The sequence below is a fragment of the Schistosoma haematobium genome, chromosome 4 (assembly GCF_000699445.3).
Source record: "Schistosoma haematobium chromosome 4, whole genome shotgun sequence".
Classification (NCBI taxonomy): domain Eukaryota; kingdom Metazoa; phylum Platyhelminthes; class Trematoda; order Strigeidida; family Schistosomatidae; genus Schistosoma; species Schistosoma haematobium.
Genome location: NC_067199.1, coordinates 46286078 through 46358166, shown reverse-complemented (window position 1 = coordinate 46358166; position 72089 = coordinate 46286078). Strand labels below are relative to the sequence as shown.

The following is a 72089-nucleotide window of genomic DNA, read 5'->3' as shown; positions in this document are numbered from 1 at the left end:
TTGTCGTTCTGGTTTGTGGCGATTTCCAGAGAGTTTGTTTGTCGTGTCATATAATTGTCTCATGTTTCCTTCTCTTGCAGCCTTTTCCGCCGTCGTTGCTAAATCTTCCACATATTTACGTTTGTCGGTTCTGATGCTCCTCTTCACTTGTTTGTTTATTTCCGTGTATTCAGCTTGTGCCTTGGCTTTTTCTGCTCTTGTTCGACTGGTATTCATTGCTGCCTTCTTGTTCCTCCTTTCTTGAATCTTATCCAGTGTACCAACAGTGATCCATTCCTTGTGATTGTGCTTCTTGTGACCCAGGACCTCATGACATGTTGAAGTGATTGCCTCTTTGATCTCCTTCCAGTTGCTCTCCACAGTAGTTCCTTCTCCATTGAGTAGATCATGAAAGGCCTGGAATCTATTGCTGAGGACTATCTTGAATTTGTTGAGTTTGTTAGTATCCTGGAGAAAGGCCGTATTGAACTTTTGTGATACTGTCTGCCCCGTTGTCCAGTGCTTCTTGAGTTTCAATTTCATCTTGGCGACCAGTAAGTGATGATCTGATGCCATATCAGCTCCTCTCTTGGTTCTCACGTCCTCTATAGTCCTCCTGAACGTTTTGTTGATGCAAATATGATCTATCTGGTTCTCTGTAGTGTGGTCCGGTGAGATCCATGTAGCCTTGTGTATACGCTTGTGTGGAAATATTGTGCCGCCTATGACCAATTCGTTGAATGCACACAAATTTGCAAATCTTTCTCCATTTTCGTTCCTTTCTCCCAGTCCATGTCGTCCCATAATATCTTCATATCCAGTGTTTTCCGTTCCAACCTTGGCATTGAAATCTCCCATCAGAATAGTCAGGTCCTTTGTTGGTCACTTTTCGACAATTGACTGCAGCCTATTGTAGAATTGATCTTTAGTGTCTTCATTGTAGTCGTTGGTAGGCGCATAGCATTGGATAATGTTCATTGAAATCCCCTCCTTATTTGTTTTGAATGATGCTTTGATGATCCTTGGTCCATGAGATTCCCATCCTATAAGTGCATTTTGCGCTTGTTTGGACAGCATCAATGCAACTCCTTGTGTATGTGGTGCATTTTCTTCTTCATGGCCGGAGTATAACAGGAGCTCTCCTGTAGTTAGTCGTTGTTGTCCAACTTGTGTCCAATGTGTTTCACTGATCCCAAGTACCTCTAGGTTGTATCTTCTCATTTCTGCAGCAATCTGGAAGGCTCTTCCGGTGTCCCACATTGTACGAACATTCCATGTACCTAAATAAATGGTCGCTCTGGCTGTCAGAAGGGGCATCGGCCTCATAACTTCCGAAGGGATTCGGCTTTCATCATGAGGCGTCATAATTCTTCTAAATGAAGATCTTCTGACTCCCAGGGCAGAGTTTAAAAGGTTTGAATAGTTTTTTCTGGTTAGCGTATTTTTAGCGAGTTAGTTTTCTACGGGATGGGGATGCTAACCCCATGTCCAACCCTCCTCCTTTATCCGGGCTTGGGACCGGCAGTAGCCCCCGGAGGGACTCCAGGCGGAGTTATATATAAACGCAGTATGCTTGAAATAAATGATTCATATCGCAGAGGCTGAGATTGGTGTTTTGGACTTAACTAGCTGGGCTAGGCAGGAAGCAGGACCAGTCAGGACTCTAGGCTGCTCACACGTGTTTTATGCATCACTGACTCGATAGATAGTTTGCTGCTCTCTGATTGACGGTATCGTTGGCATACAGGTTCATAAGTTATAACACGAACTAAGAATTTGGTTATGAGTAAGAGTTTGTAATTTCCCATGTTTAACTATGAGGAATGTGATTGGTCATTCTGTGCATTGTGATTAGATTAACACAGTATGATATGACGTCACCAAATTTAGTAGATTTCGTAAATTATAAATCCTTAGTAATATCTTCACCCCTTTGGAGGAGTTAGTAACTATCTATGCACTGAATACATAGTGAAATATAGTTTATCTTTAGAAACATTTTGGTAAACATTGTTTAAACTGTTGTAAACTTCAAAGTATACCCGTATGAATTGACTTACATTAAGTCACAAAACATCAGAAATACAAAATGTTTGCTACTCATTGTGTTATAACAAGAATTATGTTTATTATGTGTTATTAAGCATATAAAATGTGAAAAGTTATTGAAAAGTCATTAAGTCAGTATGGAACTAATATTCCATGAAATGAAATTACTTGCTTGCTTACGTATGTTACTCTTCATAGAGGAGCATAGGCTGTTCATCAACATTCTTCATACAACCCTAACCTGAGCAGTCGTTTCCATTTTTTTAAAATTCTTATCCATCCTTTTCATGTCTGCTTACAATTTTCGACGCAATGTCCTATTTGGAATTCCTCTTGTCAGTTTGCCTTCAGGATTCCTAGTTAACGCTTGCATCGTCATATAGTTTGTTGATTTCCCAGATGTGTGTCATATACACATACAATGTCTTTTCTTTACTTCCTCCTCAACTCCAACCTGGTTTCTTCTCTCCCACAGTAGAATGTCGCTTATGTTATCCGGTCAACGAATATTCAGTATCTTGTGTAGAGAATTCTTTCGAAATATTTGTACGTCATTGAGTATGTTTGTGTTAGTTCTCTAAGTCTCAGCTCCACAAAGTAGAACTGTTTTGATGTTCTTATTGAAGATTATGACACTGATATTGGTTGACATTTGTTTTGAGTTCACTATGTTGTTCAATCGTAGGAATGTGGTTGTTGCTTTGCCAATCCTCGACTTTGTGTCTGCATCAGATCTTCCTTAATAATGGATGATGATGCAGGTCAGATACGTGAAAAATGCCATATCTCTCAGAGATATGGATATATTTAATGGGCACTTTCATTGTAAACTGACTTAGAATAGGCAAGCACAGAAGATTGACAGGGTACTAGAAAAAAATCTAGATGTAATTCAACACAAGTTGACAATGCTTACAGACATCTCTAAGCAAGATCAAACAAACGTCTTCGGATTTTGTCGATAAACACGGCACCAATCAACCACTTATTCAAATCTGATGGCCTACAATTACTAAATTTTAGTCGTACGAAGATTACAGTAATCAATACCTTCGATAAGCTTTTTACATATTCTTGACGTTTTCGATTACAGAGGTTAAGAATACACTTCAAAGAATTGTAGTGACCTACTTTTATGAACAGAACGCGACTGATTTAATGGAAACAATTATTATTATAACCAGTTGTACTAGTGATTGTCTTACTGTACCTGTTTGTTAAAGTGTATTAAAAACACACGTTCTTCCTTTGTTTGTACCCTTTCACGAACTCATGTACGCCTAGTAGTCCGGCTTGTAAATTCTGACAAGATTTTGGTATTATTTCGATACTACGAGATCCCCAACAAATACATCTTACTACAACCTTCAGTTGCCTTCTGATATTTGGCCTACGGAGGGATCTAACCCAGTAACTGACCCGTGGTCTTCCTGCAATTGTGATTGCAGTCAACCGCGACTCGACGCCTACTACAGAATCATAACTGAAAACTTGGATATCAGTTGATTAAGTACTGGTCTAAATACTTGCTGATTATGAAGAAAACATTTAATGCATCTACATCAGTCTTAACATTACTGTAGTCATATATACGTTTATAAAACTACAGTAAGTAATTTTAAAAATCTCTGGTCTTAACTAAATGTAGAGTAACGTGTTAAACAAGTCAAAACACGCTATAAGTTATATCCAGTCATATCAAAGTACGTAGTTAAAAATTCAATAAAATTCATACTGAGACTAAGTAACTTATCTTGTCTGTCTCAATAAATATGAACAACATCAATATTCACTTGATATTGTTTTACTTGAATCTTCCCATTGATGTTTACCACTGAAATTGATCAGTCTCTTATTGGCATATGTGCATACTGTGCGAATGCCTCGATATTGCCTTAATTTACAAGCATTATAAGCAAAGATGGATAGTGGCTAGCAGTAGAATCTAGGATGCGCGTTTAGTCCTGTTTGGGAATCGTCAGCTGGATGTACCTGCATCTCAGAGCTGATGTTCACTCAGTAGCTAAGTGGATAACTCGATGGCGTTTGAAGTGAACGGTACTGAGTTCGAGTCCAAGAGTGAACATCAACTCAGATGCAGGTACATCCAGCTGACGAATCCCAAACAGGACGAAACGCGCGTCCTGGATTCCACTGCTAGCCACTATCCATCTTTGCTTATAACATCAATATTGTTTAAATTTCAGAATTCATTTCATATAAATTCTATCAATTACTGTTGAAAGTAGTAAACAATGCAACTTAATTATATTTCATTTTCAGATATACGAAAGCAAGATATAACCCCGATGAAGTTCAATAAATAGTATGTATCAACATACACAAAGGGAAAAGCAAGATTCTTCGATACAATACACTATACACCAAATGGAACACACTTGATAGAGAAGCTTTGGCACATGTAAAAACATTTACATATCTGGGTAGCATCATTGATAAGCACGGTGGATCTAATACAGATGTGAAGGCGCGAATCAACAAAGCAAGAGCAGATTATTTATAACTGAAGGACATTCGGAACTCAAAACACCTGTCAACCAACACCAAAGTCAGAATTTTCATTACAAATGTCAAGACAGTTCCACTGTATGAGGCGGAAACATAGAGAACTACGAAAGCCATCATCCAGAAAATACACGTGTTTATTAACGATTGTCTACCCAAAATACTTCGGATTTGTTGGCCAGACATTACCAGCAGCAATCTACCGTGGGAGAGATTAAACCAGATTCCAGTGGAGGAAGAAATCAGGAAGAAGTGTTGGAAATGGATAGGACACATATTGAGGAAAACATCCAACTATGTCACAAGGCAGGCCCTCACATCAAATCCTCAAGGCGAAAGGAAAAGTGAAAGACCAAAGAACAGATTACGCCGAGAAATGGAGACAGACATGAGAAGGATGAACAACGATTGGATAGAGCTAGGAAGGAAGAGCCAGGACAGAATGAGTGGGTTTGAGAATGTTGGTCGGCGGCCTATACCCGATTGGGAGTAACAGACGTAAGTAAATAGATTTCATAAATAATTATCAAAATTGACCGTGATTCCGAGTATATTAAAGGAAATTCAACTTTAAAAACAGCAGACATAAATATCTCTGACTGTGCCACTTATATTGATATAAGTAGTATATGACGCGAGTCAGGAATGTAATGTCTGGCAGCAGAAGATGTGGAAGACCAAAAAGTAAAGAGCGGGAATAGAAAGCAATTAGTATGGAAATGCAAGAACAACGAAGTTCGAGACAATTATTGAACACTTTGCAAATTAAGTGTAATAGTATGGTTTTTCTATCTTATGAATTAATTCTGTAATTTTGGGCTAACTACAATTCGATTGTCCCCACTCGTGTTCTGTTCACTACTCGACTATACTGAAGACGATTATGCCCATAAACGTCGTATATAGATGGGATACGATATTTGAGACCGACTTTCTTCTAAGCCGACATATCTTTTGTGTTTTGGATGTACTTGTATCCTAGAGTAGAAATTCACTTCGAGATTCAAACCCAGTATCGTTCGTTTGAAATTGACTGATCAATTGCAGTCCTAAACACTAATGGGAAACTCAAATAAACAAAATAAAAATGAATCAAACTTCCCCCCACTGTAAAAGCTAATGATTGTCTGGACTCAGTAGCTAAGTGGATAACGAGTTTGTGTTTGAAGCCAACAGTACTGGGTTCGAGTCACGGAGTGAGTATCAAATCTGGCATGTAGGTACATGCAGCTGACGAATCCCAGGTAGGACGAAACGCGTATCGTGGACTCTACTGCTAGCTACCATCGATCTCTGCTCATAGTATTTGTGATTTAAGGAAATATCGAGGTAATATACACATGTGAGAAGATTTAAACAATCAATATAATGATGAATTAACGTGATACATTGAAGTGAATATTACTAAATATTGCACTTTCGTGAATTACGCAAACAGTTTGCTGCTATTCCGACCCAAACTAAGTTACAACGTGTCATCGATATAACTGTTACATATTTTCCGCTTTGATATGCAATGATTTTACTTAAATATATTCATCCTGTACACTTGTCCTGTAGACTTCCTAGGGTTACAGTCGGTCTGACGCCCGTAAAGGTGACGAGAATTGGGTGTGTGATCAGCTACCTCATCCCGTAGAAAACAACATTGCTAAAAAAAGTTAACCAGTAAGAATCATTCAAACCACTCAAATGCTGTCCTGGGAGTTAACGGATCTTCATTTTAAAAAATTATGATACCTCATAGTGAGATCCAATATTCTTCGTATGTCACGATGTCTACGACTATTCTAACAACCAGAGTAACAGTGAATATAGGTACATAGAATGCCCGTACAATGTGGAACACCAATTAAATAGCTGTGGAAGTGATGAAATATAACTTTGTGGTTCTCGGAATAAGTGAAGCTCATTGGACACAAGCTGGACAGAGATTAGATTCGAGAGAGGGTCTAGTGTGATCTGATCATGAAGAAGAAATCGCCTTCCATACATAAGGAGTTTCATTGATTCTGTCTAAGGAAGCAGGAAAAACGCTTATAGCATGGGGATCTCATGGACGCAGGATCATCAAGGCATCCTTAAAAACAAAGAAGGACGGAATCACAATTAACGTTATCCAATGCTACCTACCCACCAACGATAGCAATGAAGACGATAAAGATCGCTATATTACGAGACTGCACTCAGTCATAAAAAAGTATCCAGGAAAGAATGTGATCATCCTGATGGAAGACGTCAACGACAAAGTCGGAATGGACAACATCACATGGACTGGAAGAAAGGAACTAGAATTGAGAAAGATTTGGAAATTTATTTACATCCTATCCAGAACGATTTAGGAGGAAGAAAAAGTGCCAGTAGACTGAAAAGAAGGATATCTGATCAACATACCAAAGATAAGATATCTGAGCAAATGTGAAAACTACAGAGGCATCACACTAACATCAGTACCAAGAAACATCCTCAACAGAGTGTTGCTGAACCGGATGAAAGATTCAGCAGATGCACAACTTCGAGGTTGACAGTCTGGATTCTGTAAAGATCAGTCATGCACAGATCGAATCGCGGCACAACGGATCATATTTGAACAATCAAGTGGATGGAACTCGCCATTATACATCAACTTGCCTGATTATGAAAAAGCATTCGCAATGTAGAACGGAGGATTTGATGGAAACTTCGATACTATGATTTGCCTGAGAAAATCGTCAACATCATACGGAATTCATACGACCGACTACGCTGCATCGTGGTGCATGTAAGAGAGGTGAAATAAGTATTGTGGTTGAGGATGAATGTCAAACAAGGCTTCTTACTCTCACCCTTTCGCATTCTTTTGGTGGTCGACTGGATTATGAAAACCCCAACATCTGAGGGGAAGCACAGAATACAATGAATAGATTGGATGCGACTAGACGATTTAGACTTCACAAATGGCCTAGTTCTCATGTCACATAAACAGCAACAAATGGAGGTAAAACTAGCCAGTGTAGCGAAATTCTTGCATCAATAGGCCGCAATATACACAAGGTGGAAAGCAAGATCCTACAATATATCATAACGAGCATCAGCTTAATCACACATGATGGAGAACCATTAGACGAGGTGGAAAGTCCCATTTACAGTATCAGAGATAAACAAGTAAACTCGGATAGAAATTAGAAGGTACGGATTGGTGAGGAAAGAGCAGCATTCCTACAATTAACTGTCAACCTACATTAAAGTCAGGAGTTTCAATACAGACGTCAAGAAAGTTAGTTCCATTCTACAGAGTTGAAACTTGAAGGACCATTACAACCATCATCAAAAATGTACAGGTTCTTATAAACAATAGTCTACGCAAGATACTCCAAATCCGTTGGCCGGATACCATCAACGACAACCTACTGTAGTAAAGAACAAACCAAACTACATCTGAAGAGGAAATTAGGAGAACACACTGTAGGTGGATAGGATATACATTTCAGAAAACACAGACGGCATCACGAGGCAATCTCTAACTCAGAATCATGGAGGTGAGAGGAAGAGAGGCAGACAAAGAACATATCGCGCCGAGTATTGGAGGCAGATAACAAACGAATGAATACCACTTGTGAATAATATGAAAGGTGAGTCCAGGATGGAGCTAGTTGGGGAATATTGGTCGGCGGCCCATGCTTCCTTAATTATAAAAGACAAAAGTAAATAAGCGATTCATTTTATTCACAGATTTGTAATTCATCAAGATTTACCATTGGATTTCCCATAGTATTGATTTTTAGACATCTCCGGAACGGCTGTCTAATGCTTCCAGGTCTAACATCAAACAGGTGCATAATCTCAATCAAAAACATAATATTATCCACAACCCCACACTGATACTTACAATGTGCTCACGAGTGACTAGTTTCGTGGGGGAATTCTTGGGGTTCTAGTGAGAAGGCGTCACCAGGGAGCTAATTCACGTCTGGTAGAGAGAGGTATCTACCTCAGTACAATGTAAGATGGTCATGTAATTTCCTGTATTGGTTGTGGTTAGATATTAACACCGTTGATCTCAATCATAAAAAGAATGATCATTAAAATTTCCTGCGATTATTGATTTTCCTTCCATTACAGTGAGACATAATTCATATTTCACTGTTTATAACTCGCGAGATTCGAACCCAGGACCTAGCGGTCTCACGCACGAACGCTTAACATTTTGACCACTGATTCGGTCGGCATCCAACGGTGTTAATATCTAACCTCAATCAGTCAATCAATCAATCGGCTCATGATCTCAATCAAAAGCATAATAATCTCCACAATCCCATATTGATAACTACCACTAGTTTTGTTGGTTTAGAGGTTAAGCGTTCGTGCGCGAGACCAAAGACCCTTGTTTCGAGTCCCATGGGTCGGTATCGTGGATATGCATTGCTGAGGAGTCCCACCATATAACAAAACGGCCATCCAATGCTTCTAGGTTCTCAATGGTGGTGTAACATCAGACCAGTTCATAATCTCAATAAAAAAACTTGATCATCTCCACAACTCTATACTGATATCTAGTAAAATGTCCGAACCAGTATAGTTTCATATGTAATAGCTGTGTTCTTTATTTTCATACATTTTTTTTCTTCAAATTCATCTACTATTCTATCACTGAATGAACTAATATGGATGTACTGAAAAAAATTGTTTACTTTGATGACAATAACACCGCTTTCTCTTCTCATTAATCGCATCATTACAAATTTGTTTGTTTCAATGGTGTCTAACTAATTTCTTCCGATAGTTACGTTTTTTTACGATGAATTTCAACAACTATTCTGTCTGGCTTAAATTACTCCAAGGTCAAGGTCAACAGCGTTTTTAAAGAAAAACAACAACAACTCTGTACTCAAAACGCGTTACTTTAATTATCTTCAATGTAGATTGTTTATTAGCTTAAGGCATTTAAAATCAGACTATTTTTTAAGAAGAGAATGTTAAAAGTTGAGATCTTTGTGCGATGCCAAAGTGACCATGAGGAGTGTTCAGCTATGTGTTAGAACTAAATAAGGATTATGAAGTAGTTTAAAGAATAAGGATGATGATTTATAATTGAGAGTTAAGAATAGGTGTTAGGTATTTAGGGTCTTTCATCATGAATTGACATCAGTTATAATGTCAAAATGCTATTTAGCCAAATAGATAAAGAGTTCGCATTGTTACAAATGGCCACATTAGGTTGAATAAACATTCTCCCAGATTGTGAGCAACAAATACATCAAACTACTAATAAACTGGAATATAAACTATGTAACAAACACAAATATTAATAAAAATGAAATGTGACGGAAAAAATTCTGATAATAGCTGATAAAAAACGACATCTGAAATCTTCAACAACATGTAATATATGCGCGCGAACTCACAACTTAACTTCTTGACCGTACAAATGAATGAAGTTCGCGCCAAAGCCGACGGTTTCCTTTCTTAAATTGGATTGGTTTATCTATCAATTAGAGCCTCTCCTTCAGTTTTTAACATATTTCAAAACTGATTATTAATAACTTGATTTCATAGTTTTTAAATTGGTAAAATATAGAATTTTGATTGAATAATGTAAGTTGAATATAGAAATTGTCATCCTTAAATGATCAGAAAGTATTGGACAATAAAATCTAGAAAAGAAAATTAGTTTCCATTGTCAATCTCCTTCAAAATTAATGGGTTCTTCATTGTGTAAAGTATAATCTGATAAGTAAAATCTACCATTTTGTAAAGTGTTATCTTAACTGACTCTATCGGAAGCTGTAAGGTAACGTATAGATTTAACAAAAATACATGATAAATCACAGAGTAGATTCACTGCAACGGTTACAGCTTAGTATGAGTTCACGTAAATCATTACCCCTATTTTCGAAATAAATCTAATATCATATATATGCAGATAGAGAGATACGTAGATAGGTAGGTAGGTATCGTCAAATGATCATATAGCAATTTCGATGTAACTGAAAAACATAGTTTTAACAAGCGGGCATATATCTCCTAATATTTGCAACCATGCTGTGACAGTATTAGTCAGTGAGATAATTCTATTTAAGTTTACCGCTGAAGCAATAATAATAATAATGTTGAAATTGTCCATCGACTCATATAGCCTTCTCATAATTTATACAAAACAAAGTTGGTCCGTATTCATATTTGAGAAGAGAAACTATGGTACAATGGTGAAACTGTAAATTATAGAAGACGTTTGAATGACACAAAAGAGACCTTAAGAATCTCCACCTATTTACTAGGGCTAAATGACGGTTATAAAGCAGTGTAAAGAATAAGGACCATCATTTACAGTTGGTGGTTAGTATTAGAAATTAGATTTAGAGTTTTTATCACGAACTGACATCAGCTAAAATGCCGAAACGCTATTTAGACAAACGGATGAATAAATTTCGTGCCAAAATCCAAGACCTGTTATCCCAAATCTGATTGGCTTGTCCATACATTACAGTACCGCCACAGCAATTTTCGAATTTCCCGCAATATTTTCCATGAGATTCACTCTAAAATTCAATGCATTCATCCTACAGAAAAGATGACAAAAGCAAGGATCAGTATAGGGTTGTGAAGATCATTTAGTTCTTTTGATTGAGATCATGATCCGATTGATGTTAGACCACCATAAGAAGCACTAGACGGTCGTTTCGTCTTATTGTGGGACTCCTCAGCAGTGCGCATCCACGATCCCGCTCGCGGGATTCGAACCCAGGACCTAGCGGTCTCACGCACGAACGTTTAACATTTTGACCACTGATTCGGTCGGCATCCAACGGTGTTAATATCTAACCTCAATCAGTCAATCAATCAATCGGCTCATGATCTCAATCAAAAGCATAATAATCTTCACAATCCCATACTGATAATTACCACTAGTTTTGTTGGTTTAGAGGTTAAGCGTTCGTGCGCGAGACCACAGACCCTTGTTTCGAGTCTCATGGGTCGGTATCGTGGATATGCATCGCTGAGGAGTCCCACCATATAACAAAACGGCCATCCAATGCTTCTAGGTCCTCAATGGTGGTGTAACATCAGACCAGTTCATTATCTCAATCAAAAAATCAAAGATCACTAAAATTTTCTGCGATCACTGGTTTTCCTTCTATTACGGTGAGACATAGTTCATATTTTACTGTTTATAACTAAAAATTATGCGTAATTTGTCATTTGAATAATATAACTGTCCAACGAAATTGTTAAATAATCCTTTAACTATAGTGACACTAAAATATTACTCTTTTCTCTCATTAAACCAAAAAAATCACATATATATTGAACAAAGATGGATAGTGACTAGCAGTGAAATCCAGGACGCGCGTTTCATCTTATTTCGTACTTGTCATTTGGATGTATCTGCATCCCAGAGTTGATGTTCACTCCGGGACTCGAACCCAGTACCGTTCACCTCAAACGCCATTGGTTTTCTTCGTTTTTGCAATAACAACATTTAACTAAATTGTACGAAAACTCTTTGATGTAACCGACCGACAAAATGTCATTTAGAAACAAAAATAAAATATTTACAAATTTTGAATATTTCTATCAATATCAAACATAATTCAACCAAGATAGTCTGTATTAGACAGAAACAAAAAAAGTTTACTAGTTTATTATTGTCATTATGGCAATCAGTTAGACTAATTAAACCTAAAGAATGCTCATTATTGTCTTGTTTAATGTATTGAATTTCTCCATATTTGGCAATGATTATTATCATTATCACATTTGTACAATTCATTAATGATATTGAAACAATATTATTCTGAAAAATTCATTTAATTATTATAAATAATTAGATTCTTTAGATTAATATTCAAATGGTACAAATGATTTGGTTGTCATAATTACTAGGTCAAATTTGATGATTTATTGTTCAATTTTATAATGTCAAACTTTCAATTCATTTAAATTTCTACAAAGACTCATAGTGTAGTGAATGAGAATACAAGCGAAAACGAATCGAATACATCTGAATACGAACTTACAGCACATTTTAATACAATCTGAGAACCATACAGTAGAAACTTCATTTGCAAAATGTTAAACAATTATCTCAGATTTAACTGTTTCTTCTTTTTTATATAAATTACTCTCAGTTCTCTTTCTCTTCTGTTCGATCTTCTTAACCTTCTGCTTCCAGGTATTTAATTTCCAATTGATGATACATACTGATTATGTCTATTGACATCAGTAGCATAAACCACACTCATCCATTCTTAAAAGCAGTTGTTCTTACGGTGGTTCTGTTCACCGTGCGACTTTCTTCTTTTTTGCAATCTGTGTCAAAATGTTGAGTCTGCTGTGCGTCAGCTTTTATAACTCCGTCGACTTACTGTGCCATTAAAATTCGAACATCAAAACAGTTCTAATGTGTGCAACTGAAACTTAGAAAACTAACACAAATATACCCAATAATGTACAGATATTTCGAAAGGATTGTCTACACAAGATACTGAATGTTCGTTGACCGGATAACATAAGCGACATTCTACTGTGGGAGAGAAGAAACCAGGTTGCAGTTGAGGAGAAAATTAGGATAAGTCATTGTAAGTGGATATGACATACTTTTGTGAAATCAACAAACTGCATGACGATGCGAGCGTTAACTAGGAATCCTAACAGGAAACAGATAAGCAGAAGACCATAGAACACAATGCATCGAGAATCGTAAGCAGACATGAAAAGGATGAATCAGAATTAAAATTAATTGAAAACGATTGCTTAGGTTAGGGTTGTATGGAGAATGCTGGTGAGCGAGCTTTGCTGCTCTATGAGGGGTAACAGTCGTATGTAATCATGTAAATTATCACGTCATATTAGTATACTTCTAATCTCTATAAGAAAAGTACATTTGTTGAAAGACTAAGAATGCGCGCTTAGCGTTGATAAGTAGGAATAGCCTTTTGTATAAGAAAAGATTGATTGAGCAATGCTTCAAAAAAATTGTTCTTTCATGTGAATAAGCGGATTCAGATAGGTGTTATGGTCCTGTCACTTCCGGTACAAGATGTTGGCAAGAAATGACGTTGCCAAAGCTGAGACATTATACTTACTTACTTACTTACGCCTGCTACTCCCAATGGAGCATAGGCCGCTGACCAGCATTCTCCAACCCACTCTGTCCTGGGCCTTCTTTTCTAGTTCCATCCAATTCTTGTTCATTTTTCTCATGTCTATCTCCATTTCTCGGCGTAATGTGTTCTTTGGTCTTCCTCTTTTCCTTTGACCTTCAGGATTCCATGTGACGGGTTGCCTTGTGACGCAGTTGGGTGCTTTCCTCAATGTGTGTCCTATCCACTTCCAGCGATTCTTCCTGATTTCTTCCTCCACTGGGATCTGGTTTGTTCTCTCCCACAGTTGGTTGTTGCTAATAGTGTCCGGCCAACGAATCTGAAGTATTTTGCGTAGACATTTGTTAATAAACACCTGTATTTTCTGGATGATGGCTTTCGTAGTTCTCCACGTTTCTGCCCCATACAGTAGAACTGTCTTGACATTTGTATTGAAAATCCTGACCTTTGTGTTGGTTGACAGTTGCTTTGAACACCAGATGTTCCTCAGTTGTAAATATGTTGCTCTTGCTTTGCCGATCCGCGCCTTCACATCTGCATCAGATCCACCCTGTTCATCAATGATGCTGCCCAAATATGTAAAGGTTTTAACATCTTCCAAATCTTCTCCGTCAATTGTGATTGGATTGGTGCATTGTGTGTTGTATCGGAGAATCCTGCTTTTCCCTTTGTGTATATTGAGACCTATTGCTGCTGAGGCTGCTGCCACACTGTTCGTCTTCTCCTGCATCTGTTGTTGCGTTTGGGATAGAAGGGCCAGATCGTCTGCGAAGTCTAGATCATCCAACTGCATCTTAGATGTCCATTGTATCCCGCGCTTTCCTTCAGACGTTGACGTCTTCATGATCCAGTCGATCACCAGGAGAAAGAGAAAGGGTGAGAGTAAGCAACCTTGCCTGACACCGGTCTTCACTTCGAACGACTTTGTCAACTGTCCTCCATGCACGATTTTGCAGTGTAATCCATCATGTGAACTCTGTATGATATTGACTATCTTCTGAGGCACGCCGTAGTGTCGAAGGAGTTTCCATAGTGTTGTTATGTCCACGCTATCAAATGCCTTTTCGTAGTCAGTGAAGTTGATGTAGAGTGATGAATTCCATTCAATTGATTGTTCCACAATGATCCGTAGAGTTGCGATTTGGTCTGTACACGATTATCCTTACGGAATCCTGCCTATTGGTCACGAAGTCGGGCGTCTACGCAGTCCTTCATCCTGTTTATCAATACCCTGTTAAAAGCTTTTCCCGGTATTGAGAGAAGAGTGATGCCCCTGTAGTTATCACACTTGCTGTGATCGCCTTTCTTCAGTATTTTGATCAGAAGTCCTTCTTTCCAGTCTGTTGGTACTTGTTCCTCATCCCAAATCTTATTGAAGAGAATGTGGAGTATCCTTGCAGTTGCCGCTGCGTCTGCTTTTAGTGCCTCTGCTGGGATGTTGTCCGGTCCTGCTGCTTTGCCACTCTTGATTTGTCTGATGACCATGCTGATTTCTTCAATTGTTGGTGGGCCAACATTGATTGGGAGGTCCGTGGGTGCTGCTTAGATGTTGGGTGGGTTCAGTGGAGCTGGTCGATTCAAGAGTTCTTTGAAGTGTTCTACCCACCTGTTTTGTTGCTCTTCAATGTTGATTACCTTGCCTTCCTTGCTTTTCACTGGTCGTTCTGGTTTGCGGCGATTTCGAGAGAGTTTCTTTGTCGTGTCATACAATTGTCTCATGTTTCCTTCTGTTGCAGCCTTTTCCGCCGTCGTTGCTAAATCTTCCACATATTTACGTTTGTCGGTTCTGATACTCCTCTTCACGTGTTTGTTTACTTCTGTGTATTCAGCTTGTGCCTTGGCTTTTTCTGCTCTTGTTTGTCTGGTATCGATTGCTGTTTTCTTGTTCCTCCTTTCTTGAAACTTGTCCAGTGTATCAACAGTGATCCATTCCTTGTGATGGTGCTTCTTGTGACCCAGGACCTCATGACATGTTGAAGTGATCGCCTATTTGATCTCCTCCAAGTTGCCCTCCACAGTAGTTCCTTCTCCATTGAGTAGATCATGAAGGGCCTGTAACTTGTTGCTGAGGACTATCTTGAATTTGTTGAGTTTGTTAGTATCCTGAAGAATGGCCGTATTGAACTTTTGTGATACTGTCTGCCCCGTTGTCCAGTGCTTCTTGAGTTTCAATTTCATCTTGGCGACCAGTAAGTGATGATCTGATGCTATATCAGCTCCTCTCTTGGTTCTCACGTCCTCTACAGTCCTCCTGAACGTTTTGTTGATGCAAATATGGTCGATTTGGTTTTGTGTAGAGTGATCCGGTGAAGTCCATGTGGTTTTGTGTATACGTTTATGTGGGAATATGGTGCCGCCTATGACCAGCTTATTGAAGGCACATAGATTTGCAAATCTCTCACCATTTTCGTTTCTTTCTCCCAGTCCGTGTCGTCCCATGATGTCTTCATATCCAGTGTTGTCCGTCCCAACCTTGGCGTTGAAATCTCCCATCAGAATGGTCAGGTCCTTTGTTGGGCACTTCTCGATGATTGACTGCAGCCTATTGTAGAATTGATCTTTAGCGTCTTCATTGCAGTCGTTGGTAGGCGCATAGCATTGGATGATGTTCATTGAAATGCCCTCTTTCTTTGTTTTGAACGAGGCTTTGATGATCCTTGGTCCATGAGATTCCCATCCTATAAGTGCATTTTGTGCTCGTTTGGATAGCATCAATGCAACTCCTTGTGTATGTGGTGCATTTTCTTCTTCATAGCCGGAGTATAACAGGAACTCTCCTGTAGTTAGTCGTTGTTGTCCAACTTGCGTCCAATGTGTTTCACTGCTCCCAAGTACCTCTAGGTTGTATCTTCTCATTTCTGCAGCAATCTGGAAGGCTCTTCCGGTGTCCCACATTGTACGAACATTTCATGTACCTAAATAAATGTTCGCTTTGGTTGTCAGAAGGGGCATCGGCCTCGTAACTTCCGAACGAATTCGGCTTTCATCATGAGGCGTCATAATTCTTCTAAATGAAGATCTTCTGACTCCCAGGGCGGAGTTTAAAAGGTTCGAATATTTGTTTCTGGTTAGCGTTTTTTAGCGAGTTAGTTTTCTACGGGAAGGGGACGCTAACCCCATGCTCAGCCCTCCTTCTTTGTCCGGGCTTGGGATCGGCATTAACTCAAGAAAAGCTACAGGCGGAGTTGAATTCTGAGGTAAATAGTTATATTCTTGCAACGGATAACCTTCTTTAGACCTAAACACTGTATATCACATAGTATATTATTGCAGGACAACCTAAATTTACTGATTAAATGGATGTATACGTCGTCATCTGAAGTTTATTTTAGTAATAATGTAGTGATGGGAATAAGTAACTGCGATGATTCATATAACTACATAAGTAAAGTGCTGTTATTTAGAGTAAAGGACTATAGAGACCTAAGGGTCTTAAAAATCAACTACCGGAGAACTAAGGGTATTACGTTATTTGGATGAATAAATGTTCGGGTTATTATACTCGATTTTTGAAAGGCTGCATTTGGAAACATGGGACTCAAGCAACGAGTCCCTGCTCCGAGTGCGAAGCAGATAATTTAGAACAAGTCTAATGAAAAGGGAAGAAATGATGATAGGTTTGACTGGCCTTTTATATGAAGACAGATTGGATTTTCGTTTCTCTCATGGAGTAACGAACTACTGAAATACTCCATCAGCACTTTCTGTCGATAAAATAACAGCGAGACTGGATCGTCACAGAAACATGAATTACTAGAAATAATCCAAACTACTGAAAGAGTTCAGACCGCCTTAATTGGTTACTGCGCTACATTATGCAGAAGGGTACTCTAAATACTGGTGAACAGCAATCTGTAATTGAAAGCTTTGTTTAACATTTTAAAACATTTTTAGTCTGCTGAATTTTTCGCACATGACGGGATTTTTACACTCGATTCAGCGCAGTGGTTCAGGTACATTCTCTTAGTTTACTCATTGTAAATTTTTTTTTACAGAGTAGTGAATTCCTTGACGAATCTGCAAGTTTGTAACAATTATCTGGTCGGTGCTACTTCTAAAAACACCCTAATAAGAACGTCCACTGTTCCTCCCTACAATATATCTGGTTTGTTTCATTATCATATATTTATTCACACATAAATCTTACCCCTACATTTTTGATTGTCCACAAAATTCATAATGATCTATATATTCTTCAATCAGTATTACACAGTTCCGTGCTAATATATTACAAATTATGAGATTATGTGTACAATTATCTTGTCCTTGCCTATGTAAATAATCTTTATTGGGAAACGTTAGTTGACTTGATTTACGATCTTAATGTCAGAGGTTGGAGTACCTTTTGACTTTTATGTGTAAGAACAGGCTTTGGTCTCCTAACTGTCTGGCTGATGCTTCTAAAAGGCTTTATTGTTATAGATTACGATGAAGAGATAAAAATAATTTGATTACTGTTCTGTGTTGTTTCTTCTAGAAGGTACCTTTTCTTTTGCGTACGCTGACTCACTGGCTCCAACTGGTTAATTCACATTCAGAGTGCAGAACTGCTGTTAGTATATATATATATATTTATATATATATATATACTAAGAAACGTCACAATACATGATTAACATTGTTATAATACATGTCCTTAATGACTCTGTCTAGCCGTTCTAACATGGATATTTAAAATTTTATTATAACGATATATGTGACTAAAGCTAAGTACCTCATATGACTTGCTATTGGTCTCTCCAATGTAGTTCTCAGGGTCCTATAGTTGATAAATGGAAGTGCTCTGATTTCAAAACAGCGACGACCGTAAGGTAAAGTAGATTCATCGTCTAAAATCAAAAAATATATTTTCTTATATCTCGTGGAGCACTAAGAAGTACTTGTGGACAATGTTATTCCGTGATTTTGTGTTTGCTACGGGAAGATTAATGGTAGTCATATTGAAAACTGAAATATATTTACTTTGGTTCGTTTATTAATTTATTTGAACTTATTTCTGACAAGGTATCACTTCAAGCACTATGTATGGTCGATTATTAGTCTGAAATTTAAGAAAATTTAAAATTAGAATACTGAAATCATTATTTTTACTAAGGGTATTACCAAGCACTCATAAACTTACATAATAATGGAATGCTCCTGTTATGCACTCATAGCTTAATTTAAGCTAGTCTTTCGAAACAATAATTTCACATAAATAAATTATCGTTTTTCGCTCTGCACTACTGTTTTATGAACCGTAGTACAAATATCCATTTAGTTTCTGCTGTTTGCTCATATTTAATGATTCTTTCATGTAGAATTCTTTTTATGAAACTGGAATTTTCAGCATCATTTCCATTTATATCTAGAAATTGAAATTAGCCGCCTTTCAGATGACCGAGTCCATAATATTTTTCTGGATCCTATGGGTTGGCATACTGTAATAAGTATGCAGTCTGGCACAAATTTCTACATCAATAAAGGTATGAAAAAGGTTCGCCCTTTAAACAAGACAAAAGTGAGTGTTTGTATATCGTATTTGATTTGATGAAAATATTTCATTTATTTCGCACTAAAAAGTTAATCAAGACCAATGTGCTATACTTTACTCTGGAAGTTTCACTATCGTTTTTCGACAAATCATATAATAAAACGCATAGGTTTTTATTTACATGTTCTTGTTTGGAGTTAGTTGAATTCTTTTCCAAACTTTCTAGCATGACTATTAAAAATTACCACTTTTCGCGGATCGCACTACTTTTATGTTTACATAAAAACCACTTATCTGGCTTTGCTGTAATCCTTTGTGTATTCAGACAGAAACTGGACCAAACATACATCAAACTAGATAATCCTCTGCCAGGGAAGTCTTACTCACTGCCTTCTCGTGGCGGGGGTGTTGTTTACGAAAATGAGAGAACAAAAAGCGAATGTCTGGCACTTTAACTGGATTTCAAACCAATGGTGCACATGGGCTCCAGTATCCCAAAGGAACAAATCACGTATGAACCAATCGTTGGCCACCGGCTTCCATGAGACTGCAGCTCCTATCGATGCTCCACGGTCTTGTGGGTCAGACCTTTAGGTCAAGAGCTCGGGGTGTGACCCTCTAAGAAAACCACCTGCCTCGGTCTGGGCACCCGGACAGTATCACAGCCCTCACACATATCGAATGAGATTTGTGTGGCGCATATGTATTTGGTGCCTCCTTGTACCACTATCTATGTGTTAAAATAAAAATAAAATAAAAACAAAAACTTGGTGCGAAAGTCTCCGGAAATGTTGTTGTCGAGACCTTCCTTTTTGTCGTTTGTGGCTCTGAAGGAAAATGCACTTAACATAAAATGTTTATGTTCACTTACAGGGAAATTCACCTCTGGTAATAAAATCGACTGTAAAATGTATATGTAAAGTAATAGATTGATAATGAGTAAATGATCTAAAAATAATGGAACTGTGGTTTAGTGGTTATTTGTGCCGAATTCTAGGCACTTGGTTGTAGGTTCCAACCTCACTCCACCTACTGCTTGTGCAACTAGGTAGTACCAGTAGCCACAGACAAAGTGGAGGTCAACGCCAAGTACCTGATAAATAACTTGAAAACCTAGGAACGTCGGGCTCTTTTATAGGCTTTGAGAGTTTTTAGTATTAACAAAATTAAACTAACAAAGTATTTTTTCTAAAAGTTTATGAAAAGTAATATTAACGTTAGCAAAAGCTCAAAACGAATAGGCTAAGTACGATGCTGAAAAACTTTATCTAAAAATTAGCAACTATAATTCCGGTCATGAGCCACGTGATCACTCTTAATCTACTATTAATCCGGTATGGTTTTTTCATCAATCTTCTGGTTAGCTTCAGAAATCTTGTGTAACTCACGCTAATTTGTATAGAGTTACTAACGAAATCCCATCTTTTCAACGTTTTACCCAATATATTTATTTACCGTTCGATTTTGTATTTTAGGATCATTTGTTTGACTCTATAGCTTGGAATCATCATAATGTTAATGAATTGTCTACACAAGAAATTTTAATCGGTACAAATGATGGACTAATATTTGAAACAATGCTTATGTTTAATGAAGATAGCTTTTTTAGTTCGGGAACTATTGAACAGTATTGGATCCAGGCAAGATGAACATTTTACTTTTTTACTGTTTATGATCGTCCAATTTTTTGATTAGTAAATTGGCTTGTAAAGCTGTGGCCTAATAATTGAAGTACTGTACTTTCAGTTTGTGTTTTGCATCACGAATAAGACTTAGCAAGATAGCCATTGCAAACTAGGATGTGTTAGATGTGTATTTCGCCTCAGTGTAGAGCTCCTTGGCAGTACGCCCCGACGATCACCCAGTAGTAGAACCCAAGACCTTCAGGTCTTGCGACAAGGGCGTAACGTTTAGACATCTAGGTTGATATCCAATGACTAATAATTGCAAATCTGCTTTCGACTGTCATGTGTCTGTGGTAATGCCGAAATATAAAAGCAACTTCTGCCTATAGTTCGTGCTGATGGTATTAAGAAGAACAATGAAAGCTTCACGTCCAAAACATCTAGCTCAGAGAACGACACTCCACCAAAATCAAAGGGAACGCCTTGCTTACGTCGACGCGCAATGTTCGATGGTATGCGAGTAGGCTGAAAGAAAGCTAGGGGCAGGCAAAGCGAGCTGCTGTATAAGTCGAAAAATAAGGATATATAAGGTGGGAATAAAAGAGACTGAATAAGTAACGTGGTAAATAATAATAATAATAATAATAATAATAATAATAATAATAATAAAAATAATGATAATAATGTGAATTGTTTGACTATCAATCGAAGCATGAATAGAAATTTCAGTAAATATCGTCATTTTCACTTTATTTGTGTGTGGGCTGTGATACTGCCCGGGTGCCCAGACCGAGGCAGGTGGTTTTCTTAGAGGGTCACACCCCGAGCTCTTGACCTAAAGGTCTGACCCACAAGACCGTGGAGCATCGATAGGAGCTGCAGTCTCATGGAAGCCGGTGGCCAACGATTGGTTCATACGTGATTTGTTCCTTTGGGATACTGGAGCCCATGTGCACCATTGGTTTGAAATCCAGTTAAAGTGCCAGACATTCGCTTTTTGTTCTCTCATTTTCGTAAACGACACCCCCGCCACGAGAAGGCAGTGAGTAGGACTTCCCTGGCAGAGGCTGTATACGCGTGGCCGTGTGAGAGTATTTCGAGAGGGAGGGCGGGCCCACTTCACCCTCGGGCATGCCAGGGCATTGGGGGGCTCCTTGTACTACTTTTCTTAGCTCTGTATTCATCTTGTTTAGTTAGTTGGATTGTTGGTGTAATGGTTGGTACTCTTACAGAACTCATGTACTTCAAATGTAGCAAGTATTCAGTATGAAAACTGTTTAAATCTTTATTGTGTTACTTATTTATTACTTATATCTGTGTAAATGTCCCATGGCTTTAAGGTCTGGTGGATTCATATGTTTCCGTAAAATGTATCCTATTATTTTTGTTTAAGACAATCATAAGTTAAAACGACAGTTTAATTTACTTTACATTGAGGTTGATTACTCTTTCTTGAGGCACAAATTTTCTTTAAAGCAAGGATTTATTGATTTTTGATTCGTAATTGAATGGTTCCAGACCATATATTACATTTTGTAAGTGATGCTCTTATTAAATGAATATATCTAATTTATATCATCTCACTATATTTATAATATTTTTCTATTCAATTTAACTTCTTTCACCTAGATGATTAATTTAGGACATAGTGTAACAGGTGTAGAAGTGATTCGCTTTCCTATTGGTTCGCCTAATGTACTAGTTGGTGAACCGCAACGATGTGTAGTCTTTGCTACAACACCTTGTCGTATGTATCAATTCGCTGGATGGATAAATACTAACAGTTCAACAACCGGTTCAATTTTATCTCATCTAGCAGCAAATACTGCTACATCCGGTATATCCAATGCAATAAATGCTTATACTGGAGGTCATAGGTCTAGTTTAGTGAATGAATATAATCAACAACAATCTGTTGGGATACAAAATACAACTATATTTCCAATTATCACTGGACTATTCTCTAGTGTATTCAACTCAGATGATAAACTACCTGTTGGTAAGTTGTTTTCTTCGTATCGCTGTTGTTTTAAATTTCAGTTTGTTTGATATATATTGCTTAGAAACAAAATTAGAGTTTTGTACCTGTTTATTTCGCAACATCTGCTACATTCTAGTAATCAGATTTACTGTCTGGAATCACCATAATTTTTGCGAACTAGAAAGTTTGTTTCTAGTTTGTATTTAGTTGTTTGAGTTGTAAGGCGCTTCCTCTTCGTTGCTATCATCTTTAATATTCCACTCCTTAATACCTTGGTGAGAGAATGAAATAGATAAATCTCATTACAAATCGCATCACATCATGTCCTGTTTAGCATCTTAATATTAAATGTGATTCATGGGGACACAGTCATTTTACAAGACTTTTGTGTATTCTATTTGGTATTAGATTCTGTATCAACCAGCTAAATTTCTTAACGTCGCTTCAGCAGGAGGCCAATAACCATTATTCTTTATTTCGAATTTCTGTAAACACGAGTTAATAGAAACTTGGTCGACGTGGAGGATGAGTTGTAACCAGAAAGGTAACCGAATATGCCTCATTTTAATCCCTCCGTGGGAAACAGTTCTTATGGAGTGCCAATCAGAAGTAGCCTAATGAAAAAGCCGATCGACAGCATTCAGAACTGACATAAAGGTCAAGTGCGTTTCATTGGGGTTGAAATGGGTCGATTTCTTTAAGATTGACTGGTATTTATATATTGATATTTGTGCATTTTTCGGTATCCCAATACACTTTCTAGCCCATTCTTGTGTTCTCGCTCAAGTAGTCATTTGGGGTTTAGCTCGTAGCTCACCGTGTGTCAACACCAGATTTCGGACACCACACGTCACTACAATAGAACACAATTATGTCTGTTGAAATCAGTTAAAGATGTTTAAGTGATGCTTCTAAAGTAAATTATCAGTTTTCAGGCTGTAATTTAATAGTTTAGGCACTGAACTCTGAACTACAGAGTTACATGTTTGATCACTGTTTCACTAATCGAGGTTTTAATTGTAGAAGTTGTAGGAGTAATCTCTTTTGCATAGTGACGAAATTGATTTGTGTAAAAGCACAGATAAAAGCACACATATTTACTTAGCCTGTGAAATTAAGGCTTCCTAAGCAATTTTAATCTTATTCTCTAAGCTGACTGAGAATTCATCAATTAATGTACATTATCACTAAATTGAACTGGTAGGGAATCATTTTAAAAAATCATTAAATCTAACACAAATCAGCAATTACTTAGACAAATTCATTAAATAATCTTCTTATAAGAATCAAACACTCACAGTTCAATTTATTCTAATAAATTTCACCCCAAATACCCTGGTATGGTCGAGGGAGGGGAGAGTCGGCTCTCCCTTTCGAAATATGCTCGCATGGACACGCGTATAAAGCAAATGCCAGGGAAGTCCTATTCACTGCCTTCTCTTGACGGAGGTGTTCTTTAGAAAATTGATAGGACGAAAAGCGAATTTCCGACACTTTAACAGGCTTGGTGGACACGAAGTTTCCCCCAAGGGAGTTAGAAAACCACAATTTCAAGCCAATGGTGTACACGGGCTCCAGTATCCTTAAGGAACAAATGGCGTGTGAACCAATTATTGGCCACCGGCTACCATGGGACTGCATCTCCTTACGTTGCTCCATTACCTTGTGGATCATACCTTTAGGTCGAAGGCTCCGGTTGTGGCCCCCTAAGAAAGTCAACTGCGTCGGTCTGGGCACTCAGGCGGTTTCACAGCCCACATACAAATCAAGTAACTTGTATGGCACATATATATTCGGTGCCCGTTTGTACCAATATCTATGTGTTCAAATAAATAATTAAATAAGGTTTCAGCTTACATGTTTTTTTCCGGATCAGAAGGACAGATGTATATGTAGCGACTATTCATGTTCGTAATCATTCATTTCTATCATTCACAGACTCCTAGTCATTTCTCAGTTGCATTACTGGTTGATCAAACATTTGGGAAGAGTTTAATTTAATAGAATTTCACGGATCGTAGTAATTTCAACAGCTCATATTTTGTATCGTAGCCTTAAAAATATTGGCGTACAACATTTTAAACTACTGAAAGTTATGATGATGTAATAAGTATTTTGTTGCACAGATTTCATATTATTCGAATGAATACATTAATCAATAACTTGTTGTTTAATTTCCTTTCAATTTGTCTAGGATCCAAAGTTACTGAATTTCCCGGAAGTTTTGGATATAGTGATTTAAAACTTTATCGTAATGTAAAAGATGAACTCCCTAGTAAATTTGCTTGGATGACAGGTTAGGGTTATCCTATTTGTTTAATATAGTTGTATCTCAAATTAAAACCAGTGAATATATTCTATTTGTATTAATGCATTCCAAATTATTCATCTCAATTATACTTTGACAATGCTATGAGATGATGAATTTTATCTGATGTAGTATGGTATACTATTAGCCCGATACATTTCAAGCAATCTGATTGCATATTCACTTGTTAAGGTATTTCTACTTAAAAAATAAACGATTGAGGCAAATTTGAATATAAAAAAGATAAAGATAATATGAAGTGCACTATTGTGGATCATAAATTGATATTACCAGAGCAAACTCAAAGTAAAAACAAATTGTTTTCAAGCATGGTAAAAAGGGTTCGAGTCTTTGTATGGTTAAGGCTTCAACAAACTTAATTGTTTATCCTAGGCAATTTTTATACGAAACTATAAAAGCTAAGTTGGGAACGCGTGTTTCATCCTATTTGGAACTTCTCAGCTGGATAAATTTGCAATGCTGAGTCTATGCTTACTCCGGAACTTGAAGTCAGTACCTTTTACCTCAAACGTCAGCGCGTTATCTACTTACATATTGAGATCAATAGCAAAATCAGTCGAGGTTACAGCATCAGTGGTAGTAAAAGTGATTAAACTCTTTAATATATAGTTCGAAAAATGAGTTATAGATTCCAGAGATAAGTAATACGAAATTATATTTAATTTCAAGCCTGAGGAGACGATACAGATTGAATACATTTGCACCACTTTGACTGATTGTAAGCCATGTGACCTAATATTTTGAAATATTAATCTGAAGTATCACATGGACCGCAACCAGGTAGTCTGCATCCACCAATACGACAGTTAATGGCTTTATAAACTGATACCATGCCTTGGTTTGGCCTCTCTATTTTTCTTCTTCAACCTACTACTCAAATGAACATAGTTCGTTATGAAACTTAATGATGACTTCAATTGCATACACATATGTTTCATTAAATGTTATTTGATTTATTTATAAAGTCATAGAATGATGGAATATCTAGTCTTGAGAAGATTATGAAATAAGCTACTCTGTGGTGTCAAATTTTCTAGTGTATAATTTAATATCCAAAAATGAATCACATTTACCCTGTATATTTTATCCAAGAAATTTACGCTTTCCTACTCTACTCAAACTAACAATCAATAATTTGGCCTGTTAATTTTAATGTCTAAATGGCTATGGTTATTTTTAGCTCCTTTTCCAACCCACCGCTGCTTTCGTAAACAAACCTCACTGAGGTTGGCCGTCTTTTTCATACACGTGTGATATTTATCTTTTGATATAATCTCGAGTTATCTGGATTTCTTGAATAATTGTTAGTTAGTTATGTCGTACTTAAGGTAAAAATTATGATGCAATTTTTTCTTTATCACGCTATTCTCAATATACATGAATGTAGCGGCTTTTAATCAACGGGTAACAGTTCTAATTATCTCCTCGCAGCTACTTTAATCTGAACAATTGGTAGTTAGTGCTACTGTAATGAACATGAACACAGGTGGGGTCAACCAACGTATTTTAATACGAAATTACAAAATACCTTGGTTAAATATGTGAAGCATACATTGAATACTTCATTTGCGAATTCCCATCATTTGTCCTTCACACTCTGTATTGTTCTTCCAGTTCAAAATTCATTTCTACTTCCACTTCTGTTTTCAACAGGATCTTCTTGGCCTTCTACTGCCAGCTATTTAACTTTTGATTGATGTCACATACTACTTATATCTCTCGACATTAGTAGCATACACCACACTACTATGATGTACGCAAATGATGTAACTCAAAGCTGATAATATTGCTGTGTATATGATAAATACGTTTATGTTATTTTTGACTACAATAACACATTCCGTTTTAAAATCTCTTTATTCTTGATTGTAAAATTCCAGGTCCAGGTGTTTACTTCGGTTACATAAGAACAGAACAATTAAGTATGCCTCCATTTACAAAACTGTCAACAAATGATCAACCAATTGATGTAAAATCATTTCCAAATGAAGTTGTTTCCCTTCTACCTACTGCCACTGATAATACAGATGATCCGAATCGACCGAAAGATATATTCTCTGGTCGTGGTGTTAATTTAACGCGAAATACAAAACTTATCCCGTATCCAATTATTCATATGCTTGAACGACCTGGTGTACCATTAGGCATTTGTTTGACAGAATTTCATCTTATCATTATCTATGTGGATCGCATTAAAGCTGTGAATACTTTAGATGGTCGAGCAGTTTATTCAATGCCGTTAAATAATATCATTGGCTGTGAACGGGCTTTGGGGATATCGCGTGACTCATTATCTAATCATATTTGGATATTCAGCAATAATCATTTGGCTCGACTAAATATGAAGAATGAATTATGTAGAATATGGCAAATCTATTTGGATCGTCTACAGTTTGATGAAGCGCGCCAATTTTGTCAGGTATGTTACCTCATGAAATAATTTAACTTATTGACGCTTATCGCCCCTCGTGCAGCATAGGCCACTGCCCACTATTCCCCAACTAGCTCTATCTTGGGCTCACCTTTCATGTTATTCTCAAGTGGTATTCATTCGTTTGTTATCTGCCTCCAATACTCGGCGCGATATGTTCTTTGTCTGCCTCTCTTCCTTTCGCCTCCAGGATTCTGAGTTAGAGCTTGTCTCGTAATGCAATGTGTGTTTTCTGATGTTTTCTGAAATGTATATCCTATCCACCTCCAGTGTGTTCTCCTAATTTCCTCTTCAGATGTAAGTTGGTTTGTTCTTTACTACAGTAGGTTGTCGTTGATGGTGTCCGGCCAACGGATTCGGAATATCTTGCGTAGACTATTGTTTATAAGTACCTGTAGGTTTTTGATGATGGTTGTAGTAGTGTGGTGTGAGCTACTTATATTGATATGAGTAGTATATAACGTGAGTTAAAAGAACGTGATGTATGGCAGCAGAAAATGGGGAAGATCAAGAAAGGAAGAGCGAGAACACAATGAAATTTGTGAGAAAACGCATGAACAATGGAATGGGAGACAATGGATTGGTGTTTGCAACAGAAACAGTCCAGTTTGGTTTGATGCATGAATATTTTGCAAATTGACAATTTACTATATGGTATTCAGATTTTATTGAGGTAGTCTGTAATTGTAGTGTCAAATACATTCGATTGTCCCCACTCGTGTTCTTTTCACTACAGTAGTTCTTCAAGTTTCAACTCTGTAGAATGGAACTAACTTTTTTTGACGTTCGTATTGAAACTCCCGAATTTGGTGTTGGCCGACAGTTGTTTTGAGTTCCATATGTTCTTTAATTGCAGGAATGCTGCCCTCTCCCCGCATGCGGCACTTTTAGGTTTACTGCCAGTTCGAGGCCCGGATAATGAGAAGGGTCGAGCATGTGGTTAACAATTCCATCCCGTAGAAAAGAACCTTGTAAGAAAGTTAAATAATAAGAGTGTGAGTAATATTCATGTGTTGTAGTCCGTATAACATTCTGTTCTAAACATGTTTCAGTTTTCCCTAACAAAAAAGGTCTTTAGTCGGGAATGACTTGTAAATAGATGAAGTATGTTAAAAATCTATCATCTCATCAGTCTATCTGCTAAACTGTTTGCCTTATTATCAAATGTCGACACTTTAAGGTGTTCTGATCCCATGAGTCACTGTCGTAAGAAAGTCAACTGATAAGATATTTTATTTCGTCTAGGTTCCATGTTTGTTAGTCAATAAACTTGCGTTATCTGCAGATAATAAAATAAATCTGTCATAGATTAAAACCTGTGTTTTTTAAGCGATATACGGAAATAGAGTTTAACTAAACTAGTGTGGTCACTGATGATAGTATGGTCATTATGAAAAGAATATTCTACTGGTTCAGGAAAACTGAACATTAATTCAGCTTTTCCCAAGTCTAAACGGCATTTTTATCCTGCTAGAAACGATATGAGTGTCTAATACCCTTAAATTATGGACATTTTACTATCTAACGTTTGTGCGCCATCTGAGCAGTAGTTCGACATTACACCATTTATTCTCATATTCGAACATCGTCCTACCTCCTTCTACTTGGCCAACCGTGTAGCGTCACTAGCCCTCATACTTAGATTATCTCAAAGTCAAGAAAACAAACTTCTACCTGGAAAATAAGTTGAGTTTTGTGTTAAGTGACAACAAGAACAATCATGATATGTTTGGTCAATCTACATCTGTTTTAATATTCGAAACTAAGCACGGAAATCATCAATAACTTATTATTTTATATACGAGTTAGATTTCGAGTGTGTTGACTAAACGAGGATATCTCATCTCATCTTTTTTTCATCAGATAGAACAACTATTAAATCTCAGTCAATGTTGCAAATCAGTTCTGTCTCATCCCTCTTAGTGACTTGATCAATGGAATTCAATCAAAACTTTGTTATCTTTAGAGTTTAGATTGTTCATATACCTCGTAGTACTTGAGCACTCGAACGTCAGAACCCTCCAAGTCTCAAATGAGAAAACAGAAGACGAATGAGGAGGAATGTTATTCCAAACAGTGTCAAATATAGTACAAAACTCTCAGGTATTTATAGTTTTTAGTAAAAACGAAATCGTCATTAGAGCCATTCAATCCGCATACAGTGGGTTTTAGCATTTGCCTATTAGGAGAGCTACATGTCGAGACTGTAGAATGTTCTTCCAAAAGATGATTGGATGGAATGTCTTGGGCTCTTCCTGAGCCTCTTTGGGTTCACCCTTGGACCGTCTTCATAACTTAGAAGGACTTGTAATAAATGACATTGGTCACTACCGAGTGACCGATCAATCGTAAATACATTTTAGTCCTACAGGCGGTCAGTCGTGGCCCGGATACCTTAGTGTTTACGTCTCTGACAGTGAAGCTGGGTGACATAAGACCGAATGCATGAAGTAGCACTAGTTCCCCCAAGACTACATGTACACCTTGTTGGTGAGTACCATATAGGACGAAATCTAAGTCTAGGGTCTCCTGACGGCTACCTCCAACCATCATCTTATTCCTTATAATTTGCAGTTTTATCCTATTTAATTGGAATAGGTAATATTACCTCATTGTTGTTATCTTATCATCTTGATCGTATTTATTAATCAATCTTCTTCTTGTTCCACGCATAAAAAAAGGATCCTGGTCAAATGGATACCATCAATATACGTGAAGCGGAATATAATTTTGATAATGAAAAGTAAGTACAATTTTACTTGTAAACTCATTTTTTGTCCCACATTCAACAATTATTTATTCTCATTGATTTTCGAAACTGTCGTCTCCTACATTATTACAAAAAAGAAAACAGGATACCTAATATACTGTCATTATGTTGAGTTTATTTACAGTTCCCATCCTTGACACCTACGTTTTCGTACTTGAATATTCTAATATGTAATCGGAGGCTTGTAATGACCACTCATCTATGCGATTGCATAGAATATAGTTTATTGCTATAAAGTTCCGTTCACTTTCTACGCTTAATAATGTTATGTCTTCTGATTGGAAAAAAATTAAACAAGAGTTGGACAAAAATTGAATCGATGAACATACAGAGTATGAGATTGTTTTCCACGGAAATGATTTTAAAGTAGTTAATATCCGTTCATCATACAAAATTTTGCATAATTTTAAACCAATTTTGTATCTTGTAGTATTCGAATAAATAATAATTTTAAGAAAAAAAACTCATTTAATACAAGCTTATTTAGTCGGTTTTGAGATAATGTTTAGATATGAATGGCAGTGAAACTATTACCTACCTGTCTAAATCTAAATAGATGGAGAAGCGGGATTCCAATCTACCAACCCAATTGATTGAAAGTTATGTGCTTCTAGCTTTTAATTCACTGATTTAAATCATCCTTGCAAAATGTTCAATAACATTCTAAAATGGAAAAAAATACTGTGGTATTAATTCTAAAATTTCAGTTCTTATATGTGCACTTGTCCAAGTTGCCAGATCATATCAGCACAGTTGTTGAGATAAATGCCAATGTAATAGAATTAATAACAATATCAGTGACAGTTGAAAAAACTAGATAAATGTAATATGATTTGAGAACAAAGAATGAATTCGCGGAATAAAAATTATGAGATAATTTCAAAACTGAAGATCAAGGGGATGACGAAAGAGTGGATGCATTCAAGTTATTGGGATGGATTCTGATTCCGGTCACCCAACGTCTCTACCATCAGTTTTGTTAATCGCGTTGAATCTGTCAGTCGGCTACAACGTAGGACCAGGCACATATATGCATCGATCCAAGTTTCCACATCTCATTAACACAAAAACATCAACACCAAATTCATAGAATTAGTTACTTCAATAATAGTAATATATAAAAGAAAGATTGTATATAAGGATATAATACAGGAATAAACAATTAGTTGGTAGAAAGAAAAGCTTAAAGTAATTTCAATCTCCCAGTTTATGTGAAGACAGAGAGTGTATATACCTACACCACTGTGATCGATTTTGAGCCATTTCACTCAGAGCCTCCAACCATTGGATACGATAACCGTGGTTTCAAGGGCTGATGCCACGTTTTGGTTTGATCGCCCCTAACTTTCTTGCAACCATTCCCAACAATAGTCAGCATTGTACGTCGTGGTAATCGGTGTTCAAACATACGTAACAAGTGATCCAACCATCTCAGTCGGTGAATAACCATAACCTCATCAACTGATTTACCATCGTTCCTTATTACCCTGCGTCTAACCTCACTATTACCTACCCGGTGATCCCGGTAGATGCGAGCAACATTTCTAAGGCATCTGTGGTCAAATACTGGTAACTTACGAGTACCAGAAGACTGCATTTTATCAGCGTTTTCACCAAACAGGACTATATCATCTGCGTATTCTAAGTCCATAAGTGGACCTCCTGGTAGGAGATCACTTCATAAAAAAATTCAGTTGACGAGAACGTTGTTTCCATCAGTATGTCTATGATGAAGTTGGACAAAATTAGAGATATTGGACAGCCTAGACGGACATCACTTGAGGTAGAGAAGATTTGTAGCTCAGGTGGATGAGTTTGTTGGAGTTTTGTTCTCTGAGCTAGAGCTCAGAGGGGTATTGTTTATGAATGCAGTGGTCTTGAGTGCTGCTAAAAGTATGAGGGTCGTTGTCACTTTCCGGATGCCCATACTGTGGAAGGGTTCTTCTGGAGGTACCTGAAAAGGAAATTGGGTTAGAGTTGGTCTTAGTGACCTGAGAGCGTGAACGCAGTGCCCAAGGGACAACTGCTTGAGGTTGGTCACACACGAACTTTTGTGGGTAGTTTTCGTTCTAGCTCCGTGCTTGTTGGGCCTTTACTGCTGCAGACGGAGATCCATAGAATTAAGACGAGGTGTGCATTTTTAGGGTCGATCTTTTCTAATCTCACCCCTCCTTGTGGGGCGACAACATCGCCGTTATGCTGGTTGTCTGAAGGAAACACTTTACTGCTGTCACACTTCTGCACAGTCAGCAGTATGACTTCGTCCTCATACCTTGGGTTTGCTGCTTTTAGTCTTACCGTTCTTGAACCGACCTGTCTGTCGTGGTAGGGCCTTGAGAAACGATTGTTCCAGCCAGTAAAACTCTGTTGGTTCATTACGATAGGCAAGCAGGACCACCACGTAAAGGAAGCAGCAACAGTCGGGTAATCGTGCTGAATCTGGTGATGTAGTTTGAATATAGCTACGCTGCTTAGTCCAATAGTCAAAGACTTCTCAAACTGATCTCACTGTCATCACAAACTACTATATCGAGTCAAGACACCCAGTGGTTGAGTATATGTAATCTATGTCGAAACCACCTCCATCGATGAAGATTCACTACCTCATTAAGTTATTTATCACCCTCAGTCTAACCTTAGCATTGCTAACTCAATGATTCCATCATAACATAAACAATACTTCGAAAGCATCTATCTATGTAATCATGTCGACAATAGTTCATATTAAGTAAAACTTTTAGGAAAAAACTTATCGTTTTCAGTTATTTTTCAGTCGTTTATCTCTTTTTCTCTTCTCAATAATAGCTATGGACTTGCAGCTAAATTATTTGCTCGTAGTTCTATACCGTTTGAACAAATTGCATTACGTTTTTTTCGTTTATCATCATCATCATCATCATCAACAACAACACATACAATAGATCTTTCATCAACCATTATACCATCTACATTAATTCAACAAGGTTATGAAATTAATGATGATCATGATATTATGGAAGCATTAATTATTCAATCAAAACAACAATATCCAATCAATGACAAACTAACAGGACTAATTGATTCATCTATAAAACAATGTAAATCATTCATAACATCAATCCATTCATATAGTAGTACATTGACACCATTGAAAATATTTTTATCATCAAAATTAGATTATTTAATAGAACAGAATAATCAAATAATAAGTAATATCAATAAACAATCAGTAGTAAATTTATCAGGTCAAATAATTTTATTAGCAATTTGGTTAATAGAATTATTAATAACTGAATTGAGTGTGATACGTGATCGTCTTAAAATGATAACAAAATTGGATCATAATAATGATGATGTTGATGAAATAGTTAATGATAATGATCAAAATAACAAGATGATTAGTGATGGAAATGTTACCGTTAACAATAATGATAATTGTGATGATAAAGTTAAATTAACATTACAAAATCGTCTAGCTTCTGTACGACGTGAATTTCGTACAATCATAGTATTACCGGAAGTATTGGTAAGTAAATAGTATACTTTGAGATATAATCTAAATTGTTATATGATTGAGATCACGAACTGATTGATGTTAGATCACCATTGAAAACCTCGCTCGAATCCCGCGAGCGAGATCATGGATACGCACTAGTAAGGAGTCCCACAATAGGACGAAACAACCGTCCAGTGCTTCCAGGTTTTCAATGGTGGTCTAACATGAATCGGTTCATGATCTCAGTCAAAAACTTAATAATCTTCACAACCCTATACTGATAAACTGTTATATATCATTGCCAAATTATTTTCTAAATCTTCATTTTGAAAAGATAGTTTATGTTATAAATTAATTATCTTTAGATATTGAAAATCAGACAGCATTCGACATTGATCTATAACTAGTATGAGATTTCTCATCGTTATGTATCTATGATGCTGCCCAGAGAGTGTACGTCGTTACATTTAGACCATTCAGTTATCATCCAATAGTTTTCATTTCAAAGTTGTTGTATGCTTAAATTTTTTCAATGGCTCATTCTTATAAATCAGTTGTACGATTCTATGTATCAGTGGATATATTAGTCATAAAGGTAGAATTAATTTTTGACATTTATCTTATATCATCATCTTCTGTTTTGTGTCTATTGAACTTTACTGGAACATATCTGTATTCACAAGGAAGAATTTTCATAAGCTTAGTTATTTACGGTGAGTAAAGCTTATTCGGGTGTTATACCGGTAACTACATATGTTATTTAACGAACTTCTAATTATTAAACCTCAAGTAGTTTTAGAATAATCGTCTATCCATACTTCCTGTTACATAATAGCTTTGTAACGTGAGTGATAAATATAAATAATACACCGACAAAAATACTCACTCCTCTCCTAATAACACGCTAATCTAATCTCCAACAAATGAACTCTGAAGTGTTTTTAAAAGCCCTCCAATATGTATTCAAAATTCGGTATTGTATCCAACTTTACCTAAGCTGTTTTAAAGTTTCAAAAAACCTTATTCACCTTTCTTTATGCTAATGCCATAATCATTCCCATATTACATCAATCATTTGTAAATATCTCAATTACACAAGTGGACTGTGGTCTCCCGAGTTGGTCAGTGATAACATCTCAGATTGTGAAACCATGTAACTCGGCTTTGAGCTCTGTATAAAGCATTAGTTCCCTAAAAATTGTAGGTACACTTTGCTGTTGACAAGTACTGACTAGTACGAGAACTAGATCAAGCAAAGTTTTCATTCGAATACCTGAAATTATGAATGCTTATCGCAGAGGCTTCCGAATTCCCTGGCATGGTTGAGGGTGGGAAGAGTCAGCTCTCCCTCTCGAAATACGCTCACATGGACACGCGTATACAGAGATTGCCAGAGAAGTCCTACTCACTGCCTTCTCTCGATCGAGGTGTTGTTTACGAAATTGAGAGGAAAAAAAGAATGTCCAACTCTCTCTCTTCTATTCTTAGTCATGTTGTTTGGGGTCCGCGCGGTTATCGTATCCAGTGGTTGGAGGCTCTGGGTGAAATGGCTCAAAATCGATCACAATAGCGTAGGTGTATACACTCTTTGTCTTCACGTAAACCGTGAGGTTGAAATTACTTTAAGCTTTTCTTTCTACCAACTAATTGTTTATTCCTGTATTATATCGTTATATACAATCTTTCTTTTATATATTACTATTATTGAAGTAACTAATTGTATGAATTTGGTGTTGATGTTTTTGTGTTAATGAGATGTGGAAACTTGGATCGATGCATATATGTGCCTGGTCCTACGTTGTAACTGACTAACCAGGATGATAGATATAGAGGATCCACCTAGGAGAGTTGAAAAACTACAATTCCAAACTATTGGTGCTCACAGGCTCCACGATCCTAACGGAACAAATGACATATCAACCTATTCTTGATCACCGAATACTATGGGACTGCATCTTCTAACGTTGCTCCACTGCCTTATGGATTAGACCTCTAGATGAAAAGCTCTTTTAGTGGCCTTCTAAGAAAAGCACCTGCTTTGATTTGTTCACCTGAGTAGTGTCTCAGCGCTCACAAAAATCGAATGATTTATGTGGTGTCTGTATAGTTGGTGCCTCTTTATACCAATGTTTATGTGTTTAAATAAATAAATAACCTCAGAACAGTTTCAGTGTACATTCCTTTTATACTTGGAAACTTTAAGTATTATGACTGTATTTTGTTTTGTCATAGATATATGAAAATAAATGTATTTCTATGATTTTCTATACATCCCTATTAGAATTTTTTACCAGAAGCAAAATCTTTGATATACGATTTACTAGAAAATCATGGGGAAAATGATGAACTTGTTTATTTTATGGAATTAATGAAAGGTAAATCATTATCATCCATAGTTCTGTTTTGTTAAATCATTCAATATTCAATGAATAATTTAAGTAATACAATAAGGAATTGAAATTTTTTGATAAATCTTCTAACTGCACACTTGAATCTATCTATTTCCTAAGCTCTTTTAATAGCCCTAGGCTAGTTCTACACGACAAATTGAACACGAGAGAAAAGACGCGTAATAATATGGAAAGAACTGTTTACTCCAAGGTTAATTTATGTACAGAAAATCTTGGGTGTTTATAGCATTTTTAGACGAGGGTTTGCTTGTGGAAAGTTCTGGAACCCTACCACGCACGGTAGCAGTATAGTTAGGTAATCATCCAATGAGGAATGTGTCTCGTGAATCTTTAGTTTCTAGATGTTCCTGAGAGAGTTCTACTGAATGGTGATTGGATAACATGTTTCCTAGCATTTTCAAGGTCGTTTTGGTCTTTTTTCGAAGAGGTTTTTGGGTCCCCTAAGAATTTTCAACCTCACTGTTTTTGTGTTACTGTTAATAGTATTATCTTCAAGTTGGTTCAATAGATGTAGGTGAAGCCAGTATTCAGTTAGAATTTGAATAATTTAATTTCTAAATCACTGGTAATCTTAATCTTATCTAAAGCATTTGTGTAATGGTCTGTAAACCTAATTCTTAGACGTATAAAAACGGTTTCAATTTAATTACGTGGTTTCTAATCAAGTATTGGGCTACATTATCTATAATTACTCTTATGTAAACTTATTATCATCAACTGATTATTAGTTATTTGTTAGATTTTTAGATTTTTCTGGACGTTTTTGAGGTGTATTGTTAAATGTAATAAAATAAAATAACCATACTGAGGTTCACTATGTAATATTGCATATTACTTTTAATGGATAAGGTTAACTCTAAGTTTATTTGTACTAAGAAATAATAATAATTACGCATTTTAAATGAAGTTCTATCAGAAGATATTCAACAATCATCCAACTCTTAAATAATGCTCGTGAACCGCGAACTTGGGAAAAGCAGGATGAATTCAGACTTGGACGTTGATGTATCGATCAACTAATTACTGCTCGTTAGGTTCTAAAATATAATCATAATTACAAGCTCGCAAATATCATAATATTTCCTTACCATAGGGCGGTATTCGACTCTGTTGACCGAGAGCTTTTGTGGTAGTTTATCATTGGAAAGCGTACCAAAAAAAGAACATAAATAATGTGTAGGCTTTTTGAGACTTTTAAATCTGACTCCAATTACATCGTATGATGATGTTACCAAAATATGCATCCTGGTTATTCCTGTATGTAATTATCGACCTGAGTCGCGTTAATGAATAACTTAATAAAATAAGTCAAATACAAGAATGCATTTTGAATACGTATAATTTGTATGGTCATTGTCCCAGACAGACAATTAGAGAGATTAAGTGGAGAAAGAGAAATGGAGAGAGATGTCAACTCATTTTGTTATGGTGAGATTCAGTATTTATAGTCAGACAAAAGTAAGTTGCACACATATGATGGGTATCATAAGCAATGCACATACATACACTCATATAAAAACAGTCAGGGTAATAAGCGAATAATTGACAAGGTCAAGACGTGAAGAAAAAGAAGAATGAATGAATAAACTCGTCTATCCGGAAGTTAGAATAACCTATCTGGGATTTACTTGGTACTAAACACTACAGACTCGTCCTTCAAACATTAGTGTTCGAGTCAGAGCTTATGAATTGCCAACCTCTTGTGGTGTCTATCAGGGTTGCCCACCACCCTGTTTTTATATAACTACATCATAGATGTCCTCCTGAAAATCGAAGTTTCACCTAACTTTGTAGGGATAGATTTCTTACCAGGACGTATACTGATCAACTGAGATAACACAGATGGTACAGTCCTATTTGGTGAAGATGTTGATGTGGTGGAGAGTCTTCTAAACACTTTAATTAAATATACAACCGTCTTTAAAGTATTTCTTGAGTGTTGTGGAATGGTTAAGCGATAAATGCTAAGGTTAAAACATAAGCCACTAGACAAAGTTGGCAAACCGTTCTATGATGCGAATCCTCATCATTTGAGGTGGTTGGGATATGTGTTGCGTCTGTCCAACCACCACGATGTTAGCTGGTGTAGAAATAGGTTAAGAGAAAGCTAGAACCGGTCAGATTGAGACAATGACATTAGCCCATGAAGTATTTCATTGTGGGATTGAGTGGTGTAAGTATATGTAGACTACTTGAATCAGGTCTACACGGTTATTTGAATCAGTGGTTGAAAGCGTTTAGTAATATGGCTCATAATCAGTTACAATAATGCAGATGAATTCACTTGTCTTCCCCTAGATCTTGACTTTTAGTATTCCTTCCTACTTACCACCTCATCAAAATATATTTCTGTTGTTTGTTCTAAATCGATATCACTACCGTGATTACTTCAACTCTTTCATCTTATTAATTTTATTTCCTTGTACTAAGGTGAAATAAAAACCTGATCTAACACACATTATTCCAATCCTTTATGTTGATTATGACGGTATAAGTGATATCAATCTTCCCGGTACACCTTTAGGTCATTGTAGTCATAGGGACATATGTACATCGGATCATTTAACTATCGAGTGTTTTGGTTCTGATTATCATTCTTATTTGCAGAAAGTATGTTCACAAACCTTCAGGTATTTAACTACTTGTCATGATTAGCTACCGATTACCGTGACCTTTGATGTTAGTTGTCACAAGTAGATGGTTGAAAATAAGGTAAGGGCCTACTTAGGTCTTTAGTGCAGTCGAAGTTAATTCCTCACCTTTTCTTTTCCTATAGTGGATCTTCTCCCTTTTTGTATTTCTGTGAGGTATATTCAAATGCATCTCATATCTTTACATTGACAATGACTACCTAGAACTATTTCTCGTTATTATAAAATACATAGAATTAAATTTCACCATACTGGTACGGTTAATGCCGGTAATTGTTTTCAATTGTTTAACTGTATATTTGTTCACTTATTCAGACTTCTTTCTTTTGTCTTTTTTTTCTCATTTATCTCATTTTGAAAAATTAGATTATCCTCGTTTAGTGGATCATTATATACGTCAATGTATGTACAGTGATGCCTTAAAAATATTAGCCACCTATCCAAACTGTTTAAATCGACTATATGATCATGCATCATGCTTAGCTAGTAAATGTCCAGAAGAATTTGTCAATGTATGTCTTCGTTTAAACAATAAATTGGATATTAATCGGTTAGTAATTAAAACTTTCCTATTCTTTTTTTAAAAAATGTACGTTTTGACGTAAAATTAGTTTAATTTTCAGTATTTTCGACCATTGATTATGTGGTATAGCTTGTTCTAAATATCAAATTCATTTACTTGGCCTGTATACTCTAAGTTTGAGGTTGCTCATACTGAAGTAGGTTCAGTGGGATTCAAACTTACAAATAAGTAGTTGAAAGTCGAACAGCTTGAATGTTATAAGCCACCGTTCTCTATCTGGTAATATGATTCACGTTGGCCACGCGTATATAACCTCTGCCTTCTCGCGTCCAAGTGTTGTTTACGAAATTGAGAGGACGTAAAGCGAATGTCCGGCGCTTTAACCGGGTTGGTGGACATGGAGAGTCCACCTAGGGGAGTTGAAAAACCCTGATTGCAAACCAATGGTGTACATGGACTCCAGTATCCTTAAGGAACAAATGGCGTATGAAACACTTACTGGTCACCGGCTACCATGGGACTGCATCTCCTTACGATGCTCCACTACCTTGTGGATCACACCTTTAGGTTGAAGGCTCCTAAGAAAACCACCTGCTTCGATTTGAACACCCAGGGAGTATCACAGCCCTCACACAATTCAAATGAGATTTGTGTGGTGCATATGTATTTGGTGCCTCCTTGTGCCAATATTTATGTGTTCAAACAGATAATAATAATGATTCACGTTTGAACTATTATACTGTTTTTATTGTTGTGATTATCTAGCCAACAATAATAAATTAAAACACAGCATAGTGTTACTCAGTTTCATGTTGTTACAGGGGCAGTGAATTAGAATGAGAAAGATGCGGTGTCCTGCTTGTACATTTGATTTCAACAGCTTTGTGGTAGTATCACAACACATCTCACACAAAACAGTGCAGTATAAAGCTGATAGATCTTCTAACTGAACACTTGCATCGGTTTCCTAAGCTCTTTTAATAGCCCTAGGCTAGTTCTACACGATAAATTGAACACGAGAGAAAAGACGCATAATAATATGGAAAGAACTGTTTACTCCAAGGTTAATTTATGTACAGAAAATCTTGGGTGTTTATAGCATTTTTAGACGAGGGTTTGCTTGTGGAAAGTTCTGGAACCCTACCACGCACGGTAGCAGTATAGTTAGGTAATCATCCAATGAGGAATGTGTCTCGTGACTCCTTAGTTTCTAGATGTTCCTGAGAGAGTTCTACTGAATGGTGATTGGATAAAATGTTTCCCAGCGTTTTCAGGACCCTTTTGGGTTAGCAAGTCAGCGTCTAGGCGTTTATTTACAAGATTTATCATAGGATATATATTTCCAGTGAATTACAAACTATTTTAGAATAGAATAATTTCATGTCCAAATGAGGACCTTATGAACTAAGTGTTGCGATGGTTTCCAGAAGTCTGACAAAGCCTCCAGAGTTTCTGAAGAAACCTAAGATATTCCGTCCAATCAGAACCTGATAGAACCTTCTAGACTGTCAATATTACATTCTCTTATTGCACAATTGTATACCTTCTCTTTTTGTGGATTGTCTTGATTATGATGATGTTATACCCAATACTAAAAACTATAAATACACCAATTTTCCATTCATTCTTGACACTTACCCAACAATCGCTTCCTTTGCTTTTTCTATTTTTTGATTTGCAACTTTGGCGTTCTACACGTTCGAGTGCCAATTGTCGTACAGCGTATTCTGCCGTAATCAAGCAGACGCTATAACACTAAGATAATTTGTTCACTAGAAATTTTTTTCTTTGTGTAAACAAGTAATAAATCCAATTTTACTAAACTTGACTTTTTGTATCAGCTATCCGTAGCATTATTAGGTTTTTATTCATTAAAGTGTTTGTTTAATGATAATAAATCGAGAAGCTGAACAGATAGACTTCATAACTCCGTTAATTTCTTTTCTGGTGGTAATCTGTTAATTCACTGTTGAGAGTCCTGGTTTGTGACTCCTCAGCAGTGCGTATCCATGGTCCTGCTCGCGGGATTCAAATCCAAGACCTTCGTTCTCGCGTGCGAACGCTCAACGTCTAGATACCTTGTGTTTATTAAGAACTTTTGCTGAGAATAGTATAAACACCATGCTTGTTATATAAGTGATTAATTACCCGAATTCGGTAGCAAAATGTACTAGGTTGGAGTTTCAATGTAAATAATAATACTTTAGGCGTAGGTACATCCATGTGACTAGTCTCAAATAAGACCGAATTCACATCCTGGTTTTCACGGCTAGTCTAAAGCCATTTATTTTTTCTTTAACCATACCAAACATAAAATCAGCAATTTAAACATTTTAACTAAAAGTATAGTTAACAATTGAACTCAGTTGAATATCTTCTTCAATCTCTGGATGATTGTTTCAAAACATCTGAATTCATTAGTGTTTAACTGTATACTGGATTAGAAGACCATTGATCATACTTCTCAACAACTTAAGTATTATGAACAGACGAACTTGGTTCCAATATTTCTTTATCCTCTCTTTTTTCCTGTTGTTTTAAAAATATATCTTACTTATTAAAAGTTTCTGACATGATGTAACTAAAGGTGTCATAAAACTGAGACATATTAGTTGAAAGTTAAGTCATTTAGCTAGTCATAATTAACTTTGAATCTGACACAAATGTGTATTGGTTCAAAATGTCACATTATTTATGCTCAGAAAGTCATGAAACAAAATTGTAAACTTACAATCCAAATAAAGTTGAAATGTGTTTACATTTAAATTGTTTCAATCCCAATTTCGAGTCATATCATCCAGTGCTATAGAGAGCCAAAAGTCAAAAATAACCTAAAGGTCAAGTGCATTTTGTTGGGGTCAATTCTCCAAGTAGTCAATTGGGGTGGTGGTGGTGGTTAGCACATAGCAAACTATGTACCAATATCAGATTTCGGATATCTCATGTCAAAACATCTAGCTTCTTCAATCGATGATCACAACTATAGTACAAACCCTAACCAGTTAGTTAGCTCCCACTTATCTATAGAGGTTATTTTAACAGTCAATCATTTTAACTAGCTGTTTAAAAGCGAATTCATTGAAGCATAATATTTTGAATATAAAACGTATTGGTTGGAAAACAAATAAACAAACTTCAATCTGTAATCGCCCAAAACCGTTACTCTATTATTACTTCTCTTGGTCAATTCTCATTCATCTTATTTTTACATAATTGTAACTTATTTGTCTCGTTTCTTCTTTTTCTTTCTCCTTCTTTCTTATTTCTTTATAAATAGACTTCTACCTTCAATTATGTTGTTACCAAATAATTATGCAATAAATTACTTAGAAGATACTATTGGAATATATACTAATAAAAATATATCAAATCAAGCTGTACATCATATGCTTATTTCATTGTATGCTAATGAATATCATTTAAATCATAATGATGATAGATTAATGAAATATTTAGAAAAATTTAGTATCCAAGCCATTCATATAAGACGTTTAAAACAACAACATCAACAAAATATTGTCGATAATGGAGATTTATTCAATGATTATCAATTAATGAATATGGATTTAACTGAATTATCATTGTTAGAACATGATAATGATACAGTGAATGATTGTTCTACCGGTATTGTAATGAATAAATTAAAATGTTTAACAAATCAACATCAAGAACAAGATATCCAGTCATGTAAGTTAATACATTTTGTGTGATATGTTTCTTGGTGGATACAGAGAGTCCGTCTAGGGGTGTTGAAAAACCCTGATTCCAAACCAATTATGCACATGGGCTCCAGTATCCTAAAGGAACAAATGGCGTATAAACCTATTGTTCGTCACCGGCTACCATGGGACTGCATCTCCTTACGATGCTCCACTGCCTTGTGGATCAGACTTTTAGGTCTAATGCTCGAGGTGTGGCTCCCTAAGAAAACCACCTGCTTCGTTTTGGACACTCGGGCAGTATCCTAACCCTTACATAAATCCAATGTTTTATGTGGCGTATATCTATTTGCTGCCTCCTTGTACCAATGTTTCTGTGTTTAAATAAATAAATAAAATTTTTTGATTATCTACACGTTGATGTTTATAATAGTGGACACTGTTGATGACTCTTCTCGAGGAAGCTTAAAAAACATTTGACTTTGAATTCATTTTTGTATTGATTGTTTGAATAAAAGACTGATCAGTTGCAATCGGAAACATCATTAGGAAGAGTTAAACAAACAATACAAAAACGAATTAAAACTTCACTCGATTGTATAAGCTAGTGGTTATCTAAACTCAGTAGCTAAGTGAATAACGTGATAGTGTTTGTAGTGAACGGTACTAGGTTCGAGTCTCAGAGTAAACATTAACAACCAGTTGACCAGTTCAAAATAGGCTGAAACGCGCGTCGTGAATTCCACTGCTATCCATCATCCATCTCTGCTTATAATACTCGACCTTGAAGTTATTCAACTAGCATTTTATGCAATGCATACATGAGAACATGGACAACAACATTATAACAAATACATTCTTTAAAAAATTTACAAAAAATGAATAAGGTTAATTCATCTAGGTACTTGTTTATTTTAAACTTAATTATTTAGGAGGAAACTTATGGATTACAAATTAAATTTTTCTACCAGGTAGTTGGAAATAGTCGACTCGGAACCCTTCTGGATTTTGTGCTGTCTTGTATTTTTCGATGGGGCTTACGTGTACTCGTCCGGTAAATAATGCCCCTCGTATAGTTCAATCCTAACGACGCAGCTTCATAGTTTGACATGCCGTTCAATGAGCTATTCGATTCCCAATGAACTTGTTGGACCGAGCTACTTACAACTGACTAATCACTGTGTCATAAACAATTTCATATTTTATTCGTCTGGTTCTTCTTAGTCGTGATCAAATTTTATTGGCAAACATCCTATTTATGCCACTTGTTTGAATGATTCAGAATTATGTGTTCTATATTAAAGAATTAGATGGTTTGCAGTTAATCTCTAAAGTTGGGTAGTATTTTTACTTATTTATCGAGTTCATTTTGACTTTTTTTCTGCATAGTGTTACCCTATGATCCTGGTTATGTGCTTCGTTTATGCAAAGAAGTTGATCATTTAAAAGGTGTACTTTATATACTACAATTATTGGATATGCATCAAGAAGCTTTACAATTAGCCATTGAATTGGTACGTTTTTATGAAATTATTATTATTATTATTACACTAATTTTCATTATCGTAGTTCAATAAAATTTGTTAAAATTAACATTTGGTAATACAATTAGTCTATTACTAACATTGTGGTTGATGCTACTTATGTTGATGGACATAGGTAGTATGTAATATCTATCAGAAGAGGACTGCCTGGAAGCAGAAGGCCATCAAGATCCAATCTATGAAAACAGAATGGGAAATAGAAAGGAATTGTGAGTTTGAAGAATCATGCAGAATGTAAAGCATATTTGATGGAAGATTTTCAAATGAAGTATTTAATGTATAGTTCTCATATTTTACTTGGATGTTCTGTAATTTTCCATTGAATTCATCTAAGTTCTCATTCATTACGGTATTACTATTGTGATGTATGCTACTAACATGGTTAGATATAAGTAGTGTGTCAGGTATGGGAAGTGGAATTTTTACTGACAGATTATGTAAAGGAAAAGAAAAGAGAGGAAAAAACTAGAAGCAATTAAAATAACAGCAGAAATGAAGGAACAATGAAGTTTGAAAGAGACAACTCAAAGAAGGAATGCAAATGACATTGTTTACGAAATCGAGATGATGAAAAGCGAATGTCTAACTCTTTAACCAACTACAAGAGTCGGAAAATCACAATTCAAAACCAATGGTCCACATGTGCTCTACGATCCTGAGGGAGCAAGTAACTTATCAACCTATTGTTGGTCACCGACTAAAATGGGACCGCATCTCCTAACTTTGCTCTACTGTCCTATGAATTGAACCTCTAGGTGAAGTGCTCGGCGAGTGACCCATCTATGAAAACCACTTGCTTCAGTTTAAGCATTCGGGCAATATTCCAGCCCTCACACAAATTGTATGATGAAGTGTGGCGCATAGATATTTGATACCTTCTTTTACCAGTTTTTATATCTTTAAATAAATAATTACAATGAAATAATCACCTTTTTTCATAATTATTTAAATTTGTTGATAGAATAATATTCCATTCGCTAAAGAAATTGCTCAAAGTGAATTCTTGAATTCTAATGTACGTCGTCAATTATGGATTCAATTAGGTAAGCAATGTGATATGTTGTATTATGCATCATCTTGGTTACTGTTTAAGTTGAGATTTCTTACAATGTTTTGTTTGTTCATTAAATGTATCGTATCTAGGCATGTTGAGATTCTTTTTTCTCGTTCATTTAGTGGGTAAGTACTTAATTACTTACTTACTTACGCCTGTTACTCCCAATGGAGCATAGGCCGCTGACCAGCATTCTCCAACCCACTCTGTCCTGGGCCTTCTTTTCTAGTTCCATCCAATTCTTGTTCATTTTTCTCATGTCTATCTCCATTTCCCGGCGTGATGTGTTCTTTGGTCTTCCTCTTTTCCTTTGGCCTTGAGGATTCCATGTGAGGGCTTGTCTTGTGACGCAGTTGGGTGCTTTCCTCAATGTGTGTCCTATCCACTTCCAGCGCTTCTTCCTGATTTCTTCCTCCGTTGGGATCTGGTTTGATCTTTCCCACAGTTGGTTGTTGCTAATATTGTCCGGCCAATGGATCTGAAGTATTTTGCGTAGACAACTGTTAATAAACACCTGTATCTTGTGGATGATGGCTTTTGTAGTTCTCCAGGTTTCTGCCCCATACAGTAGAACTGTCTTGACATTTGTATTGAAAATCCTGACCTTGGTGTTGGTTGACAGTTGCTTTGAGTTCCAGATGTTCTTCAGTTGTAAATATGCTGCTCTTGCTTTGCCGATCCGCGCCTTCACATCTGCATCGGATCCACCCTGTTCATCAATGATGCTACCCAAATACGTAAAGGTTTTTACATCTTCCAAATCTTCTCCGTTAATTGTGACTGGATTGGTGCATGCTGTGTTGTATGGGAGAATCTTGCTTTTCCCTTTGTGTATGTTGAGACCTACTGCTGCTGAGGCTGCTGCTACACTGGGCGTCTTCTCCTGAATTTGTTATTGCGTTTGCGATAGAAGAGCAAGATCATCTGCGAAGTCTAGATCGTCCAGCTGCATTCTAGCTGTCCACTGTATCCCATGCTTCCCCTCAGGTGTTGACGTCTTCTTGATCCAGTCGATCACCAGGAGAAAGCGAAAGGGTGAGAGTAAGCAACCTTGCCTAACACCGGTCTTTACTTCGAACAACTTTGTGAACTGTCCTCCATGCACGATTTTGCAGTTGAATCCATCCTATGAACTCTGTATGATATTGACTATCTTCTGAGGCAAGCCGTAGTGTCAAAGAAGCTTCCATAGTGTTGTCCTGTCCACGCTGTCAAATGCTTTCTCGTAGTCAATGAAGTTGATGTAGAGTGATGAATTCCATTCAATTGATTGTTCCACAATGATCCGTAGAGTTGCGATTTGGTCTGTACACGATCTATCCTTACGGAATCCTGCCTGTTGGTCACGAAGTTGGGCGTCTACGCAGTCCTTCATCCTGTTTAACAATACCCTGTTGAAGACTTTTCCATTGAGTAGATCATGAAAGGCCTTTAACTTGTTGCTGAGGACTATCTTGAATTTGTTGAGTTTGTTAGTATCCTGGAGAAAGGCCGAATTGAACTTTTGTGATACTGTCTGCCCCGTTGTCCAGTGCCTCTTGAGTTTCAATTTCATCTTGGCGACCAGTAAGTGATGATCTGATGCTATATCAGCTCCTCTCTTGGTTCTCACGTCCTCTATAGTCCTCCTGAACGTTTTGTTGATGCAAATATGGTCAATTTGGTTTTGTGTAGAGTGATCCGGCGAAGTCCATGTGGTTTTGTGTATGCGTTTATGTGGGAATATGGTGCTGCCAATGACCAGTTTATTGAAGGCACATAGATTTGCAAATCTCTCACCATTTTCGTTTCTTTCTCCCATTCCGTGTCGTCCCATGATGTCTTCATATCCAGTGTTGTCCGTTCCAACCTTGGCGTTGAAATCTCCCATCAGAATGGTCAGGTCCTTTGTTGGGCACTTCTCGACTATTGACTGCAGCCTATTGTAGAATTGATCATTAGCGTCTTCATTGTAGTCGTTGGTAGGCGCATAGCATTGAATGATGTTCATTGAAATGCCCTCTTTCTTTGTTTTGAAGGAGGCTTTGATGATCCTTGGTCCATGAGATTCCCATCCTATAAGTGCATTTTGCGCTTGTTTGGACAGCATCAATGCAACTCCTTGTGTATGTGGTGCATTTTCTTCTTCATGGCCGGAGTATAACAGGAGCTCTCCTGTAGTTAGTCGTTGTTGTCCAACTTGTGTCCAATGTGTTTCACTGATCCCAAGTACCTCTAGGTTGTATCTTCTCATTTCTGCAGCAATTTGGAAGGCTCTTCCGGTGTCCCACATTGTACGAACATTCCATGTACCTAAATAAATGGTCGCTCTGGTTGTCAGAAGGGGCATCGGCCTCGTAACTTCCGAAGGGTTTCGGCTTTCATCATGTGGCGTCATAGTTCTACTAAATGAAGACCTTCTGACTCCCGGGGCAGAGTTTAAAAGGTTTGAATAATTTTTTCTGGTTAGCGTTTTTTAGCGAGTTAGTTTTCTACGGGATGGGGACGCTAACCCCATTCCCAACCGTCCTCCTTTATCCGGGCTTGGGACCGGCAGTAGCCCTCGGAGGGACTCCAGGCGGAGTTTTAGTGGGTAAGTGCTGTGTACTAAATTGTCATTTTTACTAACGAATTTATTTCAAATGGTTGAAGTTATCTGAACCTGTCTGTCTTTTAATGTAGCGCATCCCGATATTATTAAAAATGAGAACACAGATTTGTTAAAAGTAACTGACAAATAACTAGTAGTACACTACACTTAATGATAATTGAGAAGTTTGTGAATTACATTAAGTCTATTTTAGTAGATCAAGTCTGATATGTGTATGATATTTATCACAAATGAAGCTCAGTTATGCTGCACATCTATTTCTCCTAAGTTGTACAAACTCTTGATCTCACTAGTAATGCGATCCACAATATTCAAGTCTCTGGATGAACACTTTACAACTAGAATGTCTGTATCACCGTCCAGTGGTTAATTCATAAATTCAATCAATTTATTATTCAGCGTTTTGATCACTTACTGACACTAACGAAAACTGTTTCACTCCCTAAGTATCTGAACTGCACCAGTTACGATTTCCTACTGGAACCTTGAGATAATCATCATATAAGTTGTTAGTGAGCTGATTGTTGTAGTTTAGTTGAAGGGGCTTTGTTAAAATTATTGTATTGGTCTTAGCTAGACATTTTTGGACTAGAATATTCGGTTTTCGATTTTCGATTTTTTGTCATTAAATGAATAATGAATTGCAACATTATAGATAGACTCATTATTATGATTGCTAAAATTAGTAGCATATATGACGAGAGCATAAGTGCCATTTTTCGCGGGAACATTTGTAGAAGAGATACTTGATTAAGTAATTCTGCGGTAAGTTTTCTCAATTATTTGTGCGATATATGTTACATCCGGACGAAGAATAAGTAAATAGTAACTGCTAGGATAAATTTATGGACTATTATTATATATATTCTTATTGTACAACGATTGAGTAACTACTTACTTACTTACTTCCTTACGCCTGTTACTCCCAATGGAGCATAGGCCGCTGACCAGCATTCTCCAACCCACTCTGTCCTGGGCCTTCTTTTCTAGTTCCATCCAATTCTTGTTCATTTTTCTCATGTCTATCTCCATTTCCCGGCGTGATGTGTTCTTTGGTCTTCCTCTTTTCCTTTGGCCTTGAGGATTCCATGTGAGGGCTTGTCTTGTGACGCAGTTGGGTGCTTTCCTCAATGTGTGTCTTATCCACTTCCAGCGCTTCTTCCTGATTTCTTCCTCCGTTGGGATCTGGTTTGATCTTTCCCACAGTTGGTTGTTGCTAATAGTGTCCGGCCAATGGATCTGAAGTATTTTGCGTAGACAACTGTTAATAAACACCTGTATCTTGTGGATGATGGCTTTTGTAGTTCTCCAGGTTTCCGCCCCATACAGTAGAACTGGTTAAAAAACGCTAACCAGATTAAGTAACTATATTATATGTATATTCATATTCCATTATAAACTTTCATTTGACTTACTGACTACTATTATACTATTTACTATTCTTAAGTTACTCTCAATTTATTAGTCACAGTCTCTCATAATCACAGACACTTTTGGCCCCATCTAATATAATTGTTATTTCTTATTTTATGGTATGATGCAGTCTGGTTTGTGTGTATATAAACCAAGTATATCTGAAATACAGGATTCATATAACAGGATAATATTGGTGTTCTGAACTGAACCGGCTGGATTCAATGTGAAGCTATTATCTCAGGGGACCAATCAGGATCTCAGAGTTGACTTTAGGCTGCTCGTATTTGTTTATACGTCATTGATCTGGTCAATAAATCGATGTTCTAATTGGAGATTTTATCACATGATAATTAACGGGCATAAGTACATAAAAATATAGAAATCGTATTCAATTGAGACTTTGTAATGCGATCACTAATCTTAGAAAGTATCCACTTACGACAATGCTGCTTTTTAACAATATTAATTTTAAAATATTTTTTTTCTTATAATATACATCTGTCATCAACCATGTTGCCACATAGTATGATTTGTGCTTTGAACTGTGAATTGATGCTTTAATATTGAACAATAAATAGTATTGTAGTGTGTACTACTTATGTTAACAGATATAAGTAGGATGTAGCTCCGATCGAAAGTAGAAGGCCTGTGAGCAAAAGATTGCAATGAAGAAATAACAGAAGAAAACAGAAAGTAATCAAAATCACATCAGGAATCAAGGAACGATGAAGTTTGTGAAAGACAAATGATGGAACATGTACAAATAATGTAATAGGAAGATTCAAACAGGCAATACAAAAATGAATCAAAACTTCATCCCATTGTACAAGCTAAAGGAATAACGCGATGGCATTTGAAGCGAACGGTACTAGGTTTGAGTCTCAAATAGGACGAAATGCGCGTCGTAGATTCCACTGCTAGCTATCATTCATCACTGCTCAGTTAATGTTTAGTTTCCATTTTTTTACAAAGACACTCCGTAATTTGGCATTAAACAATAAATTGGTTGTCCCCACATAAGTTCTTCGATCACTAAAGTATTACCAGTGTTATAATAAATCTGTAATACATGATAAATCGATGTAAACTCATTTATACAGTATATACCCAGTTCTGTCTTCGCTATTAATCATAATCTTACAGTCAGTTCTACTTTTTAATGTCAATCTAAAGATATTCTCAATACTTCATCGTTTCGTCATAGCTAAATGTTTTACTAAACAGCGTACCATTGTTTTCGTATGTGTATATGGATAAGTTATGGATTTTTCTAAGAGACTAACTCTACAACGAATATTCTACTCCTTTTTTTGTTCATCTGAGATGTCGTTATTATTCTTCTCACTTTCAGCACAACATATTATTAGTACTGATGGAAGTATGCAAGAAGCTATCAATTTATTACGAGATTGTCCTCTATTGAAATTAGAGGATATTCTTCCATATTTTCATCAATTTGTTACTATTGATCAGTTTAAAGTAAGTTTTGTTCTAATATCCTCGTTTATATGTTGCTCCATTGACGCTACTCTCTCTCTCTCTCTCGTATATATATATATATATATATATATATATATATATATATATATATATATATATATATATATATATATATATATACAAAGAAAAGTAATGGGACGTTACTTAAATCAATAAGCTTTGGTGTGTTCGAGTTGCATTTGGTATCATAATCCACAATTATAGACAATAATTCCAATGAGGTTGTTGTGACTTCAGTAATATAATCAGACGTAGAATGTAATGGAAATATGGTTACAGTCTATATATGTAGATAATAGGACATTTTAATTAATACAATTTTATTTACTTTAACACATAAATATTGGTACAAGGAGGCACCAAATACATATGCGCCACACAAATCTCATTCGATTTGTGTGAGGGCTGTGATACTGTCCGGGTGCCCAAACCGAGGCAGATGGTTTTCTTAGAGGGCCACACCCCGAGCCTTCGACCTGAAAGTCTGATCCATAAGGCAGTGGAGCATCGTAAGGAAATGCAGTTCCATGGTAGCCGGTGACCAACAATAGGTTCATACGCCATTTGTTCCTTTAGGATACTGGAGCCCATGTGCACCATTGGTTTGGGATCCGGTTAAAGCTCCGAACATTCGCTTTTCTTCCTCTCATTTTCGTAGACAACACGCCCACCACGAGAAGGGAGTGAGTAGGACTTCCCTGGCAGAGGCTATATACGCGTGGTCATGTGAGAGCATTTCAAGAGGGAGAGCGGACTCTCCTCACTCTCGGCCGTACCGTTCCAGGGCATTTGTGGGCAATTAATACAAACAGAGATCAGACAAGTATACTTCTATAAATAAAGAGTATTTACTTTGAAAGATATGACTGGTTTATGTAAAGTGATTTTTTATGACCTGGACGGACTAGTATACTTTGAGAATTCGAATAATGATTCAATAAGTATCAACCAATACACTAAATTAATTGAATGAGAATGACATTAACATTGACAAAATCAACTGATCCGACACTATGTAGTCGATTCTAATGATAAATATTTTAATAAAGTATGTATTGGTTATTTTTCCATACGATTTAAATCTAATTCATTTCAATCTACACCCAGTCACGTTGGATACTATTTACTGACCAAACGGTACACTGAATAATTTAGCTAAAATGAAATGATGTTATAGTATATTACTATAAGTAGTCACTTGTTTTAAAGGCCAACAATGATGTTTTTGTAGCTTATTACGAATTATTCATACAGCATAATATTTGTACCTCGTTTGTACAAAATGTCTTATACCATACTGAAAAATGACATGTTGCATCTTATACCCGTCTATCGACCAAAAGACGAGTTTACACACTAGTACACTTTGTTCTTCTTTATGGGTATGAATTATTACTTCCATAAATAGAAAATATTCGTAGATTATTACGATTCCATAATAGGTGCCTTAAAAATATTCCTCTTATATGTCGGGTACACTGAGTGAGCAAGGTTCAGGTTAAATGGACTGTACGATTTAAAGAAGATAAGTCGATTAATGAGAGCAAATTGTCATCAACTGAGGGAGTTGACGCATACATTTTGTATCCCCAAACACCTCCTAGCTAGACGTAAGTCGTTGGCTAGTGTAGAAACAGGTTGGAAGAAATCTAGGAGCCACCAAACCAAAACACCAAGTCAGTCCAAGAATTCCTACAATGTTTAAATGAACCAGGTAGGTAGGTCCGAACCATTTGGTTAGGGTCAGCGCAATGATTATAACCAATGGTTGTAAATCTGAGGTGACATGGCTCAGAATCAATCGAATTCGTACAGATACCGTTACTCTTTGTTTTCCCTCAGATTTTCAGTTTTCAATTATTTTTGGTTTGAAAATTTTATCTAACTGAGCTTGTATGTTGTGGTAACGCGGACCGATGCACATATGTGTTAGGTTCTATGCTGTTTATGACTGATTGACTAGCTGCACATTTTAAAGCCACACAAAATGTTATTGACAAAATGTAACTGAAAGTAGTTTCCATAGACATAAACAGTTCATCATTTGTGTGTGGGCTGTGATACTGCCCGGGTGCCCAAACCGAAGCAGGTGGTTATCTTAGGGGGCCACTCCCCGAGCCTTTGACCTAAAGGTCTAACCCACAAGGCAGTGGAGCATCGTAAGGAGATGCAGTCCCATGGTAGCCGGTGACCAACGATTGGTTCATACGCCATTCGTTCCCGCAGGATACTGGAGCCCATGTGCACCATTGGTTTGGAATCCGGTTAAAGCGCCGGACATTCGCTTTTCGTCCTCTCATTTTCGTAAACAACACCCCCGCCACGAGAAGGCAATGAGTAGGACTTCCCTGGCAGAGGCTATATACGCGTGGCCGTGTGAGAGTATTTCGAGAGGGAGAGCGGACTCTCCCCACTCTCGGCGGTACCAGGGCATTCAGGGGGGATGAAAAATTAATGTAACCGATTTTTTAAGTACACAATTTATGTACTAACCTTCTAATCAAAGCTTAACTTGAGTGAGGATTAGTGGTACTGTCAGACTACTCAGAGCAAACTAGACGAGGCAGTGAGAACCTGGTGACTTACTTGTTGAAAGTCGTGTTTTAACTGTTAAGCCTATCACTTCACTATCACAAAAAAGAATCTAAGATTAACTTTATAGTTTTAATATTAAAAACAATAGTTTTCCACATTTTTTTAAATTTAGGATACAAAAGTTTACTTATGTGAGCTGAACAGGTGTAGAAAGTAATCCGTAAACAAATGTGATACGCATGTAAAGTTCACAATTATAAAGCTATTTACACAAGAAATCACGATGTTGCACAATACCACAAGAAGTCAGTCACCAGATCTATAGAATAACCAGGAACTAGAGAAAAGTCCAGCACTGACAGCTATACATAGGTAGATAAAAAAAATTACTTCTCACTAAGCAGTGTAATGAACAATTCAACGTTACTGAGTTATGCAAGCGTATTCAATTAAACTTAATTAAATCCATAAAAGTCATATAACACTTCCCAATAGGTGAAGTGATAAATATATTTTGAGTACTGAATAGCACTAGGTCCAACTCATTAATTTTTTTTCACTGAATGATTACAAGTTAAAAGTTTACATTGCAACGACCATTGAAGTTTACTACTCAAATTTATAATGAAGATGACTACAAAGCTAATGACTGTTTTTTAGTGCTTAGGATAAAACATTTAATAGTTTATCGAGAAATCTAAGATAACTATGGACTTATTATACCGACTTACAACTGTTTTGCTTCTCACACATAATTCTCTCTCTACTTATGCTGCTATTACGTCTACTACTCTGAAATTCGACTTGACGATTCCCTTCTCATTATGCTTATGTTGTACGGAGACTTGGACATTTAATTTTACGATTTGTTAATTCTTGCATATTACGTATTATCCTTTATTGTTGTGGATAGACATTTAAAGTGTTGCAAACTGTTGGTGCGTGTCATCTTATGAGATACTAACTATACACTTCATTCACATCTCCTTGTATATCTTCTATCAGAACAAGATATCAATACATTAGAATCCATGCACACAATGAAAATTACAAAAGCTTTACAATACCTTATTTAGCAAATATAGTCTTAACGAACAGGTTGTTGGAGCTAACTTAGCCAATAGCTTGTGTTCTTAAACATGCTTGTACTTAAACAGTTGTACAGATCCAAATCTTCTTTTATAAAAAGACATTTCATTTACTTCCAGTTATTGTGTTTGCTTAATTAATGTTTATTTGTATGGAGTTATCAGTTTTCCTTTCTTCGTTGTTTCGTAAAATAAATTTCAAATACTTTATTTATTTGTTTCACCACAAAATCATTGGTACGAAGAGACTCCCAATATTCATGAGCCACACTGTATCATTCGATTTATGTGAGGGATGGAATACTGCCCGTTCTCACGAACCGAAGCAAGTGGTTTTCGTAAATGGGCATTTCACCTAGAGGTTCAATTCACATGACAGTAGAGCAGAATTATGAGATACAGTCTCGTGGCAGTTGGTGACCAACAATAGATTGATATTTTATTTGTTCCCTTAGGATCCTGGAACTCATGTTGACCATATGTTTGGAATCAGGGTTTTCCAACTCCTTTAGGCGACTGTACGTGTCCAGCATACTGGTTAAAGCGTCAGACATTCGCTTTTCGTCCTCTCAATTTTGTAAACAACACTCCTGCCACGAGAAGGCAGTGAGTAAGACTTCTATGATAGTCGCTGTATACGTGTGGCCGTTTGAGAGAATTTCGGGAGGGAGAGCTGTCTCTCCCCATCATCGATTGTAACAGGGCATTTGGAGGCTGAGATTTTTATATTGTACCGAAAATATAATATTGAATAAAGCCATTAATAATAATAGCATTTTTCGATACATTTGACTGACTTATTATTACATGGACATTCTATTAATTCAACTATTTCATCTTAAACGTACATTCTATGCACATTCTCTGATTTATTTATTGTTCATGTATTTGTCTTAGTATTCTTTTTATATTTACAATAAATAGGACGTGATCTGTTCATCACTGGATTCGTATAATGAACGGATTGATAATGTGAAAAACGAAATACAAAGTACGATGAAAACTATTGATGAGTTACGTACACAGTCGAATAATCTACGATATAGGTAAGCTTCTATCGTTTCTGGATCTTTTTTCTCGCTGTATATATATATATATATTTATATGTACCGGCCATGAAGTATATCATCAAATTAAGAACTGTTATATGCAGTATTTACCATTTGCACGTTTATTGAAACACAAACATTAGTACAAAGGAGCAAGAAAATGTATATGGGCCACATTAACCATTGAATTAGTCTATGGGGTAGGATACTTCTCGAGTGACCAAGTCGAAGCAGTTGATTTTCTAAGAGGGTCAATTCCCGAGCTTTCAACCTTAAGGTCCAATCTAGGTAGCTGCATAAGTGCTGGTGGTGGCGTGAGTGATGAGATCAATGCACGTATAGTGAAAGCCAGAGTGGCTTATGCAAACCAAGCTGTAAATGGTCGGATCTCCAACGCGTCGGTGAGAGCAGTTCTGTTCTATGTTTGTGAAACGTGGCCTCTCCGAGTATGAAAGAAAGCTGTAAAGGACTGGCTTGTGTTGGTTCTTCACGACTTCCTGGCTGATGTCCGAGAGATGGTGCAACACAGTGGCTAGAGACGTTATCAGATATGGCTGAGAATAGAAGGCAGTGGGGATCCTGCTATAACCTTTTACTTTCTTCATAAAAAAGTGGTTGTATCTTCCTTAAGTGAGAGATTATTTCTGATTGTACCTATCCGTTCCCCCATTATTACCACTAATATTATTACACTACCTTATACCAATCTCTTCCTTATTGTTCTTTTCTTTTTAATCTCCGTACTTTTTTTTCTTTTTCCTTCTCTTTGAATTCTCATTGTTTTGTGTGGCACATATATGTTTGGCGCACACTTGTACCAATATGTATGTGTTCAAATAAATAAATAAATAATAAATACACAAACTTCAGGTAGAAGTGAAGTGTTTAGCTTAATTGTGTTACTTTAATCGATGATCGATTCACTCCATACATAAGTTATTTATTATGAACTTTTACCTCCTAATCTCCTTTTTCCACTTTTCTATCTTGCCACACACACTCATACTCTTAATTCCTCATGGATCATTCTTAACGGATATCATGTTAATGTCCAAAGAGTTTGTTTTATTATATGCTCACACTATTTTATGATTATTTTTGCCAGTACTGTATTATTATTATTATTATCTCACAACATATTTGTTACACATTATATTCACATGTATGATCTTGTTCTATTGATTATACATCAATATCTTCCAAAACCTTTCCATGACCTTTAAATAATACAACAAATTTATAAATGACACCATTTGGACGTGATTAGTTTACAATCGAATGAACCATGTTTTCTGGAAGAAATGGAAAGAAACCTAATTGAAAAAGAAAAAAGAAAACAATACTATTTAAGTAAACATATGAGTTAAACATTCTGTAGTAAATCATGAATAAAATACTCTGTCAATCAATTGTTGGTTTTATCTACTGTTCTCACAATTACATAATCACAAATTATCCTTACATGTCACAATGTACATTGTTTATATGTACACAATTTATTTACTGAACTATTTAAAAGAATATATAAACATATATTATGTCCGAATACTCTTATCATTGGTGACTTATTCAGTTAAACATATAAACATTGGTACGTGGAGGCACCAAATACATATGCGGCACACTTCGTCATTCGATTTAAGTGAGGGCTGGAATGCTCTCCGGATGCCCAAATTAAAACAATTAGTTTCCTTAGGGGACCACATTTTGAACCCTTGACCTAGAGATCTAATCCACAACGTAGTAAAACATCGTCAGGAGATGCAGTCCTGTGGTAGTCGGTGACCAACAATAGGTTCATACTCCTTTTGTTCCCTCAGGGTCCTGGAACCCATATGCACCATTAGTTTGGAATTGTGACTTTCCAACTCTGCTGTTTGTATCTGCTTTATCCACCAGCCCGGTTAAAGTGTCAGGTATTCACTTTTCATCCTCTTAATTTAGTAAATAACATCCCTATCACGAGAAGGTAGTGAGTATGACTTCCGTGGCAGTGGCTGTATACGTGTGACCATGTGAGAGCATTTGGGGAGGGAGAGATGTCTCTCCCCACCCTCGACCGTACCAGTGCATGTGTAGGCTATTGGTGATAGATTTGATGATAAAAGTTTAACTGATTATTTGAGATATTGGAAATAAATCAAGCTATTCAGTTTATTTTCAAAGCTATACAATCACTGTAGTAAAAATAATACCGAATTCCTTTGAACATAATATGTTATATTTTTGCAGTTAAAATCTGGTAGCACTAGACCGCCGTTTCATCTTGGAATGAGACTCATAGGAAATTAGAGATCTCGAATTCCCTCTGCTATTGAGTCCTATACTAGGACGACACTGTCGTCCTGTGCTCGCAGATCTTCAGTGGTTTCCTAGCTAAGACGAGATGATGATTTCATTTGTAAAAAAAATACTAAACTCTTCACCAATCCTTCATGCTGATTATATCATAGTCAAAATTAGTTCGGAATAACTATGAATATAATGAGAAGAAGAACTTCATGTGAATAATGATTGTGCCACTCAATATGGAGTATAATAGAAACAGTTTTGTAATATACAACTTTATATACATAAAAATTAACTGATCTAATCTTTGGATCATGGTAAACAAAGATATTTCACATTCAATATTGTAAAATACATTTTCTTTCATTTATATACACCTTTAAACAATGTATTGTATGTATTGACATGTATCATAGAGTTAAAATGATTGTATTTTAAACAATATTAATTTCTTATTATTAGTTCATTCATTGTTTACACCCTTTTCTATTGTTGACATTGATTTGTATTTTGTTGTACTATGTGTACAATGTGTTGCATGCAATTACAATTAGGTATTAACCTTGGTTACAGTACTTGTATAATACATGAATGGTACATTTTAACTACAAGTATTAATTTCTATATTTGTTTTGTTCATTGTTTTAATAATAGTGTTTTCTTTCTACTTCATAAAGTCAGTCCTAAAATAATTTGACTATGCTTGAGCAGGAGCATCTAGGCTACCTGTTCCTGCCATCTAGGTACTTCAACAAGTTATCTATTTTTGTTTGTTTTAATATATGTCATTATGTCTATTTCATCGCATAAGCTATCCTGATGCATTTCTGAAAAGTGTACAACCTTTCGTTGTCAAAGTTACAAAAAGTCCAATAAGAGATAATGTGGTTGCTGGTAATATACAACGAATAGAATATACATTATTCAGATGTTCATTGACTGGACTGTTAACATCTAACTAGCGATCACTCAATATTTATCGTCAGGACAGACCAAGAAGAAAGAAATGGAAACTTGTTGAAATATTTTGTGCTGAGAATTCTATGCTGTACCAAAAATATAATATTGAATAAAGCTTATAATACTTACTTACTTACGCCTGTTACTCCTCGTGAAGGAGCATAGGCCGCTCACCAGCATTCTCCATCCAACCCTGTCCTGGGCAATCCTTTCTAGCTCCGTCCAGTTGTAATTCATCGTTTTCATATCTGCTTCTATTATCCGACGCAATGTGTTTTTTGGCCTTCCTCTTTTTCGCTTCCCCTCAGGATTCCAAGTTAGGGCTTGGCTCGTGATGCAGTTTGACGATTTGCGTAATGTATGTCCTATCCATTTCCATCGTCTTTTCCTAATTTCTTCTTCAGCTGGAAGTTGGTTTGTTCTCTCCCACAGAAGGCTGTTGCTGATGGTATCCGGCCAATGGATGTTGAGTATCTTGCGAAGACAGCTATTTATAAATACTTGTACTTTCTTGATTGTGGTTGTTGTAGTTCTCCAAGTTTCAGCTCCATACAGTAGAACTGCCTTGACGTTCGTATTGAAGATTCTCACTTTGATATTGGTTGAAAGTTGTTTTGAGTTCCATATGTTCTTCAATTGTAGGAATGCGACCCTTGCTTTGCCGATCCTCGCCTTTACGTCTGCATCTGAGCCTCCTTGTTCATCGATGATGCTTCCCAGGTATGTGAAGGATTCTACATCTTCCAGAGTTTCGCCATCAAGTGTGATTGGATTGCTGTTCTCCGCTTTGAATTTGAGGACCTTAGTTTTCCCTTTGTGTATGCTGAGGCCTACTGATGCAGAGACTGCTGCTACACTGGCTGTCTTCATCTGCATCTGTTCGTGTGTACGGGATAGGAGGGCTAAAGCTTATAATAATAAATAATAAACTAATCTAATAATGTATAAGATCATGAACTGATCAATGTTAAATTAGCATAAAAATGAAATGATCGTCTTGTACAGTTTCAAGTTTTCAATGATTGTCTAATATTGATCGGTTTATGATTTCAATAATAAAAAAAGAAATCAATAATCATCACGACGACGACCTTATTACTGATCATTACGTTAATCTATTCATATTTATGGTTAATGAAGCTTCATATTAACTTTGATATGTAAATTAAATTACTTTATTTATTATAAGTTTTAATTATGTTGCTTGTAGAGAAAAAAAGAAATTGAATAGTTATTCACTAACTATTAGGGTGTAGAATAAAAATTCTCTTTTATTATTATTATTAGTGTCTTTATTCAGTGTTATATATTTAGTACAATATGGAATTCTCAGTATCAAGTGGTCGCCAGTTAGATGTTAACAGTTCAACAATAGATATCTGACTAATGTATATTGCCAAGTAACGACGATGTCTCTGATTGAGCTCTTTTGTAACATGTACAGCGAAATGTCAGAAACTTTTCATAAACGCATCGCAATGGGTTATGAGACTAATAAGCATGATATTGTGTTAGAACAAACAAGAAAATAGATAACTTGTTAAAATATCCAGATGGCAGGAACAGGTAGCTTAGATATTCAAGCAGGTCACCTTGGTAATAGACTGAATATTCAGATATGTATTATGTTTTGATTCTCTTTATTAAAACATTTAGGGTAATATCAGATGAGGTTTACCCGTCATTGAATTTCACGCAAAAACTCAAAACATGTTTCTTCGATTTTTGATTAACTCATCTTTATATTAATTTTTTACCACTCAAACTTGTGTCGTGTGGCGCTACATTTCTTATCCTATAAATACTTAGTGCATAATATTTAATCTTACTGAATTCTGTTTCAATATCATTACATACTCAGTAATTGAAGAGTTTGTCTTTAAGTGTAAATACATTTAAAGAGATTAACTTTTCCTCATGACAGTTAGCACATAGTTAAGCGTACTTTCAATATTTTGTTTTTTTAAACAACTGTATCAATATACATATATTCCTTCTTTGGACCAGTAATATTTATTCAGCAAATATCTTTCGATATGCAATTGTCTGATACAGTAAGTCAGTCAGAAATTGGTCCAATGATAAGTGCATATATTTCGCTAAAAATCAAGTTGTTACATCTTAAATTGCCCCCAAATGCCTTGGTACGGCCGAGAGTGGAGAGAGTTCGCTCCCCCTCTCGAAATGCTCTTACATGGCCATGCGTATATAGCCTCCGCCAGGGAAGTCCTACTCACTGCCTTCTCGCGTCCACTGTGTTGTTTGTGAAATTGAGAGGATGAAAAGCGAATGTCCGGAGTTGTAACCGGGTTGGTGGACATGGAGAGCCACCTGGAGGAGTTGGAAAACCCTGATTCCAAACCAGTGGTGCACATGGGCTACAGTATCCTGAGGGAACAAATGGCGTATAAACCAATTATTGGTCACCGGCTACCATGGGACTGCATCTCCTTTTTTTGCTCCACTGCCTTGTGGATCAGGCCGAAGGCTTTGAGTGTGGCCCCCTAAGAGGACCACCTGCTTGATTTTCGACACTCGGGCAGTATCACAGCCCTCACACATACCGATCGAGATTTGTGTGACGCATATGTATTTGGTGCCTCCTTGTACCAATATCTATGTGTTAAAATAAATAAATAAATAAAACTATCTTAAATTAGCATGTCGATAAGGAAAATTAAAAGAATGAAAATCACAAGAAGGGGAATAATATTATAACGAATTAAAAAGAAAGCATAAGAAAACCCAAATGAAATCAAAGTTTGAAAAGTTAGGAAAGATACTAAAAATTTATACGGAAATATTGTGGATAAATTTAGTTGCGAACACTTTTTCAACATTTTACTAAATACATCCAGTCAATCGACGATGTTTCTATCTACTAATTTGAGTTTAGATCAACATTTATCGAATTAGTGAGTTAACACCACATTTTGATTAGCATCTCTTTACTTTTCCTCAACCTATTCGTATATCAATCAGTATTGTAAGTCTGTAGTTATATATATAACACATATAGTAAGTGAATCAATGAATAAGAGTTTGTATTTGCATCAGTCAGTTCGCTCTTCAAACGTACTACCCTTCCCTTTCTTCAACATTATGGACATATGTACGTATTTCATTAATATCATGCGCAGATCTAAGTTAAACCATCATTAAAAACTTGGAAGCACTGGTCGGCCTTTCTGCCCTAGTATGAGACTCCCTAGCAGTGCTCATCTACGGTCCCGCTTGGGTAATCGCACGTGAACGCTTGACCTCCAGACCATTGATCCGGCATCAAATGATTTTAATGCCTGACTTCAACCAATCCACTACATCGTGCAACCATCCTCTATTGTCTTCTACGAGTAGCTGCCTCACAACCGACACTGGTTGGCTCTACTAATCACGGCATTTTACTAGAACTCCAGAATTTTCTCTTAAATTTGAACCATATCGGATGTGAAGCGGCTACCTATCAATGACATCGGAAGATGGTCTCACAATGTCTTTGGTTGGTTGAAGTTAGGCATTAACATCATTCGATGCTGGCTTGCTGGTCTAGAGGTGAAACGTTCGTGCGCAAAACCTGACGTTTTGTGTTTTATTCCTCAAATGGAAACGTGGATGAGCACTGCTGAGTGTTCCATACTAGGACGAACTGGCCATTCAGTGCTTTCACATTTCTAATGGTGGTCTAACATTGGTCAGTTCATGGTTTTAATGAAATTTATTCATCTCCACAACCTTATTCTGAAGATAAAGACGTTAGTTTTTTCAGGTACATAACAGTTGTATTTCTAAAAACCACTTTTCTATATCTTTGCAGTCATTATAGTCACTTTGATTATATCCTGTTTTGTTTTTCACGGTAATTGGTCACTTCTCTCTCTCTCTGTTTTCGCATTTACAGATATGAAATTATAGAGAATGATTCACGTTGTACTCATTGCAATCACCTTTTAACTTTACGTGCATTTTATGTATTTCCTTGTGGTCATAATTTTCACATAAGTTGTCTCACTGAATTGGTAAGTTATGGTAAAGTTGGTTGTTTATCATCATAAAAGTAACGTTTATAAAGTATTATTTATTATGTAACATTTTTTTTTTCTATTAATTAAGAAATGAACTTAAGAGAAAGAGAATATTTCATTCTCAGTTTTCGTCAATTAGTCGTAAGAAATGTAGAACATGGCATATATGTGTATCAGTTCACGTTTCTACTCACCAGAACAGCACAGTGCGATAAAATAACGAATACTAGAGTAGTAGACATTGTAATAGTATTAGAGGTGTTGGAAACAATAAATGTAGACATTTAGATTTGATAAGATATAAGGTATTCATAAAATAAAATGTAGGTTCTGGGTTCGAATCTCGCGAGGTGGGGTTGTGGATGCGTTCTGTTTAAGAGTCCCACAATAGAATGAAACAACTGTCCAGTGCTTCCAGGTTTTTCATGATGGTCTAGTTTCAATTGAATCATGATCTCAACTATTAAAATGTATGGATTTAAAAGAAAGAGAAATATGCATCTACGCTATTGTGACCGATTCTGAATCATGTGATCCAACGTATTCAATCGTTGGTTACATAATCGCACAGATACCAAGCAGGTTATTTGTATCTATATACTTGACAGTTCAACATTAAATAAGGTCATGAACTGGTGCTACATCTTGGTTTAACTGCTCTTAATTTCCTTCCAACTTACTCATACAGCAGCAAATATTGCACTTCGAAGTAGGCGGTGGTTGGTAACACAATGGATCAAGTATTGGAAAAGCTAGTTATTGTATGATCAATAGATAACTGTATTTCTATATTCTTTTTATAATGAGCTTCTAGTGGATCTATTAACAACTATTGTTATAGGTTTTACCATTCCTTAATTATTAATAAGTGATTTGCTTTCTTCGCTCTCCGCCAATTATGGCATGATTTTGTGTTTAAATTATGATTTTTATTCGGTGTGCTATACCGTCTAACAGTTCTTTCATGTAAGCTAATGGATGTTTGAGATAGTTGTTGACTGGGTTGAGCGATTGAAATATACATATAGTAGAAGCTGATTGCTGACTTTTCTTCAGACTCAAGTTTCGTAAATAGAAAGACTTGCAAATAGGTTATCAATAGCAGTATAGCTTACTTTGGGCATAGTTATTTGTGCCGATCCGAACGTTTCAGAGTTAAGGGTACTATGCTACTGTTAGAAATGACAGACAAAGGGTGGAAACATATAGTGATCAGAATTCTGGTTGACGAACTTAACACGTGATGTCAACTAACGTCTAAAGACAGTAGATGGTGTCACATGATATATATGGCAAACACCTCACCAACTGATTTGCCATCTCCATCTAGTAGACCTACGTCTACATCAATATTGCTCACACATTCGTTGCACAGTAAACAACTACTTGCCTTGTACTATCTTCATAGTATTGTGCGACTCAGTGAAATATGAAGCATCATAGAGGACGGGAAATGCAGTCATTTTCGTTGTTGTTATTCAATAAGATACACTTGTTATTACTATACATATTTACTTGTTCAAATCAAACATATGATTTTTCCATTTTACTATCTTTACAGGTGAAACCATATTTATCAGCAGAGGAAAAATCACAATTGTCAAAAGTTGTCGAATCTCAAAATCTTGGAAATAATCCATCTGTAACTAATGTTGAAGTTAGTTATAGTACTGATTTTATTGCAACTTAATTCTTCCATTTTATCTCATAACACTTAAAATGTTTCGTAAAATTACTTGGAGATTCGATCGGTTGATCCACGACATGATTAAAAGCTTCATCTATTCTTATCGGCTGAATCATTCACGAATTTCTCACAATCTACAGTAAATGACTACAGTTAGTACCTTAGACATGTTTAATAATAGACCAATCCATTGATTAATGACCAATGTTATATTTATCTAGACTTTAGTGCTAACCGAATTCTACCAGCTAGCTTGGTTGCAAGTATATTTCGATGACAACAAGCATACGATCTAACTGGACTCAGATGTAGGACTACTATATGTGAGGTCAAATCTCATGCAGGCTATTTAGATACCGGATACTTGTGGATAGGCGGTATGAAATCCTAGACATGAGTTTCATGCTAGTTAACAGACAGACGTTAACAAGTTATAACTGCAATCCGCACCAAAGAATAGACAAACTCAATACCAATCAATTCTCAGAGACCAATCAATGTAAATATCTCAGTCTTACAACATATAATTTGTGGCCCGTGTAGCTCAGTAATAACGTCTCAGATTGTGAAACTGAGTTACCTTAGTCAAAATCCAATAGCAATTATCAGTTTCCTTACGGTTTTAAGTACGCCTGGCTAACGAGTATCAAACTGCACGAAAATCAAGTTGAAGAGACTAGGAAATTAAGGAATCAGTTAAGCATTGATATACATGAGTAATGCATATGTTCAATCGCCTTGATTGATTGTATTTTAAAGATGAACTATTCGTTGACTACACTGGGATACTAGTTTTATCCTCATTCACTAGCTCTATAATACACAGACAATATTGTACAGTCAGTTGTTGTTATGTGCCTAGAGTCTCTATATATTTATCTTCTAAATTCTCGACGGTAAAATGATAAACTTACAGCGAATTGATTACAAGGTTTTTTTCCCTCTTTTTCACTCACTGCAATATAGTAATGACGCAATCTGAACTCATTAGCTAAGTATGTAACGCGATAGCCAATAGTTCTGGATTCCTATCCTGGAATGGATATCAACTCTAGGGCCTCACTCAAGTTGAACGAAACGCACGTTCCAGGTCATATTGCTAACTACCATCCATCCCTCCTTGAAATATTTATTTATTTATCTGAACACATAAAAACGTTGGTACAATGGGGCACCAAATACATATGCACCATACTATAACAATGAGGCAAGTTGCAGTTATCATTGGTTTGTGTGAGGACAGGGATAGTGCCAGAGCGCGCAAACCGAAGCAAGTGATTTTCTTAGGGAACCACTTTTCGAACCTCTGACTTGGAGGTCCAATCCACAAGGCAGTGGAACAACGTCATGAGAGGCAATCCCATGGTAGCCGGTGACCAACAATAGGTTCATACACCTTTTGTTCGCTCAGGATCCTGGAGCCCATTTGCACCATTAATTTGGAATTGTAGTTTTCCAATAACCCTAGGTGGACTATACGTGTTCACCGACCCGATTTAAGTGTCAGACATTCGCTTTTCATCCTCTCAGCTTTGTAAACAACACTCCTACTACTAGAATGTTCATGGCGGGGACTGTATACGCGCATCCATATGAGAGAGTTGACTCGCCCCATTCTCGGCATTTGGAGGCAGCAATATCGAGGCAATCTACACACAGTACACATATACACAAAAGAGACTGATCTATTACAGTCGTAACATATCCATAGGAATATTGAAACAACTAATCCAAATGAATTAAATGTTTTATCCTTATTTCGGTTGTTTTCTTTTTATTTATTCAGGATCTATTTGATGAAATCATTGCTAATGATTGTGCTCTATGCGGTCATATAGCCATTGAAAATTTATCTAAATTATATTATGAAAATCAAGTGAATTATGATAATGAATTATCAATTTGGCAATAGATATTTATCTAGAAACATGTATAGATATATGTATGTCCATCACACTTCATTCTGCACCACATGTTTATCTAACACACACACACACATGCACACAATGGGTTCATTACATTATACCCCTTCATATTATGATTAGTATACAGACAGGCCTGTGCACATACTTGTGTGTGTGTATGCGCAAGATTACGTAATTTGTTTTTCTATTCTTTTGTGCTCTCAATGATTTTAAAACTTGATGCCGGTTATTTGGTTGTCTCTTCTTTAATTTGGAATTTTTATTATTATTATTTATTATAATTTGGTCAAATTGATTTTGTAAACTTGGCCTTTTTTTGGTTGATATTGTATATACATTTAGCAAACAAATTGTATTTACAATGGTTAAGATCATGAGTCAGTTGAAGCTAGACCACCATGGAAAACCTGAAAGCACTGGATAGCCGTTTCGTCCTATTGTGGGACTCCTCAGCAGTGCGCATCCACGACCTCGCCCCCTGCGAGATTCAAACTCAGGACCTATTGGTTTCGCGCGCTGTAATTTGTTAGTCGTTTAAAAATGTTGGAAACAGTTGTATTCATCATAGAATGATCTTAGATTGTAGTGAAAAAAAGGTTGAATAACTCTTTTGTCCTAATATGAGATTTTGTGCTTATGTGTAATCACTATCTTCTCGATAAGTCTAAATCAAAACCTTGAAATCTCTTAATAAATACTTAACCATTAAAATGGGAAAGAAAAATCCGACTCACATGTCCGCAACGTGACTCCTGGATAGTGGGATAGATGGCCCATGAACTGATGTGAGAGGTAACCCCGGGTGGTAGAGATCGGGTTAATCACCTACTCGATCGATACCCTCAAATCGACTACGAACTCCACAAAGAAACACAGCACAATTACTCTTGGATGGAAAAACGACAAAAGTAGTACATGTAGTGTACGGGGTTTCTCCTCATGGGGCAAACCCCAACTGGTTGAAAAAACAGTTATTCTAGCCTTGGTAGTTGTACCGTGCTTCGATGTGGCCTGTTTCTTTCCAGAAGGGCCTACTAGGCCTCATCAACTTGTTTGGCTGGAAGGGGGTGTGTGTGGCAATCATTGGCTACTTACAGTACAATTTCAACTTTAATTAATTTGAGATTAGTTTGTAACAGTTTAAACCTATCTGCACAACATTCTTTTGACTAAACTATGATAATCAGATCACAATAGTGTCTTAGTTCGAAATATTTTTGAAGTTCTAATGAAAATACTTGACTGATGGAGTTCAGATATATCAGGAGTATAATAGGTATCACTAATGGTACTAGATAATCTTTGCGCTATATCGTCAATTGACTGAAATCGAAACTACATCATTCAACACTGATCCAGAGGTTATAATGGTATTCGATGATCATAATACCTGAAGCTATTGAGTACACACTACTACTGCACAGTCGTATACTTCATTTTCAATTTTAACCAATCTATGACGAATCTAGCCTACAAATCAAATTAACTTCCATAATACCCTTTCAACTTCTCTTATTATTATATGACCTACACGAATCTGCTAAGGTAAATGACGACAATGATGGTGAAACTAATCCTTTCACAATCTCAATACATTATGATAAAGACTAGAAACCACTGATCTACTTGCAATATGAAATTGAGTCTAAGGTAGTCCAAATCAAGATTCCATTATATTTCGTACGATATGCTGTAAGTGGCTGTAATAGGCAAAAAACTATTCTTACAATTTAGTTATTAAGCAGTGAATATGAATTTCGCGACAAGTTTCTTCAGTTTTATCTCTGATATGCGTTAAATTTAGTTTAGGAAAGAAGCATTTTTTTTCGTAGGATGAAAACTCAGAAATTAGATACATCGTCCAATCAATCATCTTGGAGAAAACACCTCTGGCACTCATTCCTTTATGTCCGCTGTTGTAAATGTTATACTGACCAAGAAAGTTTATAACTAATTAGTTACTAAAACGTGTTTCTTCTTTTTCTTCAATGCTGACCAAATTCTATCAATTAAGTTGAAATATGTCTATTGATTTAGACAACTCAACACCGTGTACACTATGTTGAGACTTGAGATAGTTGGTGGCAGTTAACAAGAAACCCTGGACCAAAGTTTCGTTCTTGTTAGCACTCATCAGCAGAGCGTAGCCACAATCTTGAGGGGACTGATGTTCACTGAAAGATTTAATCGAGTGTCACTGAGTTTTACAATATGAGACATAAGCACTGTATATTTTCCAGTCTTTTGTACTAAACCATATAAGAGAATATCTAATCGCTGCTAAAGTAACCTAACTCTTTCAAGATGTCAAAGATGGATTCTTTACTACTCACTAAAAATGTTTTATTATTAGTAGTAATATTCAAACACATAAACATTAGTACAGGAAGGCACGAAATAGGTATGCGCACATAAATCATTCGATTTATGTGAGGGTTGGGATATTGCCTGGGTGCCCAAACCTAAGCAGATGGCTTACTTATGGGTCAACACACGAAGGTCTGATCCACAAGGTAGTGGAGCAACGTCAGGAGATGTAACCCCATGGTAGCCGGTGACCAACAATTGGTTCATATGCCATTTGGTTCCTTAGAATTCCATAGCCCATGTGCACCATTGCATTGGAATTAGTTTGTCGACCCCCCCCAGGTGGACCTTCTGTTTTCATCGACCTGGTTAAAGCGAAAGACATTCGCATTTCGTTCTCTCATTTTCGTAAACAACACCCCCGCCACGAGAATGCAGTGAGTAGGACTTCCCTGTCGGTGGTTGTATACACGTGGCCATATGAGCATTTTTCGAGGGAGAGCTGACTCTCCCCACTCTTGGCCGTATCAACGCATTTGTTACACTATTCACGTTCTCTCTAACATGAACATTAACGTAGAGCAGTGAATAAGAGAGAGAGAGAGAGAGAAGAAAAAGGCATCAATACACCACAGTTGAATTTGTTTCTTATTCTTTTTACATTTCAGTAAAACAAGAGAAATATTTGTACAAAGTTAACTAGAAAGATTATAATTATTAGGTAATATATAAATAATAAATTGTAATTTATCATTTACAATCATGTACAAAAAAAGAAAAAAAACACATAATTATTAGTAAATAAGGTACAAATACATTTACAATATGAACAAATAGAGGAAAAAGGTATATGTGTAAATCATTGATAATCCATTGAATAGTGAATTATTAACAAATAATAATAATAATGGATTAGATTAGGCAATTGAAATTTATCTGCCTGGACGCATACACATTTTGTTCTGTTCTCCACAACATATGGTTTATTCTATTGTGTATTCATGAAATGAAAGACTAGTTAAATAAATTAAACAAATCATCAGAACCATAGGAAAAAAAGAATATACATTATGTGAATGGTTGTCAAACACTATAGAGTGAGACAGTTGATATAAGTGTACGCTCAAACATAAGAATTCTCATATTGCATATGAAATTTGTTGTGATAAAAAACATTAGTTTTATTCATGAACAGGCATAAAAAAACAAATGCTTCATGTTTGATCGAAAAACAAACAGTAAACAATGAAGAATGCGTTGTCGAGGCGTGTGAGTGCGAGGCAAATATGATCACAAGTAAATAGCGCTTAGAATAACATAGGTACCATATATATGCTTCTCTTAAGACAAACATTCCGGTGGACAAGAAAGTACTTGATTGTTTAGGTCACTTACATAGCAAGGTACTTCGAAGAATTACATCCAACTAGTACGACAGTGCAGTAACCATGATGAACTCAAAGAAAAAATTGTAAGCTTCCCCATTATTATTATTATAAAGCTGAAGATATTTTGATTTTCCATCATAACATAAATAGAAATCCCAGATGATAGACAATGTTGTATTGTGTTGTATGTTAACGACTCGATCCCCAGGGCTGGTTTATTCATCATCATTATTAAGCTAGAAGACTACCATGTGAACCAGATGCTACACCAGTGTATGGTTTAGCTGGATAAGATGGACTACGATGTAATTTTGGTAGACGATCTAATAATTTAACTAAAGTTGTAAATTCTGGTCGTTTACATGGACTGTATGCCCAACATTGAACAAGAATTTCCTAAATCGGTAAAAGAAAATGATAGTACAAACAAAGTATTATTTTTAACATTATCGTTGCTGATATATATATATATATATATATATATATATATATATATATATATATATATATATATATATATATATATATATATATATATATATAAAACAACTTACTCCTGTTACCCCTCGCAGTGTAGAGTAGGCCACCTACCAACATTCTACACAAAACTGTGCACTGGGCAATCCCTTCCAACTGTTTACAGTTCCTATCCATCCTTTTCATGTCTGCTACAAATTCTCAACGCAAACTGCTCCTCGGCCTTCCTTTTTTCCCGTCCCTCTTCAGGATTCCATGTGAGAGCTTGGCTCGTGATATAGTTTGATGATTTCCTTAATGTACGGCCTATCCACTCCCAGTGTCATCATCATTTCCTCATCTTGAAGCTGGTTTATTCTATCCCGCAGTAGACTGTTGATGATGGTATCCAGCTAACGGACATTCAGTATCTTACGTAGATAATTGCTTATAAATACTTGTACATTATTGATGATGGTTGTGATAGTTCTCGAAGTTTCAGCTCCGTACAGCAGAGTTGCCTTGATGTCCGTATTAAAGACTCTAACTTTGATATTGGTTGACAGTTGTTTTCAGTTCCATATGTTCTCCAATTGTAGGAATGAGGTCCTTGTTGATGTATATAATTGTAGCTATTTGTTGACCGAACTGTTGCCATATGTGAAGACCACTGAGTAAGGCAATACTGAAGTTATACTCAGAATACTGGGCAAACATCGAAAATTGAATGATGAGGCTGTATATATTAGACTGACGTGCTTAGAACATGAATTACTTATGCCAATCAACAACCTAACTGGATGCGTAATTGTTTACTGATGTAGGAGTAGGTTGAAAGTTAGAGTCAGCCAAGAACTATTATTCTTCTATGAAGCCATTAGCTACCAGACTAAGGTGTGTTCGCTGCAGATCGATGATCTGGCTTAGAATCAATAGCAAAAAGCTCAGATATATATTCACTCTTACATTTTTTTCTACTAGATAAATTTATTCTGTCTATTTACATCTTGGTGTCCATATCAAATGTTTACTGCTAACATCGATAATGTTATTACTGTCTACTATATTGGCATTTGTCTTGATAGATTTCATTTCTTTGTTCTGATATAGTTTAGTAAGTATGTACCAGGTTTAACATTTATTATCACTCACTGTTAACCAACTATGTAAAAAATTAAAAATATGCATTAAACACTACAAATAACATCCTTATTTTCGATCACATCAAAACTGATGTAAAAGGTTAAGTACCTCAATATGATGAATTAATCGAAATCAGCCAACGTATTTAGTGCCCTCAAATACCCTGGTACG

At 36.3% G+C, this 72089-nt stretch overlaps 1 protein-coding gene across 1 annotated transcript; it reads left to right on the top strand.

The window, feature by feature from the left end:
* Nucleotides 1-17452: 17452 nt before the first annotated feature.
* On the top strand, nt 17453-66928 carry VPS18 (Vacuolar protein sorting-associated protein 18 like protein; the record flags this gene model as incomplete). Its single annotated transcript, XM_012943374.3, has 20 exons — nt 17453-17491; nt 17532-17590; nt 17633-17742; nt 18989-19137; nt 20586-20750; nt 22365-22734; nt 24911-25012; nt 26926-27464; nt 30158-30219; nt 33052-33751; nt 36003-36096; nt 39150-39333; nt 42584-42993; nt 44355-44479; nt 45471-45552; nt 50921-51048; nt 55617-55738; nt 62889-63006; nt 64574-64669; nt 66486-66928. 20 exons carry the CDS (start codon nt 17453-17455, stop codon nt 66609-66611), a joined length of 3780 nt encoding a protein of 1259 aa, XP_012798828.3. The 3' UTR covers nt 66612-66928.
* Nucleotides 66929-72089: the final 5161 nt, after the last annotated feature.